The sequence below is a fragment of the Centroberyx gerrardi genome, chromosome 3 (genome assembly GCF_048128805.1).
Source record: "Centroberyx gerrardi isolate f3 chromosome 3, fCenGer3.hap1.cur.20231027, whole genome shotgun sequence".
NCBI lineage: Eukaryota > Metazoa > Chordata > Actinopteri > Beryciformes > Berycidae > Centroberyx > Centroberyx gerrardi.
This window is the reverse complement of record NC_135999.1, coordinates 31766175-31838263: the sequence shown is the minus strand read 5'-3', so window position 1 is coordinate 31838263 and position 72089 is coordinate 31766175. Positions and strand designations below refer to the sequence as shown.

Sequence of the window (72089 nt, the reverse complement as noted above, 5' to 3'; positions counted from 1 at the left end):
AAAACAATAGGAGCCTATGACTTCTGGGAGGTCGGACAAACCTGCAGTAGAACAGACAGTAGGTGCTTCTGACTGTGGCAAATACATTGGTGGGTTTAGACTTTGCATGGGCATTAAAGCGTCTATGTGTCATATTTCTGCTTTACTGAAGCATAATATGACAATAAATAAATATCAGCAGAGGTTCCCGAATAGTAGTGAGTAAAACAAACTGCAGAAATTTCTGCATTCAAACACACAGGAGCGGGCCGAGGCTGAAGGCCCTCCTACCACACCAAGGTCCATTCAAAAATCTTTAAATTGTTGTTGCCTTATTATTGGCAAAAAACACACATCGGAAAATATAACTTGAGACTTTATTAGTAATCAGTAGGGTGTTCTGGTAAATTCGGCAACAGCTTGAATTTTAACAGACCGGCCGGCGACTTACCTTTGAAATGTTCTAAATATTCACAGACAACAGGAATCGTGGTCATGTCAGGATCCTAATCACGGCACACGCAAAGGTCTTGTGGTGACCTCTGCCCTTTTCAAAAGCACCAACGGCAACTCCAATCACCCATTAGAAACAGATATGACAGTGAGAGAGAGCTAGAGAGAGAGAGAGAGAGACATAGGGGAGGAACAGGAGAGAGAGCGGGGGAAAGAGGAAAAAGATGGATGGAATGGGACGGCAGCATCGATGGCAAGATAGAGGGAATAGACAGGCTGTCTGAGAGAGGTGGGGTGTGGCACTGAATGCACACACACACACACACACACACACACACACACACACACACACACACACACTTTGGAATATGTGAATATTACATAATTGTTCTTCTTTACAACCTCATTCATACTTGATGCCCCTCCAACTCAAATGACCTCCAATTGAAACTATACAAGAGACAGCGGCTGTAAATACTGTTTAACCTGGAGTGTCTTTACTGCTACCAGACCTACATCATTATTCACATCCTAACAAGTCTAGTGGAACTATTATACCATATAAACTTTTGGCTAAAAAGGTTCAAAACATCAATTACATGCCTAACACATCTTCCCCACTTAATTTTTCCACTGCAACATGCCTAGTAGCTCAGTGACCCTTGATTTCTAATGTAAGACAATATTTCAGAAATGTTTTCAGCTCTCTAAAACATCAACGGTAAACATCAGGTTTTGGTTTTGGTGGCTTCTTTCTAGACTCACTATTTCACACCAACATTCAACAATCATACAGGGAGAAATGAAATCCATCGGAGAAGAGGAGAGAGACCAATTTCTACACTGACAGCAGCCTCAATAGACCACAGTGCAATGCAGCAACAAGACCGGTTGCATTTTGAGTAAGGGTTCACTCATTTTTTCATGTCTGGAAAAACTTGCTCACTTGCTCTTATGCCATCACTATCAATATTGCTATTGCTCTCTGTAGGCCTCTTTCTCTTTTGTCGAAAGGCATTCTGGGAAATGTAGGAAATCCCTGTGACCAAGTCAACTTTGCTTGAGTCCCAAGTCAGTCTCAAGTCTTGAGGCACAAGTCTCAAGTCAAGTCCCAAGTCTAAATGTAGAACACCAAGTCAAGTCAGAACAAATCAGGAGTCCAGTATCAATTTAATATCTTAAAGAAAACTAAATATCTAGGACTTCAGCAGAACCCAAGTCAAGTTAAGTCTCAAGCAATTAAAATTGTGACTTGAGTCTGATTTGAGTCCAAGTCATGTGACTCGAGTCCCCACCTCTGCAACACTTCATCACAAAATAAGTCTTGGAACACACTGATCATCACAGACTGATGAGATATAACAGTGTAAGAGGATCCCAGGGTGGAATTTTCCTTGAAGAACTCTAAAGTAGGAGCTTACTCAGAGCACCTGAAGGCAGCATCAGGCAGCCCGGCAGGGACGCGGTGATCCAGGGTGAAGGAGTGGCTCTGCTGCCGGCCCAGTTAGTTAGTTAGTTATTTTATTGACACAAAAGGTTAAAACATTTGGGTCCAAACAATATACAAAAAAAAATCATACATACAAAAAACCCATAAGTACATGTGGACAGTTTGTTTATAACGTGTGGAGCGGAGCGGTGGGAAGCCTTCAGGTGTCCCGGCACTGACGCCTCCTGCAGAACTGAAGACAGAAGACAGAACTGGACGGAAAGCTTCATTTCTTCATTTGTGCGTCTGGACCGAAGTGGAATAAACTGACATCTCAGAAAATCACCATCCAGAGAGAGAAAGTTGACTTGGTGAGTTTGGAAAACCTTTATTCTGAAAGTGTCTCTGAAGTGTGTCTGCATGCGCCTCTGATGCGTCGGGTCGCTCAGTGGGAAATTAAACCTGTAGAAAATAATAATTATGGAAGGAAAATGCCCCGGAAGAGTTCAGTGAATTTTTGTGAACTTGCACCACTCTTTCCTAAAGCTAGAAGCCAGAGAGGGAATCCTTGAATTTGTGATTTCACTGGGATGTAAAATCAGCAGCTGCTCCACAGACAATGAATGGGTGTCTGACTTTGTGGAGCCATAAGATGCCAAGTTTTCACATCAAAATTAAGTTTATTTTCTAGCATTGCTCACAGGCATGAACCGGAATTTAAACCTCATTCGGGCGCAAGAACTCACACAAAAAACTTCAACAAAGTCAGTGTCCCATTCATTGTCTATGGAGCAGAGCCAGATTTCCCAGCGGCATCACAAATTTGAGGGTCAGTTCTCCAGTTTCTATACTGAACAAAAATATAAACACAACACTTTTGTTTTTGCTCCCATTTTTCATGAGTTGAAATAAAAGATCTAAGACTTTTTCTATGCACACAAAAGGCTTATTTCTCTCAAATTTTGTTCACAAATTTGTTTAAATCCGTGTTAGTGAGCACTTCTCCTTTGCCAAGATAATCCATCCACCTGACAGGTGTGGCATATCAAGATGCTGATTAAACAGCATGATTATTGCACAGGTGTGCCTTGGGCTGGTCACAATAAAAGGCCACTCTAAAATGTGCAGTTTTTATCACACAACACAATGCCACAGATGTCGCAAGTTTTGAGGGAGCGTGCAATTGGCATGCTGACTGCAGGAATGTCCACCAGAGCTGTTGCCCGTGAATTGAATGTTCATTTCACTACCATAAGCCGTCTCCAATGTCGTTTCCGAGAATTTGGCAGTACATCCAACCGGCCTCACAACTGCAGACCACGTGTAACCACGCCAGCCCAGGACCTCCACATCCGGCTTCTTCACCTGCGAGATCGTCTGAGGCAGCCACCCGGACAGCTGATGCAACAGTTGGTTTGCAAACCAAAGAATTTCTGCACAAACTGTCAGAAACCGTCTCAGGGAAGCTCATCTGCGTGCTCGTCGTCCTCACCAGGGTCTTGACCTGACTGCAGTTCGTCGTCGTAACCGACTTGAGTGGGCAAATGCTCACCTTCGATGGCGTCTGGCACTTTGGAGAAGTGTTCTCTTCACAGATGAATCCCGGTTTTCACTGTACCGGGCAGACAGCGTGTATGGCGTCGTGTGGGCGAGCGGTTTGCTGATGTCAGCGTTGTGAACAGAGTGCCCCATGGTGGCGATGGGGTTATGGTATGGGCAGGCATAAGCTACGGACAACGAACACAGGTGCATTTTATTGATGGCAATTTGAATGCACAGAGATACCGTGATGAGATCCTGAGGCCCATTGTCGTTCCATTCATCCACCGCCATCACCTCATGTTGCAGCATGATAATGCACGGCCCCATGTTGCAAGGATCTGTACACAATTCCTGGAAGCTGAAAACATCCCAGTTCTTGCACGGCCTGCATACTCACCAGACATGTCACCCATTGAGCATGTTTGGGATGCTCTGGATGGGCGTGTACGACAGCGTGTTCCAATTCCTGCCAATATCCAGCAACTTCGCACAGCCATTGAAGAGGAGTGGACCAACACTCCACAGGTCACAATCAACAACCTGATCAACTATGTGAAGGAGATGTGTCGCACTGCATGAGGCAAATGGTGGTCACACCAGATACTGACTGGTTTTCAAAAAATGCATATCTGTAGCCCTAGTCATGTGAGATTCATAGTTCAGTGCCTAATAAATGTCTTTTTTCAAGATAAAATCTGCACATTTTAGAGTAGCCTTTTATTGTGACCAGCCCAAGGCACACCTGTGCAATAATCATGCTGTTTAATCAGCATCTTGATATGCCACACCTGTCAGGTGGATGGATTATCTTGGCAAAGGAGAAGTGCTCACTAACACGGATTTAAACAAATTTGTAAACAAAATTTGAGAGAAATAAGCCTTTTGTGTGCATAGAAAAAGTCTTAGATCTTTTATTTCAACTCATGAAAAATGGGAGCAAAAACAAAAGTGTTGCATTTATATTTTTGTTCAGTATCTGTGGTTCACCCTAAAATGTCTTCGTCATGATCAGCTAACTGTCAATAAGATGCACTATAGTTGGTTTGGGTTTAAGGAGTTGTTGAATTCAGACTCATGTCAAATCGTCTGCGTTATCCACGTCTGAAGAACTGGGCTCAGGTGTATTTGTAGCAGATGATATAATTAGGAGATGATGACATGACATTATCACAAACTGACCATAAATACAGGTATATGTTCACTTCTTTACCTGAGGAATATCATCTGTGGTTGAGATGATGTTGGTTGTGTCCACATAAAATAAGTGGGAAAACGACAATAGTGTGCCGGTATTTTCTCTTTACTTATCAAGGGGTTAAGGCGCCGAAAAGCAGGATTTGTCAGCCTAATCAAGATCAGCAGGACTTAAAAAATTTTTGACTGTGGACAGCTTTTTAAAAATGGTTTAATTTGATTACATCCGTTTCTGCAGTGAATTGCTGTATAGTGCATAGCCATTTTAGCAGTGTTTTTGATATGTGCATTTTATTCTGACTGTTGTCAGTTTGCTGCTCAGGGAAGAGTCACTGTTGTGACTTGTACATACATGTATGCATGTGTGACCAGGCTTACTAGGGGATTTGATACCCTGAATTACCAACTACGCCACCTAGGGAATTGCACCCCAGGAAATAATGTTCGACGCAATACTCCTTTTATGAAATGCACACGTAAATTTGTAATGAAACAGACGCGGTTTCAAGCTCACGAAAAAAAAAAAAGTTTATTTATTGAATGTTAGCCCGTGAATAAGGGACGCCGGAAGCTGCTATGGAAAAATAGTGTAACAACTTTATTTGTAAGTACAATATTATTTTTTATTAAGATTGTTATATTAAAAAGGTAAAGTAAAAAAATAAAGAATTTCTTATATAATGAGGATTTGCGTACCCAAGGGAGTGGAGAATTGAGGGAGGAGGCCGATGACGGGGAAGACTTGCCAACAGGACAAGGCCAACGATGTACCACACCACACGTGTGTGTCCAGGTCACACACACTGCAAAAGGTGAGCAAAAGGTGTTTAGTGCAAATTTAACTCTATAGCATGCAAGTGATTCAGGGAAGGGCCGCCCCCCCCCCCCACGCTGCCAGTTCCCGTCAACACGGCCACACTCTCCTCAGGGTTCACAAAGGGCAGTTACCTACAGCTGGTTTGTCATCTACACCAAATTCAAAAAGGTATTCCCAAACAAGACAGGAGGGAACTCCACACTACCACCACATGAGTGGCAATGCCAGACCATGTCAGGCAAAAGGAAAAACTAAACCATAAATATAACTAAGGCAAAACAGCAGGGGCGGTAACCTACAAAAAGAAACAAAATGCAGTAGTTACCATAGTCTGAAATCCACACCATTACAACATTACACAAACTAGAAAGAAAAGGAAAATACCTCTGGCACATCAAAACACCACCTTGTAACAGGAGTCAGAATCAGAGTCAGGGAAATTCCTACACTCCTCTGGAGTGCTATACCGGGGTTTGGCTTTGCTGGATCATCCCTATTTGAGGATAGCCATTAGTCAACCAACATAAAACCATTAAAACCAAGAAGAAAGAAGAGAAACACATGTTACCTTGGTTCCCATTCAGTCCCAATCTAATGAGGAGCCATAAGGGTCCAGGCTGATCAAACCTATAATAAGGTGAACCAGTCAGTGAAATAGTTTGGAACCTGCTATCATTAATATCACTCATCTAGTATGCTAGGCTTACCTTCAGCTACAATCACAGGAGAACACAGCACAAGAGCACAACCACAGACCAGCATGCTCTACACTGATCTCCAGCCTTATATACTCCCTATGATGAGGAGGAAATGAAACTCAGGTGTGTCTGATGCTACCCATTGGCTGATACTTAGCCCATTGACTTCCCTGACTATCCTTTATGTAAAGGGGCGTGTCACACAAACAGACAGGGATCTACCTGTGCTTTCTACCTGTCACACATGCATATTGTATAGTGTGGTTATTTCTGAACATGTTCTGCTACACAGGTTCTGCACACTTCTGTGAAGAAAAACATCACATCATGAGTTTCAAGTGCATTGTTACTACCCACTGTTGTTTAATGTGTGGTTTTATGTACCGAGTTGATTATACCTGTTTTTGCACAGATAAATATTGGAATCATGTGCCTTCAAAATGACACCCTGAAACCTGTCAGAGGGAAAACTCTTCCACTGATCGTTGAGCCAGACACTGATGCAGCTGGGCTACATCTGTTGGTGGTCAAGAAGATGACTGACTTCAATACTGATTTGGAAGATGGTCCCTATGCCTTCATTTACCCAGACAGAACAGAAGTCATTAACATTCCTGGAACTTCAAAGCCATTCACTCTGAGAGAGTATAAAACTGAAATAGGAAAACCATACAACCGGATTACTCTCTTCATATGTCTTAGAACAGATTATGACAAATGTAAGTGCTTAGGTGTCTCAGGCAAAGCAGATTTGATTTGTTTGATTTTAGGCTGGTCACCCATCAAAATGTCACTCACCAGCTGTTTTCCCATAGATCAACAAGATACATCGGACACAGATGGCGAAGTCCATGTGAAAAGCAAAAGTGTAGCAGAATTTGAGCTTGCTGACACACTGGTAGGTGTGTGTGTTTGTGTGTGTGTGTGTGTGTGTGTGTGTGTGTGTGTGTGTGTGTGTGTGTGTGTGTGTGTGTGTGTGTGTGTGTGTGTGTGTGTGTGTGTGCACATGTGTACATGTTTACAAGATCAGACTCACTATTCAAAGAGACTAACACTAGAGCTGTCAGGATTAGATGCAGTATGTACTGAAAAGTGCCAGTGGGTAATTTTGACCATGGAGACTGTGGGAGAAAGGTGTAGTATAGCCAAGTCTACAGACTGTATTGGACAATGCAACATTACAGGCTGATCTTAAATGTCTCACCGCTCTTTTTACCAGTGTGCATTTTAGCTCTTAAACAACGTCTTTTGTTTTGTATTAGAATGTGTTTATTTGTTATTTAGTCTGCTCCAGAGTACAGCATCACAGAGCTATCTGTGAACTTGGAAGAAACTGGCTCTCTTGGAAACACATCAGTACATAGCCAATAAGACTGATGATGCAATATGGTAATATGATTTGAGATGAGATGAGATGTTCATGAATATACAGCGAGCCTCAACGTTAGGCTATACAAACAGCCAGTTGGTGGCTGCGCTCTGGTTTGTTTCAAAGCAAGTTCACAGGGATGTCTGTGACGCTCCACTCTGGAGCAGACTAAACAGTTAATGCAATTGAAAAAAATTGGGATGCATTTCCATCGACCAGTGAGTTTGCATTGCCCAATATACAGTCTGTAGTTTGACTATGCCACACCTTTCTTTATTTCCTGCTTTCTCTTGCAGGAAAAACAAAGTCTATAGGGGACCAAATGACTCAAAGTGGCTAAAATTGGTAGAAATACTTTTTTTCTTTTGCTCTGCAACCTAAGGTTAATGGGATATTTTTGATAACTCCACTATGAAAAAGGAAGGACTGACATGATATATACTTTATAACAAAGTTATACACATTTTAAGAAGTGAAAGGAGTCAGTTTGACCAATTTGACCATTGCTGAGCTGTGAGACTGATTGATGGTCAGAAGACAGTGATTTGACCTAGACCACCTAGACAGTGATTTGAAAAGATTTGGCTGGACAGTATGAAAGTCAGACCCTGTGTGAATACTTAAAAGCAAATCACATGCAACATCTACAGATCAATAAAGGGAAGTAAGGTCACTGTGGCCGCAGAATGAATGATTTATTACTCTGTTATTTCACTGTATTTTTTCAGCCCTGGGAACCTGAGCATCAAAGTACACCGAAAAACACTGCAGAGAAAATAAGGTAATAAGGTCATTTTTGACAACTTGTATTATAAACCTTTGAAAAACAAACTGTTGAGCTACTCTTGAAAGGGCTTTGACTGGATTTGCAAGACCAATTATCACAGTTAATCTCATCTTGGACTACATGATGTGAACATCCCTTCTTTGGTGTGCAACAAAACATTGTGTTTGTCACAGGTATAACTTTCATTTATAATCAGGCTGATACAGCTGCATTCCAAGTATTGCCTACAGCCATAAAATGTACAAAAATATACTGAAACAATATATAATTCAGTAATGTACAAAAAAGAAAAAGACATTTAAATTAAAAAATTGAGAAAAAAATACAAAATTTGATTTAATAAAATAACATAACAATAGAGAAATGGGGGAAAAGGAAAGAGAAAAGTAGTAATAATAGGAAATGAAGACAAAATAACATACTAAAATAACATAGTGCCTTGCGTTATATGCTGTGTGGCTATTGGGCACCCACTGTCTTCACCCAGTGATTGTGAAGAAAGTGAATTGAGCGCATTAAAGTTAATATTCTATATATTTTGAAAAATTATTTTTAAGAATTATTCCTCCCTGACCACAACCTACTATCAAAGTCGATCCACCTACACACCTAGGTCATGATATCCCAAACAAGCCAATGTATGGAACATTGTCACTTTTCCACAACACAAGCAAATTATGAATCTTGTACTTGAATCTAAATGCATTTATTGCAGTGGATTAACAAAATCTTGTTAACAATGTCATTCATGGCAAATATTCATGCATTAATTCTTTCTTTCTGTTTTTGTTTCCAAGCAGCTCCTCTGGGGCATCAGATCAGGGTGTAATGGAAGAGGTAGGGTAGTTGTGCCAATTTTCTTGCTTATAATCCATGTAAAACTTTCTTATAATTCCACATTTTAGTACTGCTAATAAATTAGACTGTTTAATGTGTTATTGTGATGTACAATTAAAGCACAGCTTTTATGTAATATTGTGATTTCTTCATATTTATGCTAAAATGTTAATCTCAAATCAAATATTTATTTCGGACACTGATGAGCCTTTGGAGGGCACCTCTGGAGGAAGAAAGAAGACTGCTTCAAGGTATTGAGTTGAGCCATGGGTCCTTTTTCATATTATTACACAGGACAGATACCCTACATTAATGATTAATGATTAGTGTTGCAGATGCAGCCCTTGCCACCACGACTGCTGTGAAGACCACGGAGAACACATTGTACAGGTAGTGTTTATTTTAGGGTTTCAACAGATTTTCCAACACTCACTCTCATGTCACTGTCACCATGCAAGATTCAAGGTGTAGACAAAAGTGTTGTGGCACATTGTTTTCATCACATATTTGTTATTTGCAGCACGTACACACAGCTGTATGCTACTATTGTAATTGAGGACGATGAGGACGGGAGTCAAGATTTTAATGTTGTACCCATAAGCGCTGACCCTGCAAAGAAAGCTGAGTAAGTTTTGAAATTATTGGCTGCAATCTTGTGAACCTGAAATCTTGTGTGGTATTAGAAAACAGAACTAAAAAATCTAAAAATTGTTGCATTTTTTTTTTTAAATGGAAGGGTTGAAATTTTATGGATACATGATTTGTAGAAAATTTGATAAAACATACAAAAACACTGATACGGTATTTAAAATCATTCATTCTTCCAAAGTGTCTATAAGGAGAAGTTTTTTATATGCTTAATTTTATTCTATTCTGTTCTATATCTATCGTTATAGGGACACAGGTACATCTGCAGCCGAGATCATTGAGGAATTAGCAGATGCCATAGACCACAAAACTGCCAGCAGATTCAACATAACACGCTCAAATGTTTGGGATGGAGCTGTCAGAGGGTTCAGACGTTCAACCTTCTCTGAAAAATCTGACTTGCTTGTGAGGTTCACTGATGATGCAGGCTTCTCGGAAGAGGGGATAGACACAGGTGGTCCAAGGCGAGAATTTCTCACACTGATGAGCCATTTGCAGTCTCGACCCATTTTTGAAGGACCCCCGGAGAGTCGGTTCTTGGTGTACAAGCTACAGGTTAGTTGTCAGACCAGCCCTTGCATAGTTTGATGTAATCATGCTTATTTCTCATATGTCATGTGACAGAGTACAAGTATGCTAATAGTTAATATGTCAAGGGAAGGAATAAGAGACAGCAGTATTATTTTTTTAGCAGTTTTAATGTAACTTTGTGAACATCTGGGTTGACAAAGGTTCCCTGTGGAGTTTTTAACCTCTAGTAGCGCTATAGAGCAGTTTTTTTATGAGTGGGTCCCATTCTGTTTGTCTCGTACATGCACATGGGACCGTACACATGCACGTAAGTGATGTGATACACAGTTATGCCAATGGTTTCACACTATTCCAATGATCTACCAGTGGCGGTAATGTGCCAAGAAATGCAGCAATGCACCAACAAAGGCAAGGAAGAAGAACACTGCAAGCCAGTAAACATGGATGTAAACTAGGGCTGTCAAACGATTAATTTTCTTAATCGCGATTAATCTCCGAATTTCAATAGTTAATCGCAATTAATTGTGTTTTTAATCACATGTTTACAATTCCATTATTTTGCATTTCAAAACAGTTTTTAAGTCCATATTAACAATGTAAAGCAATTCTTACCAGAGTGTCTTGATTGGGAATCAAATGAACACAACACTTCTTAGATGTAGTTTCATCCACAGGTCTGTGGCGATTCGCACATTCCAAAATAGTGCTTTGCCGGCTTTGGCGAAGCGGTTGCCCGCTAGTCTGATTAACGTTAGCACCTGTATGTTTGGCTCATAGGTGGTAGTTCAAACTCGAAGTACTTTGGTGATACTTAAATTCCATTTGACACAAGATGCATATTACTTTTGATTTGTCAACTGAGCCGTCTGGGAGTCTTTTAAAGTGAAACGAGCCATTCAAAATCCCAGTGGTGTCGTTGTTTTTCTCCATCACCGCAATGTGAATTACACAGGCAACTACACAGCCAGCAGGATGCAGCAGCAATCCATGGCGCTTGATTAGCCAACTAAGGGTGTGTAGAAGGGACAAAATAACATGTGATTAACACGCGATTAAACAAAAAAACGCGCTATACATCTGAAATTAATCGCATGCGATTAACGCGTTAACGCTGACAGCCCTAATGTAAACAATGCAGGATTCAAACTTTTAAGAGCTTTGCAAATGTTTTATAAGGAACGAAGTGCATTCACATTCAACACATTTGTTAGTTTGAGAGTAATACTTAATGTAAACATTCCTTTTGTTTATTTACAAGAAAACTCCACAGGGCACCTTATTACGTGTGCTCTAAAGGCAAGGAAAGTAACAATTAATTTGTACAAAATATAACTTTTTTTTATTGGATTTAACTATGCATTTGCTTGTAAGGCTGCAAACATTATGAAGCAAAACTTTTTTGTTCCTCTCATGAAGAGAACTATAAATAGAGAGTTAATTAAGTACTTTCTGATTTCTAGAGATACAGAATTTATTGTTTTTGTAATGTGATGTAGCTCTGTGACACAATGAAGTTTGTTTTCCACCCTGTGCATCCCCCCAGCAATCAGGGAGGATGACTATTTCGTGGCAGGGAAGATGATAGCTGTGTCCATAGTTCATGGAGGACCAGGCCCACATTTTCTCTCTAGGGACCTGGTGAACCACATTGTTGGACAACCTGGTTTCTGTGCAAATGTGAAGGATGTGACAGATGATGAGATAGGGAGAGCTCTTCGTGAGGTATGACAAGAGACTAAACTGGTCATTGTCATAAATCGATTGTCTCTTGAAATGCTTAGAAGTACAGTACTTCTAGTTGAGTTTACTGTAAAGCCCCTTATTCAAATGACTGATGTGTGCAGAAACACTATAATGCTCAAAAACAAATTTAGAGTATTCATTACTGAAAACATTGATTGAAACAACATTTTACATGTTTCTAATGTTTCTTTTGTCTCAGCAGTAAAGTGATATCAATTATCTTAATTGGCCGTTATATGTATTTCTTTACGTTACTGAAACACAGCTCCTTGCTTCAAACTGCTGGATGCTTCAGGCATGTCAGCTCTGTGGAAGACAGACACACTGTTATGGCAGAATACCTTAAATGGTACATCATTGGCAGAAATCACAGTGTAATTGAAAGGTAATGCTAGGTGTTTTTATTAAAGGAATTGAATGAATGTGTTGAGTGGGGGCTAAGGAAAACATGAAAATCCAATGGGGCACCTGCCTTATTACTGCTGCTGCTACTACTACTTCTACTCTACACTACTTCTATTATTATTATTATTATTATTATTATTATTATTAATAAGTATTAAGTTAATACTTAAGTTTCTTTGTAAAGTAATTAAGTATGCTATGAGACAATGATTTGAACATTCTTGTTATCCAAACTTTATGGAAAATATACAGTGTTTTCCATATTTTGGGATTTCTCAGCTTGTCTTAGTCATATATCATTTGATTGGTTTTCATAGTATTAAAATACTACTCAAAAGGCCTGGAAAACTGAGATGCCTCCTAGAGTGAAAATATAACCCTGAAACACCGTATATGACCTGAAATAATGTGCCTAATTATCTTGTATGTTGTAATTGAAAAAAAATGTATGATTAGTTTTACTGCCTGTAACAATTCACTAATCTGTATCCTTTAATAGATTCAAAGATGGACTGGCCAGCCTACACTTTTTTGATGCCCTTTGGCAACATCCCACTGTACTGGCCCCAGTGCTGTGTCATATGGACAAGAGGCTGACTGCTACAGAACTTGAACAACTCTTCATGCCACAGCTCAGTCCAGCAAGGAGCAACAGGAGGACTACAGAAAACTTGGCACTCAGCTTCTGGGCAGACTATATTATGGACTGTGAAGGTTTGTGAAGTAAAATACTGTTCTGATTATAAGATAATAAGATCTGCTCTTATACATGAATGTAAAAATATTTAATGACAGCTCTTTGTTTTACAGAACAAGGACCTGTGTCACTGGAGGAGTTGTTTATGTTTGCCACAGGCCTGAAGTCAATCCCACCAGCAGGAATGACACCCCATCCATGCATCACATTTTCACAGGAGTCCATGTATCCCATGGCAAACACGTGTGCAAACACCATCAAACTTCCACTCTTGCCAACATATGCTCTTTTCAAAGCAAATATGGACTTTGGTATTCAAAACTCACCAGGTTTTGGATGTCTGTGAAAAGTACAAAGATGAGTGGGAGGTAGAACAAGTTCTACTTAGTCTGGCTTTCTTTTGGCTACCTGACTTCTCTGAGCCTGAAGTCCAGTGCTGACTGCAAAACGTTTGCCACAAGTTTCTTAGATCTGAGACAGAAACCCTGAAGTTAGCATAAAATCCTCACGTGTGCCTGTGTTCCTGTCAGTTTGAGATGGGGGGAAAAGCTGCCTGTTTGGTCTTTTTTGTGTCAAACTTCCTTTCCACAGTTTATCCGTCACAGTTTTACTTTGATGCTTGGTGTAGGTTTATAAAGACATAACTTCATTTGGACCTCATATTTTTTTTAATAAACACTACACTGTTTCAAAGGGTTGTTTTCTGGAGATTTATTAACTCTGTCATAACATTTTAAAACATCTTTTCAAGCATTCTTATCTCCTTTCAATAATTTTCAGAAATTCACAGAAAGTTGTATATCATTATCCACTTACAGTTGGCTAGAAGCTCTCATTAAAAGACATAGCCTGTTGCGGGTGAAAAAAATAAAAACAAGGAATTGCACTGATTGAATTGATTGAATCATGCTGATTCGTATGGTAATTATATTTGACTTAAGTACTAATACAAAACATTTTTAAGCAGAAAGCCAGACACCAATAAGCTAACAGTTATTTTCACCAGTATATCAAAAAGTTGCAATTAACAAGCTGGTCAACAACAGATAAAGTGTTCTGGATTGTGATGAATTGCACCTTACATTGTAGTTAACAAAAATAATTCAGTTTCCCCTTTTTATACAAACTGAAAAGCAACACTGCTGCTTTGTTTCCATCATTTAGGGTGGCATTAAGGTGGAAAAAATCCTGATTTGAAATATAAGTGGAATATGACATATTAACAGTAGTCCAGGTATCAGCCAGTTAACAGTTGCAGATGAAATTGCCATCTCTGAGCATTGCTATTGAAAACAGTCCTTGATGACTAGAGCTGCAACGATTTATCGCTTAGTTGGTTGAAAGAAAATTACTTGGCCACTCTTTTAACAATCGGGCAATTTTATTTTTTAATGCAAAATGTCAAACATTTGCTGGTCCTAGCTTCTCAAATGACAGGACTAGCTGCTTTTATCATATGCGGTAGTTAATGAAATAGCTTTGGATTTTAGAATGTTGCTCAGATTAAAAACAAGTAAATTGAAGATGTCACTTTGGGCTCTGAAAAAATTTTTCACTTCTTTTTTTAAATCGAAAACATCAACTGATTAAATGATAATAATAATAGTTGCAGGTGTATTGATGATCATGCAGACTATTGGCTCAGTTCCACTGTCCCTCCCTTAAGCACTCACAGACTTTGGTTCATACTCCTGCCAAGTCTGTGAGGGCTCAGGGCTGCCCCACTGTGAAGGTACTGTCCCATTTACAGCCCAGCTATTCCCTTCAGTGCAATGAACAGCTGTGATGCTGCCTGCCAGGTGTCTGGCTGTTGACGTCCTTGTTGCATTGCCTGCTGAAGATAATCATGGATGTCTGGATCACCACATGGATCTTCTGTCTGATGCCCTTCTTGAAAAATGTGAAGTGATGCTTCTTCCACGGCAAAGCCACAGTCTCGTGATCCAAACCTATAAACCATTAGTTAGTATTGCAGCATAGTAACTTTGAAAACACTTGAGGATAACCCTAAAAGGTCAATACATTTGGTTTATGCACCATTGTGTCATAAATTAACTGGCCCTTCAGGTCATTGATTTCACACAAAAATAGATGGATGGGGATATGAAAACTTAATTGAGAAGCCATGGAAATATATCTATACAGTAATTGAGAGGTTTGTTTTCCATTTTTTTGAAGTGTGTATTAACTACAAAATGCAAACAATATACCTCTGAGGTAGTGAATAAAGCTCATCAGGAATTCCACCAGGACAAGAGGCAAGTCTGGAGGGCCGGATTCTGTGCCTGTTCCAGAGGTGAACGCATTCATCCAGGTCTGCCTGAAGAACTCTCATAAAACAGACCTGTAGAAGGCACTGGTGCTCATGGGTGCCATTGAAGTGACCCTGGTCTCTTAGATCAGCAAATAGATCCATCCAGAACTGACCTCTTGGGATAAACAGGATGTTTTGTTAGGACAAAATAAAATAAACTCTTCCTATACACAAATATGATGTAGGCTACTTGTACTTTACTTTAGTATTCACATTTAATGCCACTTTATACTTACACTCCACAACATTTTGATACGTACATTTTGCTCATAACACTGATACGTACATTTTGCTCATAATACTTATGTTACTTTTGTAACTTCTGTTACTTTTGTAACATTTTAAAAACATGACTTTAACGTATTTTTACAGTCTGGCATTGTTACTTTTATTTGAGTAAAGGATCTGAATACTTCCTCCACAACAGGTAAAGGCAAACACTTTCAAAAGAAAATGCGCACTTTTAGTGCAGTGGTAAAGTAGGTAAAACATTACCATTTCACTGTGACTTGTTTGCAATATTTACAAAGACACAAATTAACTGGCATTGTTTAGCACGAAGCAACTGATGTCCATTCTAACAGGGAGGGTAATAGGCATTCAATGATTTTAATTTGTCATACCCGTCTACATGCCACAAGTAATTTGGACCCATAGAATAGTCGTGTGTCTAATAAACCTACGACGTGTCCGCGACAAGGTTCCGCATGGGTTCAGTTCACGAAGCATTCGCATTACCGTCTCCCTTTTAACACAGAGGCCATGTTTCTGCTTTAAAGTCAACCACATAGTTCTGTATCCAAACATCTGTCCAGGTCCGCGCAGCTCTGATAAGATGGCCCTTCTGATGTCACTTGTTGAAGAGTAGCCGCCCCGTCTCCTCAGTCCTAATTCTTTCAAGCATGCTTTCAGGGTTCCACGGGACATTTTAATGTCATGATATGTTGAAAGCATATCGAGAATTACATCATATGAATGTCCTTTGTTAAAATATTCCCTTATGATTTCAATCTCCTCCATCCTTTCAAACTCAGTTTAAAATTCGTGCAAGGACACTGCTGAGAGTAGTACGCAATAGAAACAGGAAATGACATTGAACTGTCGCCAGGGACTTGGGTTCTGTCCAATCACAAACAAGAAGTGTTGTCCCACCTTTTCCGTAATCTGAAATGTCGTTGTGTTTTGTGAAATGTCGTTGTGTTTTGTGAAATGTTAATTTGTCTTGTGAAATGTTGTTGTGTTTTGTGAAATGTTAATTTGTCTTGTGAAATGTTGTTGTGTTTTGTGAAATGTTAATTTGTCTTGTGAAATGTTGTTGTGTTTTGTGAAATGTTGTTGTGTTTTGTGAAATGTTGTTGTGTTTTGTGAAATGTTGTTGTGTTTTGACCCTCAGGGCCACCGTACTATTGGCTTCAAAATTCACCCGTGGTTTTGGCTGCTTGGTTTCAACACGGCAGTGTCGCAAAAGTGTCGAAGCATTTCAAAACGCTGTTTCGACTCAGCCCATCAGTTATCAGCACTGATACAAGTTCCCCGGCCTGTTGGGTTTTTCACTGGAAGACCGTGTCCTAACCACTGCCACTAATTTACCATCATACTGTCCACCAGTATGATGGTCAGTGTCTCAACACAAGTGATGTAAAGCGTGACATGTTACTTAACACACTGGGGCACATTCACAAAGATTATTTTCTTTAAAGGAGGAGGTGGCAGGAGGTGTAAAGGAGGTAGACAACGAGGGATCAAACCAAAACAGTATAAAAGAAGGGAGAGAGCTGAGAGACAGGGGCACATTCACAAAGATTATTTTCTTTAAATTGTGTCTTGAGACAAATACAAATGCAGTCTGCAATAAGGTACAGAAGCAATTGTTTTCTTATGGAAAATTAACTATTTTAATCCATGTGGTAAAATGATGCCTTTGTTTGATCTGAGTTTTAATTAATCTCTTTTAACATGTTTTATTGAACCCTGGTTTGGCACCTTGAGCCTGTGCAATAAACAGACTGTAACCTTGGTGAAAATAAGCAGTTTTACTGGTGTGGGTCAGGCACATGTGAGAGATGAGGTGAGGAAGGGCCAATGTTACTGTGTCCTGGTTCCCCCCTAGAGAGCAGTTTAAACTATTGGGCTGAGCCAAAAGTTGCAGTGTATGGCTAACAACTAAACGCTGAATGAAGAGTGAAAATAGCAAATTACAACAATACTAACTAGAAAAGGTAAAAAACTTACATTTCCTGGACAAAATGTGCTGGGTAACTAGGCAAATGGAGAAGTAGTAGTATTAGTACTAGTTGTAGCAATAGCACTAGCAGTGCCAGTAGTCATAGTAGTAGTGTTATTACTAGTAGTAGTAGTAGTAGTAGTTTTAGATTAAATTTAGATCATATTTTTGTCATCAGATTACCTTTCAATTACAATTAGATTACATTTTTGTAATGAGATTACTTTTAAATTCTTTTTATTTTGCTTTTTTGTAATCACATTACATCACATGACATGAACCACCATGTATTTCAGAAATTCAGCAAATCAACTGACATCATCAGCTGAGGCAACACTGAACATTCCGACATTCATTTTGCAATAAAGTTAAATATCTTAAAAAGTTTTAAAAAGAGCAAAAAAGTAGCTCAAAGTATCCATAGTATTTGCAAAACATCAAATCAATCACCCATGCCATATTGTTTGACATTAGAAACAGCCAGGTGACAGCATTGTAGCTAGAGACAGCATCATTAAAGGGATAGTTCACCCAAAAATTTCAATTTGGTCATTATTGACTCATCCTCATGCCAGTACAAAATCGGAAGAGTGTTTTTTCTTCATGCAACTAACCCGGAGTTCGCCAAGCTCACTGCCAGAGCAACTTTCTTCCAAACAATTGCAGTGGAGAAAATGGAGGCCAGTCAATTAGGGCATCAGTTGGGAAGGGACTAATGGCTAGGAAGGGCACTATTGGGCCATCATACTGACATGAGTGCTACTGACGAATGGCAGGCGGATGTATCAGCACCACTATCAACCAGCAGGACAGTTACAGAAAGAGACTATTTCTGTAGTTCCTTAGGAGAACAGGGACAGAGGTCTGCATTTTCTTGTGCCCATGAAAACTAGAGATATGAGACTCATCCTGGATCTCCGCACGCTGAATGCGTGCATCATGCAAAGACCGCTCAGTATGCTTACATTAAGAAGCTACCGGACTTGGTGCAGCTGGGCCATTGGTTCCCCATGATAGACACCTCTGTTATTGATAGGAATATCAACAACAGGGAGAAGCGGAGTTAAAATAACAGTGGCCGTTCAACTGCAAGTTAAAGGCTAGTCAAAACCGTGTCCCTCGTTGTAATTGTTATGTGCAGCCTTAACAATGAGTGCCAGACGTGGATGCAGAACACTGAGACCTTGGAAAAAAAGATAATTATTTTACTGATGGAGATAAATAATTTCATTGATTATACAGGATTACCAGGATGAGTAAAGCAGTATGAGTCTGAGTCAGGATATGGTTTCTAGTACCAATCTGATTGAAATTCCAGTTATATGCTACTTTCCTCTACAGTATGCCATATACTAAGTCACTGCCACGATAAAGCATTTTATGAAGACACAGTTGTTCCCAATCTGAGCTTTTATTACAAATCAGAAAAAAACAAACAATTAATTTACATCCATGGAGGAAGTGTGTATGTGAGTCATCAGTATATGCATGTGTCTGTCTTGTTTCCATTTGTCTGTATGTACAGCCTCTGTCAACTTGTCTGGATGTGTGTTTACGTTTGCCTGTCTGCACTTCTGTCTTCCTGTCTAATAGCTTTTGGTGGTCTCGTATGCATCGGGGAAAGGAAGGCTGACATGTCCGCTTCCTGCCACTAGGGGGAGGATTCCAGCGTTGGGAACCACGTTCCAAGACAACGTCAACGTGATGTTCTTATTGGCCCTGGGGAAGAGACAGATGTGATGGTTAGCCAATCATAGCCTTAAAGTTACGTCAGAAACACTGGAATTATGAGTACAGCACACATGAACGAGACAACAAAATGGCAAATACAATGCAGAAAGTAGGAATGTAATGCTGTAGGCTCTATCTTCATTAAAAACCTTAGAAGAAAGATGATATATTGAGGTAAAATTCTACACGCAGGGGTTTTAGTTGCCAATAGATTGGTAAATGATGTTTCAAAATCAACAGGAAAATGACATTTGTGTTCTAGTTAGAGACAGATAAAGGGAGAATTCCATTTCACACTTTTACTGAATCAGCTGTTGTCATAAAACACCTACATGTAGACTATCATTTCAATACAAATCACCAACACCTGAAATGACACAGGGACAACAGTGAAAGCCATGCAGGGAGTGTGGTGTCTCACCTTAGTCCGTTCCCATCATCAAAGAAGAAGTATTTGGACTTCATGTCTCTCAGGTTCAGTTTGGTGTTTTCACCTCGAAGGACGATCTTATCCCACAGCACTACCTGGTTTAGAGACTGACACACACACACACAATTTGTTGACTTCAGAGGACATATCCCATAATTGCCCCACAGCCTGTGATGTTAGCTTGCAGCGAACAGGTAGTAGCATATTCTACAGATAAAGACACATCTGTGTGTTAAGGTTTGACCATTATGTTTTTTTAGGGTGTTTTCATGCCAGAAAATTACAAGGATTCAGTGTTTCCAACTCTCTGAAACAGCATTTGGACCATGGGACAATAAAAGTCGACATTGATATACAGGATAATAACAATAATACTAAAACATATTCATACATTCTTGTGTGGAATCGGATTAAAATGTCACATTAGAATCAAATTAGGTTAAGGGCTTCCCATAAACAACCAGTGTAGTACTGATCAATTCTACACTAAATATGTAATCAAACACATGGCAACATATACTGTACATCCTATTAGAGGTACCAAAGACTGGACCAAAGCCCAGATTTAAATAAAAGGCCAATAACAGACTGATATATTGGTCTAACCTGGGTGTGTGTGTGTGTGTGTTTGTGGTGAATATACTGTATATCTTACATTACTCTTTGTAGCGTACTCCGCAGACAGATAGAGAAACAGCTGTTTGACATTCCAGTCAAAAATTGGCTGCAAATGTTGGAAAAGTTAAGGAACAACATTCAAGTCCACATTAGAGTTAACCTTCAATAACCTAATACATCCAATTTTACGATCCCATTTTTCCCCACTGTCTCCGATGTATAGAAAATATTTCAGCACTAATTATTCTCACATGTACTGTACACTTGATCTCACTAGAACTTTGGACTCTGGTGCCCCCAAGCGGAATCGGGAAAGGTATAAAGAACTTCATTACCCACAAATCATGTAAGGTGACATCAATGAACTCTTAAAATAAAATAATAAAATAGCTGCATCTCTGCTCTCTATGGGTTTCTTCTGGCCACACCCCAATCAGTGATGTCAAAGCAGGTAACAATTTTGAAAACGTTGTGAAAATGTTGATTTCTAGAGAAACCCTTGAGGGCTTTGCCTACACAACATATCCAGGAGCCACTGGCAAACAGCACTTAAGCCAGGAACACTGTGTGACCCATTTTAATCTACGTGTCTCCCACTGTTGGGCCCAGAGCCAGAGCTTGAGAAGCGGCGGTATAAAGGATATTAGCCGAGAGGTCGAAGGTGATGAAACCCAGGTCACTCCGCTCTCTGGGTCCTGTAAAATCGTCTACATTCTTCCTGTTGGAGAGAGAGAGAGGGAGGGATATAGAGGGAGAGAGGAAGTGATGGACAAAGAGAGAGAGAATGAGGTGCTGTTGAAGTGCCCCGTATCGCCTCCAGCCCATAAGAAAGAAAAGCCTCTCCCTCCCCATTAAGTTACCAGGACAACTTGCATCAGGGCAGCAGACTTCATCTTATCAAACATCCAGTATGTGTTATAGTGGGTCCAACTCAGCTTTCTCATGCTTTGAAAGATTTTGATGCCACAGAGGCTGAAAAGTGGTTCTTTCTGTAGCTGCATTAAAACACATTGGACTGAGGGCTGAGCAGTTGGGGTATGATGTAATTTACCATACTTGATCCATGTTATTTATGACAATAGTTCTGATTGGTTAAGTTATTATTATTGGGTAATAAGTTACATATTGTCAGAGGTTGGTTTTAGCAATTTAACCATAATCTATAGGCTAAAGAAACACTACATTTCCATATTTGCAACTATGTGCTTCGTGACTTGAATTTGTTTTTGCACCTTTGATTTACTCACATGTGATTGATTTGTTAACATTAACATTTTTTTCCCCCCAATTTTAAAAGCTACATTCCTAGGGTACGTTTTTGTTATTATTTTATCCATTTTCTTAATATTTGAATTATTAAGCAACACGTTGTTTACGTGTAAATGTCATTTTATTTTATTACAGTTGTTGCTTGGCTTTTTATTGCAAAAAATGCTTTCAAATGTACAAGCACAAGTTGTCTTCAATTCATGAAAATCTGTATTTTACCTTGTTTTTTCATTGCAGAAATTCTTTTTCTAATTGCAGACTTTTGACAGGTGAATTATGACAATTGTTTCCTGCATAAAGCTGCAGAATTATTTAATTTTCCATGCAATGTAAATATTTTTGATATATGTAATGCACTTGTAAGAGTTTCTGACCCCATAAATATCATTATTCAATTGATTAAATTAATTTTATTTAAACTATCAATGCCATCCATTTATTTGACAGACGAAAATAAATTCTTCATCTTGGCAGGAAAGATGAGCCATATGTTTCCAGTCTTGTATTTCATGAATTCATGCATATTGTAGCAAGATGTGAGATGTTCAATAAAGCATTGCAATTACCATGAAGAAAAGTCATAATCAGGCAACTACATAAAAACTTTTGGACTGGAATCTGGTTTCAGATGCCCATTAACCACCACTGTACAGCAACCAGGTTTGCAAAATATTTTGCAAATCAAAATGTTGTATAGTTTCAATGGTCAGTACAACGTAACCAGATTGTATGCCTCTGGTCAAACTGTCCAAATCATCTATAACCCTGGTACAACCTGGTCAAAATACACCTATGGCCCTGGTATAACCTTCATGCAACTCTACCTATCCATGGCTCTAGTGCGAAATGGCCAAGATCTACATATAGCTCTGGTGGAACCTTTTCAAATGACACAGTTTCAAATGTAGCAAATCAGAGCTGTGATATTTGACAGAATACCAGCAGGGGAAAAAAGCCCTGCTAGATGTGTGTCTATTTGAGAGTAGCGCATCTGGCACCTACACTGGTCTTTGAACTATTAATTTCATAATGGAGTATGATGAAATGAAAGCATTACCAATAGCCGTTAGTTAAATACATATTTACAAGACAAAGCTGCATGTTAATACTGTGCTATCTACAGTATGCAGTAGCCCCGATACGTAACGTACACGAACGTCACGCCAAACGCCATTCAAAAATCTTACAGTGTTGCTTTGCTTACCAGCAAACATACATCCCTGCTGTAACATATTTTGATACTTTTTACGAATCATTACGGTCTTCCAATAAATTCGGCATACAAGTGGTCCACCAAGCAGCACTTATGTCAATAAATCTCACGTTGTGGGAAACAAAGGCGGACTGATTCTTAAAGTTGATATTTAGTTGAAATAAGCGCTGCTTGTTGTATTGGGTATAGGCCGAATTGAAGATTGACTACTAATATTCCCTCACAGGTCTTACGTTATGTTCTACCAGGTGTGTACTTTTGTCGATAAGATAGGCAAAATAAACCGTCAGATATTTAAATAGAGTGCCGTGTCTGTATTTCCATGCAAGAAAGGAAAATACCGGGGAAGCTAAATTAATTCTGAACTCTCACAGCTTGAGTCCGAAGATGTCGTATATGTTTACAGGGACACTTGACGTCTTTCACACTAAAATTAAAAACGTAAAGGAGCCATTATTTTACTTGAAATGGACTTATGCTGACAGCTGTTAAGGATGTGAGCTAACGTAATGAAGTCAACCTTACAGCATGACTCTGGAGACGTGGATGTCCACAGGAACTCTTCTGTCTTTGAAAGCTGTCGTGATGAAACAGCCGAAAGTTAAGGCCGCCATGACGCTCAGGGAGAAGGCGAAGAGAGAGTTGGCCCTCGACAGAACAGTATTCATCCTCAAATATCGGCTGAAGGTACAGGAATGATAATAATAACAATAAATCAATTACAATTGAATGTATTCCACTAGCGTTTACTGCTAGCTAGCTACTCAGTACAAATAGGAAGTGCGGAAAAGTCAAACTACCCAGAATATGAAAAATACACTTCCGGGCACAAGTTTCAAAATAACAGAATCATTGTCGAACATAGATGATCAGTTTATGCATATGATACGTTTTTAGTTTTTTTGTAATGGAGTGAACCAGAATGAAAATGAAGATGTACACATGAAAATGAACATATTTAAGGAGAACTTTGTATTAGATGAAAATACATTTTTTTCCCCAAATGTTCTTTTCACAATAGGCTACATCAATCATAGCCATATGGCAAGGCAAGAGAGGGCTGTCAAAATATATAAAATAATTCTCAAACACTAAACTTATACCAAACTACTTGGAAGGATGTCTACTATCTTGAAAAGTCAATTTTAACCCAGAGCAGCGGTGCAATGTTCCTAAAGGCTATTTTTACTCTTTTGTTTTGAAGGCAAAACGGCTTATTTTCCGGTATTTTCCGGTGTATCACTGTTAGCTTGACGCAGCAGGAAACAGGAAGGAAGCGCGAGTGATGAGTAGGCGGAAGTGGAGTGGAGAGTCTTCTTTGTTGGAATTTGTGGCGCAGGATGGAGGGAAGGAAGGCACCGGGCGACACCGTGTGGTGGAGAGTGGTTCCCGCACCTTGCTTTTCTTCGAGGTGTAAAAAGGTGGGTCTTTTTATTGTGATGACAGGTGGTACGGCTACACTGTTTATCCTCTTTAATGAAAAGCCAGTCCTTGGAGTGTAATCCTGAAAAGCTGCTCTAAGGAATCCTTAAAATCTATAATAATAATAATAATAATAATAGTTCAGTTCAGTTTTATTTTATTTATAGAGCAACATCACCGTAAAGGGTCTCTGCACACTTTACAACAAAATAAAAGCATTTATGAATACACAGTACTCACACATGCATAAATACACATACATTTGCACCATGTGGTATGTGGTATGCCCACACATGACATGGCAAGGATAATACCAAACATGGATACACATACACAACCACAATTCAAATTAAAACCCACATGGATACACATACTTATGACGAGGATAACTGAGGGGAAATAGTCGAGGTAGTAAAAAAAATAATAGTAACAATAGTAAAACATTGATAAATTGTTACTGAGCAGGTGACAGTATGTTCATCTAGCCAGTGAAACTAGGGAGAGCCGTAGTGTAGAGTCCTCCTCTCTTACAGTCGAGGGAAGAGTATTCCAGAGAGAAGGGGCGCGATGTGGAAATGCTCTACTCCCAACTATTTTTTTGTTAAACCCGGAGACCGTCAGATAACCAGCACCTAGAGAGCATAAAGGGCGTCCTGGAATACACGGTTTAATCAAGTCAGATATGACGGTGCCAATCCATTTAAGGCCTTGTTGGTCAGGAGGAGCACCTTAAAATCAGCTCTGGCCTGTATTGGCAACCAGTGCAGGGATATAAGTGTTGGTGTTATATGGTCAAACTTCCTTGCTCTGGTCAGGACTCTAGCTGCTGCATTTTGGACTAATTGAAGAGCCTTTGTAGTAGTTGAAGGTAGGCCGGAGAAGAATGCATTGCAATAATCTATTCTTGATGTTATGAATGCATGCACCAGGATTTCAGCCAATCTGCCAATGAAAGAATTGGACAGATCCTAGCTAAATTGCATAGGTGGAAGAAAGCGGATTTAATGTGTGGTTCAAAGATAGAGAGGGATCAAAGACTACTCCTAGATTCTTGACTGCCTGCCTTTGGGAAATTGAGCAGCCATCAAGGTTCATGGTTACGTCTTTGAACAGAAACCCATGTCTGGCTGGACCAACCAGCAACAGCTCAGTTTTACTGGCATTTAAGATCAAGAAGTTTCTACACACCCAGCTTTTGATTTCGGATTAGCAGTTCTCTAGGTTCAGAAGGTTGGAGGAGTCATTGGCTGTTACAGGGAGGTAGATTTGTGTATCGTCAGCATAACAATGAAAGTTTATGCCAAACTTTCTGAATATGTGCCCAAGGGGTAGCATGTACACAGAAAAAAGTAGCGGGCCAAGAACTGACCCTTGTGGGACTCCATGTCTGATGCTTGAGTAGTCTGAAATGGAGTTGTTATATAATACCACACGCTGTCATCTTGTTTGTATAGCAGCTTTTCAAAAAGAGTTTATAAGCACTTTACAGAGCATAAAATGACAGCACATAAAAAACTGGACAATAATAGTCAATAATAAATTAGTTGATAATAAATTGGAACAAATCTGATCTAAGAATTGTTACAGAATGTAATTTTATATTTAAAGGACTGAAGTACTTTAGCTAGCCTCAGCTCCTCGGGCAGGTTGTTCCACAGTATGGGGCTTCAGTCTAGACTGTGGAACCTGTCCCTATAGGTCCCTATACATTAATTTGATTGCGATATAACTCCTGGCCACATGTGGCAGCACTGAGTGACTTGCTGAGGCATACTCTGCGTGGCAAAAAAGTCGTATTGGGAAAATGATGGTTTAACCATAAGGGGGTAGGACTTTAACTCGTACCTTCGGCAGGAGTTGCTATTTTGTGTGTGAAGTAACACTACTTCCCCACTTCCCCAATGGCCGGTCCGTTAAAATTTTAAGCTGTTTGGGGGATTAATACATGCCGAATTTACCAGAACACCCTACTGATTAGTAATAAAGTCTCAAATTATATTTTCTGATGTGTGTTTTTTGCCGATAAGTAAGGAAAAACAGGTTTTTTGAACTGACCTTGGCATGGTAGGAGGGCCTTCAAACAACAACAAAAACACAGCCTGTTTTTGAATGCAGAAATCTCACGTGCGCCGTGGCTGTTCACTTTGTTTCTCTCACTACCATTTGGGAACCTCTGCTGACATTTACTTGTCATATTATGCTTCAGTAAAGCAGAAATATTACACATTTAACCTTTAATTCCTTTGGTCTGTCTCAGGTTCGTCCATCTTTCAATAGCAATACCTTCATGCCCATTGTTGGAGGAGGCTGGTTGAGCTAGGATGGATATAAAGGGTGGGAGGAGCTCCAGCTGTATGGGAGGAGCTTTTTTACAGCCTGTAAAATGTACATCGAACTGTATAGGGGGCAACAACCAACCAAATGGGGGATGAATTGATTAGAAGTTCATCCTTACACCATCACCTTTAGACCTACTGAGAAGATGGGCTAGATTAAAGTGAAATTTTACATAGACTGCCTTTTATAAATATTGCATAATTGCACTGAAGAGCCCTCTTAAGAACTCTCTTCGATTTTTTTAACATCTGTCTTAAAAGCACTGTTGTGAATCCGGCCCTTGGTGTTCAAGCTGTGTGTTGAATTAAAATTCAAACAGCCACAGTTTGACCTACTTTAAGATGCTGCTGCTGGTGGCTGCTGTCTATATATACGGCATCTGCTGCTTAAGTTACACTGCTATGTGGCGTGTGTGTGTGTGTGTATATGTGTATGTGTGTGTTGGGGGTGGGGTGGAGGGTTATAATACTTGAAACCAAGCTTTGCTGAGCTATATGTAACAATGCTGTTTGTTAGAGTGATACTCATATATGGGGCCGATATTGGTCTTTTATTAAAAGTCAGATCTAGTACAGTCAGTGCGCTCCACCTCTGATATGATGGAGGTTTTCAGGAATTTATTGCATTTTTTGCCATGAAAATCGTCATATTTAAATGACCACATTTAAATGACCAGCACACACACACACACACACACACACACACACACACACACACACACACACAACACAAGCACACAGGTGAAGGTCTGACATTGGCTGTCTAATCTAAGGCCAGAACAAAAATAGAATCTCTCTCTCTCTCACTCCATCCCCCACCCTGCCCTCTCGCTCTCGCTCTCTCTCTCGCTCCCTTCCCTCCACACGTGGGCATGAATGTGATGTCGACATGCGCGCGGAACAGAACAACAACAAAGTCGTTCGCCCAATCAGAGAGCTTCGCCCGCCTACCCCCGCCCCCTCCCGCTCTCCTGCTCTCGGCTTGGCTCGTGCTCCGCTGCTGCAGCCGTAGTTTGAGTGTTAAAGCGCGTGAGGTGTCGCCGCGGGAACATGCCAGAGGTTCCGTCCAAAGCTCCGGATCTGTCCCGGAAGAGAGGCGTTCAGTCCGGACCGCTACCCGAACATGGCCCGGAGAGGAAGAAGGCCTGCTGGGGCATCCTGACCAGCCAAGGTCGGTCCACTGTTACTGCTATTGATAGATGCACGCACAGGTTGTTTATTAGCCTGCTATGACTGTAACTGGTAGGCCTACTATTGCTATTGATGTTACTGCAACTACCACCACTAGTGCTACTACCAATACTACTACTATTACAACTAAAGTTACTGCTACTACCACTACCTATTACTACTACTAGCGTACTACTACTACTACTAATACTACTACTAAAGGCTACCTGTACTGTGACTTCTTGTTCTTCTTGACTCAGAGGTTAAAGTGTGAATGGTCAGCTAATTCAGAGGTATGCCAACCATATAGGATGCACTGATAAATTAATAACTCCAGTCCACCCATTTAAAGAGGAAGCAATGAATAATTTAAGATGTCAAAAATACATATGTGGAGGAGGAAGGGGGTCTCGAGTCTGTTACATACTACATTGGCATTAACAATGAAAAAGAATGCGCTTATTGTTTTTTTGAGGGCTATCCCCAGCTGTTGGTGAAAACATCTTCATCCATGTGGTGATGATGAAGGTGGACAAGATTGTTTTGTCTTGGGTCTTTTTCCACAGAGCTTTGGTCATTTCCTCTTGATTTCCTGAAATGCTGTCAGAAGAGGGAGAACAGTCACACAGCGCTATTGTAGGAAAGTTACAACCAAGGCATCGTACAGGAGAATCATGGCTGAAGTTTGAATGCAAGGAGGGAAATGCTCACGATGAGAGAGGAGATGTCACATCATTTATATTACCCTATAGCCTATGTATAATACATTATAGCATATGGAGGGGGGCTGCAGATGTATCCCATACATTGAATAGTCAGGGTAACGTGACATGGCATATACACTGGAGTATTTACTTCTATTGCGCATACTTGGTCCTCCATAAGCGCTACAAGGGGAGAAACTACCATAACAATAGGCCAAATTAGACTTTTACCGAAGCCTGTTGGCAAGACACCAAATGAATCTTGCCCCCAAACAAATGCTTTTAAAAACGTATATTGCTCGGGTTTTTACTGCAGGTATAGTTGAATTCAGTTTTTTGATGATTGCTTCAATTGCAAGATCAGTCTTTAGCTACATATTCATCCGCCATTGCTTCCTGGAATGATCACACCATTAGCCAAGACCCTGCCCACAAATGTAATAATCCAATCAAAATTCCAGAACATCCCAGTGATCGGATTGCCCAGACCAGACCTACGAAGCATCAAAAAATTCAAACAATGTAGGCGTGTCTAATGTGCGGAAACAAACTAACAATTCAGAGGAAAAACAATTGTAAACACGGGCTTCGGAGGGCTGGGGCCGGGCTACATGTGAACAGCTTAATTGAATTCTCATAATCAGAGTAAGAGCAATAGTCGCATTAGTTGAACAGTGTTAACCTAGCTCCTGCTGTAAAGTTATGTCTATTGGTTGGATTTAACCAACCTCAACATCAACCAGGCTACGACACCACACACTTGCAAAAGTAAGACAAACAATGGGTTGACAGTGTGAGGTTGACATTGACCTCAATGGCAAATGTATGGGGGTATTATTGTTTCAAAATAAAATAAATAAATAGTGTGAACATGTCACAAATAAAATGAAATCCACAAATAAATAATATGCAATAAACAAATATGTTTTATGCTTTACAAACAAAATAATTGGTTCACAAATATGTTTATGCACTCACAAATAAATCTTGCTCGAACATTACACAAATAAAATAAGATCCACAAATATTTTTGGTCTCTTACAAACAAAATAATTGGTTCACAAATATGTTTTTTACATGTAAGCATCACCTGGCATTTGTGGAATCACTTGCGCTTTTGTGGAATCGCTTGCATTTATTTGTGGATTTTTGAGACAATCCTACCAACAAGAAGGGCAAACTGATCCACAAATAGCTGTTTTTTTCCACTGAGTCTACTCCAGCCAATCAGATTTGAAGATATCCCTTGGCTAACGCCCACATTACTCTGACCAATTACAACACGTATTTGCTCATTTCAACCAATCAGCTCACCTCTAGGCCACGGCATACGCTCAAAGCGCATTCACCACTTCTTCTTCCGATGTTGACCAAGGAGGTTGACAACTATGCGGCTAGCTGGCTGCTAGCGGAGGCTGCTAGCTGTATCCATCAAGCTAGATGACAGTAAACTCAACCTACAAGTCCACTGACATTTAGTTTTAACAGGCAAGACTGTACTATCAGAACAGTAACGGATGATTTATATTTTGGTGTATTTTCTCTGCCGAATAAATAGGTCACTTGCAAGCTAGCTAACATTGCTGTAATTAATCAGCTACACGTAGCAATCTGCAGTTCTATGCACCTACTTACTATTGTATAATTATTTATAATTTAGAAGTGGTGAATGCGCTTCGAGCGTATGCCGTGGCCTAGAGGTGAGCTGATTGGTTGAAATGAGCAAATACGTCTTGTAATTGGTCAGAGTAATGTGGGCGTTAGCCAAGGGATATCTTCAAATCTGATTGGCTGGAGTAGACTCAGTGGAAAAAAACAGCTATTTGTGGATCAGTTTGCCCTTCTTGCTGGTAGGATTGTCTCAAAAATCCACAAATAAACTAGTGCAGTGCCCGTTCAAAATAGGCGTAGGCCATCAGTCGCTTGCTTTGAACCCCGCTGCTGCACAGAGCGCTGTTCGCTTGTTTATTCAAAGTTTATTAATATATTGAACATGTTGTGTGTCACTGCACGTCCTTGGGTCCCCAGCAATACACCCGCCAAGTGTGAAGTAGATCGGACGAACGGTTCTCGAGATATGCGAAGGACACACATACAGACAGAGATTCCTTGCTTTATAGTATGATGCAAGCGATTCCACAAAAGCGCAAGTGATTCCACAAATGCCAGGTGATGCTTACATGTAAAAAACATATTTGTGAACCAATTATTTTGTTTGTAAGATACCAAAAATATTTGTGGATCTTATTTTATTTGTGTAATGTTCGAGCGAGATTTATTTGTGAGTGCATAAACATATTTGTGAACCAATTATTTTGTTTGTAAAACACAAAACATATTTGTGGATCTTATTTTATTTGTGTATCATTCATATTATTTATTTGCGGATTTCATTTTATTTGTGCCATGTTCACATTATTTATTTATTTTATTTTGAAACAATAATACCCCCATACAAATGCTGTCAATTTGAAACCAAAAGTAAAGTTATCAAACTGACAGCAACCCCTGCCCCCCCACACACACACAGACACACACACACACACACAAAACACACAAACACACTTTTGTGTACCTTGGAACTAAAAGTATGTCTATGTCTCAGTAGCAACGGCGACGTACTGACATAAATAACTGACAGTAACGTTATCAACTGTAACAGCAATAACATGCAAACACCCCCTTCATTTACCTTTGAGTGTTGAAAGGCTCGGGATTAATGGCTCACCGAAATGACTTGTGTGTTGTGGCATCGTCAACAGACCAACTCTAAACTCACAGCCGAACGACCAATTAGATGATTCCTCATGTGAAGAAGGATTATGCGAGATTCAATGCAAACTGAGCTAAGGTTGTGTGAAAAATTGTATACAAGTAAAATGTCAGCACAATACAAAAGATATAGAAACATACTGTACTGTGACACAGGTTTCTGACTTATTGACTGAAGGATTACTGACTGACTCACTGGTTTTCTTACTGACTGGTTTACTGACTGAAGTTGACTGACTGAATGACTCACTGGCTTTCTGGTTGACTGACTGACATTTGTATTTTAATGATGTATGATGGTATGGGATGTTGTGCACCTCCATCTCCTATCAAATAATTAATAAATGTAACACTTCAGTTGTCATGTGGACTACAGTTTGACAGATATGGTTTTTCAAAGGCCAATACCGGCATTTGGATTGAAGCAGATTTTGTTCTCAAACCAAAAAAACAAATATCAAAGCAGTTTTATAATTCCAGTATTTAGCATGGTGATACATTACCTCTTCACTAGACGTTTCTGTTGGATTTCTGCTCTAACTAGCTAGCCTACTTACTCTATTGTGAAAATGTGACCTGTCAATGATGCAATTCCTTGGTTGCCGATAGAGGGCGATAAAAGTCATAAATTACTTAATTCCCCTTTAAATCTGACCATTTTCTTTTCTTCTTTTTTTTCTCTCCCCTTTTTTATTTATATTTATATTTTTTTATTTCACTTAAAATTTCCTTTCCTTTATTTTTCTTAATTTACCATTGTTAGACTATCGTGTGTGGGTCAGTGTGTGCGTGTGTGCGTGCATGTGGGTACGTGTGCATGTACTTGTTTGTAACTATGTGAATGTGTCTTTATTCACATGGCACCTTACTCATCCTCTGTCATTTTGTAAATGTGTTTTGTTAGTTGCTGTAATCATTAAAAACATGAAATAAACAAATAAAAAAAATCCCCCAGAATTCTGTTCTAGTTAGGGTGGAAAAGCCTCTGAAACAACATTTAGACCATGAGACACTAAAACTCTCCACTGAAACCTATGCTACTACTACTACTAATAATAATAATCATAATAATAAAAACATTCATGTATACTTGTGGAATCTGATCAGAATGTCTCATCAGAATCAGTTCAGGTTAATTCTGGTTCCCATAGACAACCAGTGTAGTATTGATCTATTCTACAATAAATATGTAATCAATCAAACTGCATCATAGCCATCATATCAGAGGTGGACCACACTGACTGGACCAAATCTGATGTTTAATAAAAGGACAATATCCAACCCATATATCGGTCTAACCCAATATGGAGTATAGCAATAACTCTGTCTGTCTTTCCATCCCAGTTTCTTTCTCTCTTTTCCTGTCAATGTGTATTCATCTGTGCTTGTGTTTGTTTCTCATCCGCTCTCTTTTTCTTCTCTTTCTGTCTCTCTGTCACTGCTGTGAAGGATTACAGCTCACATGGTATAGCTCAGATTATTCATGAACAGCAGCCAGTAGAGAGAGAGAGAGCTAGGGAGAGAGATAGAGAGAGAGAGATTGCAGGGCGAAAGAGGCAGCGAGAGAGTAGCGGGGAATAGACGGAGAGCAAAGAGAGAGAGAGATGAAGGGAGAAAAAGCAGAAAGGAAGGGAAAGGGTGACCGAGAGAGAGAGAGAAGATATTGAGATATTGAGACAAGTGTGAAAAGAAATGGCCGAGAGGGAGGGAGGGAGTGAAAGAGGTTTCTGCGTGGGAACTGTTGTTGTTGCTCATAACCTTTCCAATATGGCTGCCGACAAGAACCATTCAGACGAGTTCCAGCTTCCGGGACAGGAATGACCTTACAGCCATGGCTGACCTAAACATGGCTGCCTGGCTGGTTAAGATTAGAGGAGAGTACTGAAGCCCTTTCTACATGTTGTGTGTTATTTTGGCTAACATATGTAATTATTTAGTTAGTCGGTGAGTGAGTGAGTTAGCTATATTTGGAGAATACCAAAGCCCTTTCTGCATGTTGTGTGTTTGTTTGAATAGCTTAGTCAGTCAGGTAGCTAATTAGCTAAATAGTTGTTTTGTCAGTGAGTAAGTGAGTGAGTGAGTGGGTTAGTTAGTGAGCTAGCTTGTTAGTTAGCTAGTCAGATAGTGAGTTAGTTAGTTCATAAGCTAGTCATGTCAGTTTTTAGTCAGAGTTAGTAAACTAGTTACTTGTTTTTTCTGTTAGTAAGCTAACTAGCTAGTTTGTTAGTTAGTTGTGGTCTCTGTCCAGTGCTGTTACATTAACTGGTATGTATAGTTAATGTGATGTGACTATACTGCATCAGCAGTCAGTCAGTTATTCAGTTAGTTAGTTATTCAGTTAGTTAGTCATTATTTTTAGTTGCCGTCGTCTCTCACCAGTGTTGAGTATTCAGTATAGCAGGTAATGTGATCTTCCAGCCTGAGAGACTCTACATTACACTAGGCCAACCGTTATCAGGCCTGGAGTCAGTTCGCTTCCACTTCATTCAAAATGTCTTATACCTACCGGTGGCTGGATGTGCCATGGGGAGACGGAGATATGGGTATGTATGGATGTGTGTGTGTGGTGTATACTGAGGTGTATATATATATTATTGCTGACAGAGCTGTTGAGGAAGAGCTTGCTAGCACTAAATATAACCACAGAGAGGCATGCTGAAGTCCTGCCAGAGTCTTAGCTGTTGTATTGTACAACTCAGTCATCATTACGGTTAGACGGATATTGGTTTGTCAGTGTATCAAGATATCAGCCACTCAGTGTGGTCCACCTCAGATATGATGGAGGTTCCTCCCTGACCACAGCTAGTGAATAGGGTTTTATTTTATATTTGTTATTATTTATTATTTTCATATCACATGACCAGAGAAATCATTCCAGTGTGGTGTGGGAATATTGTACTCAACAGTCTGCAAAACCTGCAATGACATTTTTTTTTCTTTGCATGTTATTTAGTCATTTCATTTTTTGTGAATTAATTAGTTTCCCCTACCACTGAATAGATGGGGTGGGTCACCCTGCCTTAAGGAGCTGCTAACCCTAAAAGAATTTCATTACCCTGGTTTCTGTTCTCCAGTTTCAGAGGCTTTTCAACCCTGACAAGAATGTAACACTGAATTTTTTGGGGTATGAAAATGGTCAATTTAAAGATATTTAAAATAAGGCACAAAATATCAGCTAATATTGGTGTTGACCTTGAAAAACCCATACGGGTCTTACGTCTGAACTACACAGCATGCGTAACATTTGCGTATCCAAACTTGACGCGGCCCGGTATATAGTTGACAGACCTGTATGGAACTTGCGCATTGGTCAATAAAGTGACATATATTCTGTTACACTGATATGATGAAAAATGTGTGTATATATAGATTATAGTCTTTCTGTCTCTGTCTCTCCAGGCTCCTGGGCTGATCGCTCTCCCCTCCATGAAGCAGCTTCTCAGGGTCGCCTGCTCGCCCTCCGCACCCTGCTGGCCCAGGTCTCACACACACACACACAGATACAAATTGTGATTGGCCGACAGGGGGCACAGGGCTGATTCAGCTAGATTTACAATATTTATTTTTATTTTTACATTTTTTATAATTAGAAAATTGTTAACATGCTCACCAGACAGAACTCTCTACCAGAGACACAGAGATGATTTTGGTGCCAATCCTCTTGTCAGATATGGTGTAAGGTGACCAATGGGTAATAATAATAATAATAATGATGTTGTGTGTTTTCATTTTTCAGGGATACCATGCCAACATAGTCACCATTGATCATGTGACGCCTCTCCACGAAGCCTGTCTATCAGACCATGTAGCGTGTGTCAGAGCATTAATACACGCTGGAGCTAATGTAAATATTCTTCTTCTTATGATTATTATTACGAGGTCTCTGTCGGAGCAAAAAGACTAACGTGTGTCTCTGTGTGTGTGTGTGTGTGTGTGTGTGTGTGTGTGTGTGTGTGTGTGTGTGTGCACACCCAGGTGAATGCTGCTACCATTGACGGTGTAACTCCGCTGTACAACTGCAGTTCGTCCGGGAGTGTCGGCTGTATGAAACTGTTACTACAGAATGGGGCACACACACACACACTGCACACACACCTTCCCTCCGCTCTGCACGAAGCTTGCAAGAGAGGTATGTACACACACACACACACACACACACTCAGGTCAGCTCTGATGCATTCGATTTTCAACCATGAATTGATTTTAATGAGACATTTTGAACTTTCCATAGTTGTAGCTAATGTGTGTGTGTGTGTGTGTGTGTGTGTGTGTGTGTGTGTGTGTGTGTGTCTGCAGGTCATAGTCAGTGTGTAGAGTTACTGCTGTCCAGTGGAGCAGATCCAGACTATGAAGTGTCCCACCTGGGCTCCCCTCTCTATATGAGCTGTCTGCACCAGCACACAGCCTGCTCCCAGATACTACTGCACAGAGGTATTATTCTACTGCATTCTGCTGTACTCTATTCTATTCTACTGCATTCTGCTGTACTCTATTCTATTCTACTGCATTCTACTGCACGGAGGTACCACTCTCCTCTGTTCTACTCATACTCAACTTTTTTACTCGACTGTAAAAAAAAAAAGATGGACGTAGTGAGTGTGACGTCACCCATTGGTTTCTGAAGACTCATTTTGAAGGCTGGAGATTGTGTTTACGATCGCCGCCATGTTCCATACTACTGTATATACTCTACTCTTCTATTCTACTACACCAAGGTCAGATTTAACTCTGATTTAACCTCTCCTCTCCTCTCCTCTCCTCTCCTCTCCTCTAGGAGCCAGTGTTAGTGTTGGCAGAGGAAGCGACAGTCCCCTCCATGCAGCAGTGAGACAGGACAGCGCCGATCAGGTCTCAGTGTTGTTGGACTACGGAGCGGACGTCAACTTGAGAGACAGCAACAACCAGCGGCCTGTGGAGCTAGCACCCCCTGGTGGCAAGACACAACAACTGCTGCTGGCATATGAAGGTACTGCAATACCTTCTACTGCAGTGGTTTTTCAATCATGGTCCATGGAAGCTCAAGAGTCTGCAGGTTTTCATTCCAACTGACTACACTGATTAGCATGGAAAGAGATTAGTGCCACTAGAGATGTATTTGAATTACATACATTTGAATTTGTCACACTCATTTTGAACTGTTGCATTTTTTGAATAAATAAAAAATTAACTTTGTACAATTTCAAATTGAATGCAGTGGCATGAAACTGAATGTGATTATTGTTGTATTTAACTTTTAACTATAATTTCAAATTCAGTTTTCTCAATTCAAATGCAGTTTTCTCCATTCAGTCAAGCAAAATTCAATCCAACAATCCTTTGTCTCCGTTTTTGTCCTTGCTCTCCGACATTGCTGGATTTTTGAATTGAGAAATCTGAATTTGAAATTATAGTTTATAGTAAATATATAGTAAAATTCAATAATAATCACGTTCAATTTCAACTCATTGCATTACATTTTGAAATGTGCTGTACAAATTAAATGTTTTAATTCTTATTCAGCAAATTCATGTTTTGAATTCTACAGCTGAATATGAGCATGACATTAAAAACATTAAAAAGTTGCTCTGCTGGCACTAATCTCTTTCCATAGAGTAGTTCCTCTTCTCTGGTTGTGTTAAAGAAATGAAAAAAAAAAACATCAAACATAGAGACTACTTTTCAGGTTGGACTGACATCTACTGGTTAAAAAAGCATGCTATTGCAATTGCAATCTGCTATTGGCTGATCTTGGTTGCTATTGGCCACATTGATCCATGACAAACCATGACAAAACAGGTAACCTATATCACAGGTAACCAAGATCATCCAATGGCAGATTCCAATTGCAATAGCACACTAGTCTACAGTCAACATCTAGTGGTGAAACGTAGGCTACTGCACTGGCAATCTGCTATTGGCTGGTCTTTGTGCAAGGTGATGTCACCACCTGTTGTACTCTATGGAAGGTGACATCACCTGGCTCAAAGACCACTGAGCTGTTGGTCTTTGTGCCAGGTGATGTCACCACCTGTTGTACTCTATAGAAAGTGACATCACCTGGCACAAAGACCAGCCAATAGCAGATGGCCAGTTCAGCACCCTACTTTTCACCAGTGGGGTTTAGTTACTCTTTAATCAGTGAAATCAGCTGCTGCCGTGTTTAGTTGGAATGAAAACTTGCAGACTCTGAGAGTCAGTACATGTGCAGTACATCTCTACTGACTTGTCAGTCTATGGAAATACAGTGTCTACATCGGTCCATGCTTAATATTCAAAACACAAACAAAATGTAAAATTGGGTGTGATATTCAAAACTCTGTTTGTTGACAGAGGGTTTTTGAAGGCTGTTGCAGATGTTTTTGTATTGAAGCTAACAATAGCTGATATTTGCGGCTATTCAATATCTTTGAATTTGACCATTTTCATGCAAAAATAAATAAATAAATAAATTCCAAGTATTCAGTGTTTACCCCAGGATTTTATTCTTGTCGGGACGTAAGAGACAGGCAACCACTGAGCTGTATAATAATAATAATTCTCTCTCTCTCTCCAGTCTCTCCTAGGAGTCTCTGCCAGTTGTGTCGTCTCCTGATCAGGAATCTGATTGGTCGATCCAGACTGAAGCTCCTCCCCCTCCTGCCCCTTCCTCCCTTGCTTACGCACTACCTGCAGGACCCGTAGACACACGCACACACACACACACACACACACACAACATGACAATGATATATTGAAACTCATATGCCATTGCTTTAACATTTAAAGTTGAGATGAGTTGCGCCCCATTTCCCTGTTAACACATCATCACCAACAATTTGGTTTAAAATGCTGTAGATATGGGTAGAGCCTGCTTTAACCTCATGATACACTTTAGACAGCCTGGGCATACAGAATATTGACCCTTGTGTTACCAAAATTGCCACAATTCTGGTACATTTTAATGTTTATTTAATATGACTGAAGATTTTTTTTTCCCCGTTTCAAATGACTGATTGCCTGACTGATAATGACATCTGACCCAGACTTTCAAATGCCTTTGACTCTGTAAATGGTTTGTGTACAGTTTGTCTTTTTGTGGTTACTAATAACTTATTTGCCATCGACAAGTGCTGGCCTTCGAGAATCTACATGCAAATGCCAATAAATAAGGTAAAATCCACGACATGGCCACTGTGAGCTGTGCAGCATTCTAAAAATAAGCTTTCATAAATCAACCAGACTCGTAACAATAGATGTGGAGGAGGGTTAAACCGATATATCCATTTGCTGATGTATGGGGCCAATATTGGTCTTTTATTAAAAATGGGATACGGTCTAGTCAGTGTTACATTCAACCCAGTCTCCATCATGTTCGTCTGGTTAAATGCATCCCAGTCTCTGTCATTACTCTGAGTCTTACAAGCAGGGTATTGTGTTTGCATTGTCATAATGTATTGACAGTAATGTGTCAAGTGTTTCATTGTAAATAAGAATTTGTTCTTGATTGACTATCCTGGTTAGATGAAGGCTAAATGAAATGAATAAAAACAAACACATTGAACATTTGTTGCTGCTTCAAATGAATAACATTTCTCTGTTTTTTGGTGGAACAGCTGTGAGCTACAGCAGTGACTTTTAGCATTATTATCTTTTCTTTAACAACATACAGTAACATACAAAGAGCTCAAAATTCATTAATTCATTCTATCTAACCCTAACCCTAATCCACCACCACTCAACTCCACTCTGAATAGGCTCAACACTGCTCAACTATTGCCAACAGATTTTTCTGCATTCCCAGAACAATCAATCAATCTTTATTTATATAGCGCCTTTCTAAAACAAAGTTACAAAGTGCTTTACAAGAGATAAAAGCAGTAAAAGACCATACAGTGGACACACCATATCAGAGAACCAGTTAAAGGGATTTAAAACAATACAGCTACAGACGACCATGAGGGGCAGAGAAAAAAATAGGACATAAAAGAAAGACAGAACTGGAGTGATGTGCAACCTGCCTTTGGACTTTGTTAACAAGCAAGCGGCTGCATTTTGGACTACTTGAAGCCGGGCCACTGCAGATTGGCTAAAACACGTCAACAGCGCAGTTGCAGTAGTCCAGTCACGATGACACAAAAGCATGAATTATTTTCTCAGATTCTTGAAATGGCAGAATCGATCTGACCTTGCCGATATTTCTCAGCTGTAGAAAACAACACTGAACCAATTTTTTTTAAAGTGTTGTTCAAACTTCAACTGTGAGTCGAAAATAACACCTGCATTCTTGGAGGCAGACTTTACATTGGAGGCCAATGGGCCAAGAAACTGCTGAAAATCGCTTGATGAATTTTTGGGGCCAAAAACAAGAACTTCCGTTTTATCCGAGTTTAGCTGGAGGATGTTTTGTGACATCCGGTCCTTAATGGCAAAGAGACAGTCCTTCAAAATAACCAATTTATTAAAATCATTTGGTTTTACTGACAGATAAAGTTGGGTACCGTCTGCGTAACAATGCAACGTGTCTGCTGGCTGATGAATTTATCCAAGTGAAACAGGCAAGCATAAAGGGGTTGAGTCACACTGTAGGACTACAATGCTTCCTGCCACAACAGGAAGCTGCACTAACTATACGAACAATCCTGGACTGCTCCTGCATTCCTAGACTCTGGACTACTCTATACACTGCACTATTTTGCTCTTGACATATTTCTGCATATCTCTGCGCGAGACTGCGCATATGACACTTTTCCTGCTCCATGTTCTGAAAGTGATACTATCAACAGACAATAATGCACCTGTTTACACACTGACTTTTTTTTTTGTACATATGGTGCCTTTTGTAACTTTTGTAAAAGTGACAGCTAGTAATGTACATATCCCTATGGCACATTCTGCATGTATGCTGCCAGCGTAAAGTGAATATATTTGATAAGGTGTATAGTTTTTTATAACGCTCGCCCACACACCATGCCATTTCATGTACATACTTATGGCCTTCTGTTGACTTGTTAATGTGTATACAATGCATATTTGTACACCATGTACATTGCTCTAAATTCACAAACTTAGGTTCTTCACATATCTCCTTCATTGTTATATTCTGCCTATATTAATGGAATTTTCATAATGGTTCCATACTGTTTACATACTGTATACATAATGTTTCATACTTCTTTGGCAGATAAGGTATTATGGGTCACTGTTTTCATTATTTATATTCTATTGTGTGCTTTTATATTTGTCTTTTTTCCTGCTCAATTCTATTTGCTGCTGCAACGACCTGATTTCTCCACGGGGATCATTCGAGTGTCATCTTTTCTTAGCATTCCAATATGACAGGCCCATCACAACTATGAGCTACAGCCAAGTGGCGCAACAACTCGCCTAACAATAAAAGTGCAAGATAGCAGACAGACTGCTCCTTTTGTTCTACCCACACCCAGTAATACCTGCTGTAACTTTAACATCCGTGTGTCCAGGAACTAGCCCTGCTGCACGTCACATACTGAGGGACAGGTTACCCATATTTAGTATTTAGATATGACAGAATACTTACAAAATATAACACAGAATAAACTAAATTTAATATTGTTCGGGTAACATTTGTGTCAGTGGGTAAAGGCAGAGCCCATAGCACTTTTGGTGAGGTGAGCTTAATGCTGCTGTACATGCAGCTCAGCGGGGCGGTGCTACATTGAGGGGGGCGGCTACGTGCTTACAGCAGAGCTGGTATCAGTAGTGGTAGGTCAGGGACAGAAAGCTGTCAATAGAAACAGGGATAAGAACCGGAGAGAAGAGCACACCAGCCCGGTGGAGTGGAAAGTCCCGATTTAGCGGGAGGTCGTGGTGATACTACAGCTTGGTGGTCGTGTTTGTTATCAGTCTCGTTAACTACGAACAGCAGGAGGTAGTCGTTAGCAGCCTGGCTAGCCTGTTAGCCGGTTACTCAAACTAGGAACAGTAGCAGTTAGTTGTTAGCAGCTTGGCTAGCCTGTCAGCCGGTTACTAGAAACAGTAGCAGCTAACGTAGCTTAGCTGTAAGCAGCTTGGCTAGCCGGGAAGAGCAGCCAAAATGAGACTGAAAGTGGGCTTTATTCTACGGAGTTTGATTGTGGTCGGGACGTTTCTGGGTTTGGTTGTGCTTTGGTCTTCTCTCTCGCCGAAACCCAACGATGATAGCCCTTTTGGAAAACGGGTGAGTAGCAATGGCAACCAGGGGCTTACCTGACCGGTTCAACGGAGGGAATGGCATGTATCATCATGTATTATCAGGGCTAGCATAACTGAAACCAAAAGCGGACAGAATGTGTAGTGCATGTAGTAGGTTAACTAAGTTATTAGTCTGTCGATGCTGGCTAATATTAGCAGGAGGGTCACTGTAGCAGACGTGTGATCTCCATAGCGAAAACATCACTCCAAATGGGGTAATAGAAAGCACACGTTTGTTCACTGTCGTACTATTTCGTTGTCTAGCTAGCAGGGCTAACCAGCGGCTGGTTGTCATGGAGATTGGTCCCTAGCTAGCTGGCTGTCAATACGTGGTCCGGAGCTAGCAGCTAGCTGGCTAACATTAGATGTTTATTGACTGTCGGAGCAACACATTTAATATAAAATTGTTTCCTCTCTCGTTGATCTAATGTTAGATCTCCAGCTAACTGTTACAATTAACGTTACATTCCGAAACCACACACATTCATTCCGGAATGCATATCCGCATATGTCATCACATTACAGTGGCATTCACTGCTAAGCCGGAACAAGTGTGTTGTTTAGCTGGTTTTAACTACTGTTGATACGTTGAACTATTGTGCTGTGTGTTTTAGCTGTTGATATGAGTTTGCAGTGATGTCCTATCGGTCCTGGTACATAACGTTATGCCACAAACTGGCCTGGCTACACTGTGGGCAACCTCGATACGCGCCATTCTCTCGTAAAGACAACATCACATAAAACTCTGTTAAAATCCGGCAGTTTAATGTTGTCTTGCTTATCGGCAAAGGTACATAATGACACGACTCAAGACCTTTTCATTATCACTCCAAGCCATACGTCAATTCGACGACATCCACTTGGTTATTCCCACATTTTTCTTCCTAACAAAGTATACCGTGGAGGGCGGTAGCTAGCAGTGGGAACTAATTCTAAAATTTGAGATTTTATTGAAATTAAGTGCTGCTTTGTGGATTATATGTATGCTGAATTGAGGCTTTACAACAAGGTAAAGCTGCTGAGACTACATTTGTGGCCTGGAAGACAGTTTGTTTGGGCTTTCCCATTCAAATGAGGTGCATTGTTTTTCAAAGCTGATACTGATACAGATTTGGAATGTAACTCCAGACTGCCTCAGTCAATACCTCACCAATAGTAATTCCTATTATACCTTTTCATTGGACTGTTTTACAACTATGAAATTATCATGAAAAGGAAAACATTAAACCATGGGGAAAAGATTTTAAAAAAAAACTTTAAAAAAAACTTTCAAATGTTTTCCCCAAGAGTAACCTCTCAGATAGAAACATACCTAAATTGTACAGCTTTGCCACTCATTTAAAGCTTGACTTTTTCCAGTAATAAATTGGTTGCCTGCATCCTACATCACTCTGACAGAAAACTACTGTTGCTACTGTAGGGTGACTGTTTCATACCTTTCATTCATACATTTCTACTCAATATGTTCTTGATACCTTAGAATTGTTGGCTGTGTTATGTTCAATACCCCTCTCTTTGCTGTATCCTCACTAACTAACCCCAAACCTCCCCACAGGGTTCATTAAAGTTTCATCTCATCTACTCTTAACAATGTGCAGTTGTGTAATGCTAAATGCTACTAATGCCCTTTTCCCATATACAGGAGGACAGTTTTCTGCCCAGAGGAGACCTAGCGGATCAGTTTAAACCTGTGGTGCCCTGGCCTCATGTGGAGGGAGTGGAGGTCGACCTTAACTCTATCAGACTCAAACATGGTAAGACACACAATTTCATGTTTTTAGATGGAACAAAAAAAGGACCGAGACAGAACAAACTCACTTCTCTTATAGATTTCAAACAAAAAAGCAGAATTGAGTTGTTTTTTTTGTCTCATGGGCCTTTACTATGTTCACTTAAAGAGGACAGAGGTGGGTTTGCTTAGAAATGAAAAAGGAGAGCGGTTGTTTTAGGTGTGTGTGTGTGTGTGTGTGTGTATCCACCTGCGAAGATGTTTAGACTTCTGTATGCATAAGTACAAGTGTGATTACATTTATGTGGGAGTTGGGATGTTGTATACTTTCTAAGAGAACAAACAACCTGGACCTCATTCAGTGGCATTATTCAAAGAGACTAAACAATTTTTTTGCATTGCATTTCTTTGAAGTTGTCAGAAAAACACCTACGCACGTCTCCGAAGAGTTTTATGAAGCGGGGAAGAAATGCTACATCTTAAAAAAGAGACACATAACCAAACAGGCACATAACCAAAAAGCCTGTAAAAGAGGGCAAAACAAATAGGGGATAAACGGTTGCATGAATGAATGTTGAGTGTCATGTCTGCAATGAAAACAAGTAATTGTAGATCCTATTGAAGTTGCTTGTGCACTGAATGCACTTTTTTTGCACTTGCCATAACCTCTCATCACCTGTTTATTCTTTGTTTGTGGTTGTTCTCTCCAGGAGGGGCAGACCATCCCCAGATCCCCAACCAGAACCCCAACCAGCAGCCCAACCAGAAGCAGGTGATCCAGCAGCAATACGTGACGTTCAAACCCCACGCCAACCCCTACACCACCCCGGTCCTGAAGAAGGGCGTCCTGGGAAACTTTGAGCCCAAGGAGCCCGAGCCTCAGGGGGTCCCCGAGGGTCCCGGAGAGGGGGCCAAGCCTTTCGTCCTGGGGCCGGAGTACAAAGACGCCGTCCAGGCTTCCATCAAAGAGTTTGGCTTCAACATGGTGGCTAGCGACATGATCTCACTGGACAGGACCATCAGTGATATACGCCACGAGGAGTGAGTAGTACTACCACTACTGCTGTCACTGCTTCTACTACTATTATGCCTTATATTACTATGAAGTTGATTTTATTGACTACACATACAGGCCCTCATCAGGGTGTTAGTTTGCACTTTTACACTTCTATATATAGGCAAACTATATTATTTCGATCTGATGCTATTTTTCATATTTTGCCAGTAATTTTTATAGCATGCACTTGATCTGTGTGTCGTCATTATTACATCGACTTGACACTGCAGCTTCTCGGATTTTGGCATCCTGTCAATTCTCCTCTGCCATTCTACAATAATTTAAAAGAAACACTAAAAGAAACACTAAAACAGAACACCCAAGTTCAAATGTGCGTTTCCTGGGTTTCTGTGAGAGGTATTGTTGAGAGAAATGGAAGATTGGGTATCCCAGGTCGGGATACAATACATTACTACTGCTACTACTGCTGTGACTACACAGCCACACTGGTAGACTGCTGACATGGTATCTGTGGATGGGACCAGCTGGGAATTGAAGTATGAGGAGTAAATACTAGAATCTGTAACTGTATAATATAATAGTTAACTTTGCATATAAAGCACCTTTTTAAAAATAGAATTTACAAAGTTTATTTACAAAATAATTTAACAATCAAATAAATGCAAACATAAAACTCACATAAAATAAACTAAAATATAAATGAAGTTAAACAAGAAGACTGCATAAATGGATAAGAATAGAGGGTTAAACAATGTAATGGTAAAATTATGGGACAAAAGACATCAAGTATGTAAAAAGTGATAAAAAAAAAACGATGATGATTCTCACACACACACACACACACACACACACAGAGAGCCCTCTCTCTGGATTGTTTGGGCAGGTTTGGCGATATGAATATTTGGCAAACATTGAAGGACTGACAGACACACACACACACACAGAATCAGGTAAGGTGTGGCTGTTTGACACACTCATACACACCCCGGTGAAGAGCTTGCCTTTAACCGGTCTGACGTGTCCATACTTTATGGGACAGTTGAGCCTATCCTTGGCTTTGCCAGGCCAGTTCACCTCCAGATTCCCACTCAGTCCATTCAAAATGGAAATGGAAACTTCAAGTCATTTGGTAAAGACGGGGTATTCATAATTAGATACTGCAATTTTGTTTACATATCTGAATCAGTTGATTGTGTATTCCACAGCTTTACTTAAACAGTTTTAATGGAGAAAGGTGAACTCATTGGTTCATATCCTAGAATCATGTATGTTTCTCCATTGCATTGGGGAAAATCGAATATAATTTCTCCATCAAATAGAAGAATTCATGTTATTCCAAGGATCTTGGCTTCTTAAGTCTAGATTGATCAACAGGACCCTAGAAACCAAATTCAAAAAGACTCAAAATTCCTCAACAGACAGCAGACTTTTGGTGGCAATAACAGTATCCAGGTTGAATTGATATGGGCCCAAAGATCCATACCTGAATGCAACAAGCGAATGTATAAACTCATATAGTCAGACATCCATTCATTGTCAGTGGAGCAGTTGTAGGTCTGGGGAAGAACTGTTCATGGTGACAAAGCATATTGAATAGTGTTAAGCTCATATGAATATCAGAAGAGACTTTAAGCATACGTAGATCCCTGTTTATGACTTATCACACCCTGCAAATAGAAAGATGGACACAGCAGATAGAGTGTGTGTGCGCGCGCGTGTGTGTGTGCAAAGATCCTGGTTTTCTAGGAACTGCAGTTTCATGTCCCACCACAGGATTGAGGGGGGGAGTACCAACATATCTTACTCAAAGTAGAGTTTAACTTTGCTGAAATTTTGCTTGAGTTGAGGAAAAAATTCTGGTGTAAAAAACAATTTAAAAGTAAAAAGTAGCTCATTTAAAATTTTACTCAGCGTAAAAGTTAATGAGTTACATTGTTATACTTTCCTATGCAACGTACAAAGGACGAGAGAGTCTTAATGGGGGGGGGGGGGGGGGGATCAGCAAAACAATCTATTGTGTGATATGATTATAGTAACTTGGTTATCTGTGATTTACACTACCAGTCAAAAGTTTGGACCCACCTGATTGAATGTTCTATGTTTTTCATGATCTTAAAGCCTTAAGGTTTATGCTTAAATGCTTGAAATTAGTTTCTGAGAAAAACATAAATAGTGAAGTTGATCCTATGTATGAATTTCTTTCCAAAGCCTTTGCCTTTCCATCAAGGCAAAGGGCGGCTACTTTTAAAGAATCAAAGATAATTTTCATTTGTTTAACACTTTTTTTGGTCGCTGCATAATTCCATTTGTGTTATTTCATAGTTTTGATGTCTTTACTATTATTCTAAAATGTGAAAAATAGTAAAAATAAAGAAAAATATGTGTGTCCAAACTTTTGCCTGGTAGTGTAAAGGAAAACTGAAAATGCCCATCCCCATTATTCAATTCAGAATAGCGGTACATTCTATCAGGGCGTTCACACTGTGAGTGACCTGGTTGATGGATCGCTCTATTCTGACCGATTGTGTGCGACACGGTGTGAGAGGCTCCAGTTTCACCTATGTAGTGGTCTCCGGCTGCAGGCAAATCATGTATTTTTGCTGCTCTGGTATTGCTTGTCTTAATGTTGCATTGTTTTAACAACATAACTAGCTGGCAAGCACTAATTAGGTAGCATTAATCAAAAATCAACAGAAAAAAAAATAAGTGGATGTAGCTGTTTTCCCAGCGTTCACTTTTAAGCATACCGGGTATTGTGTAACAGAAATAATAGCCTATCTCTAATAATGGCCTCTAATAAAGGTCGGATGCCCTCTTTTGTTGAGGTAAATAAAAAAAATGGCTATTATTGGAAGTTTTACAGTAAGCTACTATCATGGATACATTTGAGTATTTAATGTTACAGTTAGTTGGCTTAACATTTCCTCCACATGCTTGTGCACATTTATTACCAATGCAATTTACCATTGGCCAGTTTCTGGTGCAATGCTAATGGAGAGCCTCCAAAATTTGAATGGGAATGAATTTAAAACATAGCAAAGTACACTACTGGAGACACTGTTGCTGTCAGAAAATAATCTGTCAGAAAAGCAAGAATCTTGTGGATTATCGCTGTAAATTTCCACCTGTCAGTTCCTGTGTGTGGAGATTTCCTGCCAGTGACCATACCCGACACCAGAATTGTATTTAGGCCAACAGGGCGAATCTGCAGCGTCTCTGTTGTTGTGATTTTGGCTGATGAGACAGGTGTATTTTTACATAAAATCTTGCCTAGTGCAGCTTTAAGTAAAAGTAAAATTACTGACCTCCAGAAAATCCTCAAAAAAGGAAGAGTATACAAAAAGGCTACTCAATTACAGTAAGGAGAGTAATTGTATTGTGTTGGTTAGTGAGCAGCAGTCTGCGTCTCCATTCCAGCTCACTGCAGGGAATTTGCAAAGTATTTCCCCAGTCCAAACCTAATTAAACACCATGAGGTTCTAATTATTTCTGCAATGGAATGAGGAGATGGGGAAATTGAAGGAGGGACAGGACTCCTAGAAATAAACACACTGACGCACACTGATCTTATTTGACGTATTTTCTTGTTGTCTTCCTCTCCAACCCTCCCACCTCTCTAGATGTAAATACTGGCATTACGACGACAGACTGCTGACCTCCAGCGTGGTGATAGTCTTCCATAATGAAGGCTGGTCTACGCTGATGAGAACCGTCCACAGCGTCATCAAGAGGACGCCAAGGAGATACCTGGCCGAGATAGTCATGATAGATGACTTCAGCAACAAAGGTGGGACACACACAATAAGCTGACTGGACATCCTGACATACACACTGGTGTCAGTAAGGAATAAATAGTCACCGCAGTAATAAAGGGAGGACACACAGCAAAGTAGATCTGACGCAATGACAGCTTAGTGCCAAAGATGGCGACAAAATCCAAGGATAAATTCCACTTAAAAAAAAAAAGAGTGTCATTCATTAGTCCCCGCTCTTGAAATGTTAGTACAGAGACGGTCAAACATAGGAAATGCCATCATAAATGTATTGATTCCGGAAAGTTGACTTTTTACAGAAACAAGACCTTCATCTGACAGCACAATTACGGGTTAGTTGAGGTGTGCTTGACTTATCTGGCCTACACTCCAACAGTATCAGCAGCCAACGGTTGCTAACGGTTATGCACACAAACACACACAGATCGTATTGTGAATGTGTTCCTTTGCTCTCCTCTTTTGTGTGTGTGTGTGTGTAGTCCATCTTAAGGAGCGTTTGGAGGAGTACCTCAAACAGTGGAACGGTCTGGTCAAACTTTTTAGAAATGAAAAGAGAGAAGGCCTCATCCAAGCCAGGAGTATAGGAGCCAAGAAGGCCACTAAAGGACAGGTATAATACTACTGCTACTACTACTGCTACTAGTTGTTCTACTGCTACTATTACTGCTGCTACTACTACTGCTACTGCTACTACTGCCACTACTCCTGCTACTGCTGCTACTACTTCTACTTCTGCTGCTGCTATTACTACTGCTAGTTCTACTACTATTGCTGTTACGACTACTACTACTAGTTCTACTACTGCTACTACTATTGCTGCTGCTACTACTACTAGTACTACCACTACTACAAGTTTGTAAATGATATTGACACAGACAACTCTCAAGAAGTGTCCATTGGACCATAATGTCCAATAGTTCTAATGCTCAGACCAACTGACTCTATCACATTGTCAGTAAACGGAAGAGCTGGATTATACGCGTGTGTGTGTGTGTGTGTGTGTGTCTAGGTGCTGATCTACCTGGATGCCCATTGTGAGGTTGGAATCAACTGGTATGCTCCACTGGTCGCTCCTATTTCACAAGACAGGTAACACACACACGTGCGCACACACACACAAACAGCCTCACACACGGGTTTCGTCCACAGAGATGAAGGCTGTCTCTCGGCCAACAGAGATTGTTTCACTCACTGGTTTCCAGTTCATCACTCAATTCTTTCCTTTTCAGCATTCTTGGCAGTTCTGTGGGAGTCTTCTTTTCTTTATACACTTGATACTGTTTATGTCTTAGGGGGAGTGTGTTACAATACATGCAAAATTATTCTGTTTCAGCTTGAATGTTTATGCAACAATTTCCCACTACTATGTGGTTCTTCAACTACATACACACACACACACACTATATATATAGGATTTATTTGTTCAGAATGTCCAACCCATGTGACATTCAGCAGTGTGTGTCCAGCACTGTTCCCATCTCACCTGTCCTCACGTGTGTGTGTGTGTGTGTGCGTGTGTGCGCATACATATGTGCGTGTTGAGTTGTTATACACAATGTCATCAGCAGTGTTATTGTCCAGTAGTATTTCCTTTTTTAAAATCATTGTTGCACTGCTCTCTGTGGGTTGAAACTGTACAGCATGTTGCACTTCTGGCCACACCCCAATCAGTGATATCAAAGCAGGTGTTTTGTATCTGCTGTCAAAGGCGAAACACCTGCTTTGACATCACTGATCGCCATTGCTGAGTGCAAAAGCGGATTTAGCTTAATGAACAGGATCCAAAACAAATCCAGAAACTGTCTCCGAGTGATCTAGACCAAGCTTAATTTTCTCCTTTACAAGGAACTTGAACTTTGTTGAGGTTCCAAGAGGCTGTTTCAACAATGCCTCTTTCAATCAAGTCTTGTGCATGGCTGCTCCGGTGAGCGGCGGCTCCCAGATATTGAGTGCATATCTTGGCTCTAATGTGCTTCAGTGGGAGATATGTTACTTTGTTGCGTAGGCAGAGCCAGGGCTGGCTTGCAGTAGCTATAGCCACCTCCAGAAACCTCTTGGCCACCCTTAGAATGTACATCAAATCATAATGAAACTGGCACTCAGTGGAGCTAGTTACTCCAGTCATAGCTGCGCAACTGAAGGGGTGAGCTGTTTGCAGGAGGTGTACCTTATATAGTGGCCACCTAGTTTCCACTAGGCCCACATCCAAATTCTGCACACTAATCCTGTTTCGGGCTTGCGCCTGTAAATGGCACTTAGCTTCATTACAGTCATTTGTCCATCCTCATTATTGTTGTTTTCACCGTTTCATTGAACCGTTTTTCTTCAAATGACCAGCAACTTTTCTTTGACAGAACAGGAGGCTATGCTTTTTCTTTCTGTTTTGCTATGATTGATGGCCTCAGATTTATGCTAGCTAAGCTAGCAGGCACCAAAAAATGAGTGGGTAACGCTCTCGCTCAGTCGCTGTGATACTGACAGTGATAAGATGAGATGATCCTTAATTTGGTGACTGACAGTCACCTGACCAATAACAACATTACATGACTGACAGTGTGTGTGTGTGTGTTTGAGTATATGCAAACCTCTCTTAGTGGTTTTATTGGTAATGATGTGCCAGAAGTAGGATTATGTGTAAGTTATCTATGTGTTAGACAGTGTGTACAGTACCATTAACGTATATATATGGTAATGATAAAGACCAAGGATTGTGTGTCTGTCTGTGTGTGTGTGTGTGTGTGTGTGTGTGTGTGTGTGTGTGTGTGTGTGTGTGTAGGACAGTGTGTACAGTGCCACTGATAGACTATATAGATGGTAATGAGTACAGTGTGGAGGCCCAGCAGGGCGGAGATGAGGACGGCCTGGCTAGAGGAGCATGGGATTGGAGTCTGCTCTGGAAGAGGGTACCGCTTAGCAACAAAGAGAAGGCCAAGAGAACACACACCACCCAGCCCTACCGGTACACACACAAACACACAGCAGCAAGCATGCTAACCGTCATCCCTGTTGTGTTTGTGTCTCCATCTCCCATCCCTTCCTCCATCCCTACCTCCCATCTATCCTTCCTTCCTCCGTGTCTCGGTCTGTCTTGGTCTCAACCCCACCCCATGTCTTTATTTGTGTGTATTACTCCCCGTAATACTGGTACTGCCCTCCATATTTGCGTCTGTGTCCTCCATGTACCCCATTATGTACCCCAACCCCTACCTATTCCCCCATGTATCCTGTATGCATGGACCCCTCTCTGCCCCCCACCCCCTCTACCCCCCTCCACTCTATCAGAACGGTGTCTACGGTGCCTCTGATCGACTCCATCCACGGCCAGAGTTTCTCCATCGAGCCCCAGGGCGGAGGAGACCAGGACGGCTTCGCTAGAGGAGCCTGGGATTGGAGCATGCTCTGGAAGAGGGTTCCTCTGGGAGACAGAGAGAAAAAACTCAGAAAAACTAAGACCGAGCCGTATAGGTACAGAAAACCAGCGCACCCCGACTAATCTGGAAATAAACAGAGATAGAAAGAAAGAGAGAAAACAAATGCAGCCAAACTAACCTTGAAAGAAAGGCAAACAGTAGGACTGAGATGTATAAGTAGAGAAAACTAACCTTGAAAATAAATGAATATTAAGACTGAGGCGTATGGGATTGAAGCTGCTAATAGCTGATATTTTGTGCCGATATTAAAGATATTTAAATTTGACCATTTTCATGACAAAAAATTTCAAGTAGTCAGTGTTTCCCCCCCAGAAATGTATTCTTGTCAGGGTGGAAAAGCCTCTGAAACGGCGTTTAGATCGTAGGACACTAAAAGTCTCCATAGACGACCAGTGTAACCAGTGTATTAATAAATTCTAAAATAAATACAGTATGTAATCAATCAAATTGCATCATATCCATCATATCAGAGGTGGATGACACTGACTGGACTGTATCTGATGTTTTTTAATATGAGGCCAATATCGGCCCCCCTTTGTAACTTAACACTGTCCTGTCTGCTGGCTATCTCCTTGCTCTAATATTTCTTTAATGTTAATGGGTATTTATCGGAGTTAATTCCCCTCCCCATAAATGTGTTGCAGGCCTTGCTTGTTTAATATTCACTGTCTTCTGCCTTCCAGTCTGAATCGGTCTCCCTGTGTTTTTTTTTGTACAACCACAAACATTTAATTAGGCTAATCTATCAAAATATGGCCTGTTTCAGTCTACTAACTTCTTAACCTCCATAATAAATGACAGGGACTTGGGAATGTTATGACAATGTAACATAGCTATTGAGCCCTAATCCAAAAGCACTGGGACAGATAGGGCAGTGTTGGAGAGTTTCTCTGGTCTACTGGGGAGCTTCTGCTGTGGTCTGGGTTCGGACTGGGGCACCCTTCACCCCTCCTCCCCTCCCTCAAACGCTCACTCCTTCATTCTGTCGTCCCGTCTTGCTCTCGCTCATTCTTCCTCCATGTTTTTCTCTCCGTGTTTCCTCGTCTCGCTCAGACCTTGACTGTTTCTCTGTCAATCTAATTTAATGTTCTGTATCTTTCTTGCTATTATTGTTGATTGACCAATAATGTTTCTTTGAAGGCCTCTCTGAGTTGTTACAAAAACAAAAAAGATGGAAAACATATATGATATATCCTGGTTCAGTGTGTGTCTGTGTGCTCTGTGTCCCATCTTCGGGTGTGGATGTGTGTGTCTATCTGCAGGTCTCCAGCCATGGCAGGGGGTCTGTTTGCTATAGAGAGAGACTTCTTCTTTGAGCTGGGTCTGTATGACCCTGGACTGCAGATATGGGGGGGAGAGAATTTTGAAATATCATACAAGGTAGGAAAATTACTTTCACAGATATATATATATATATATATATATATATATATATATATATATATATATACAAATGGCTACGTGGGGGGGGGGGGGGGAGTTTCAATGTCTTCTCTTCTCTCAAAAACCTTTGAATCATATTCGTCATTTATATTGTTCTAATTCTGTCCTCGTGTGTGTGTGTGTGTGTGTGTGTGTGTAGATCTGGCAATGTGGCGGCAAGCTGCTCTTTGTGCCGTGTTCCCGTGTCGGCCATATCTACCGACTGCAGGGATGGCAAGGCAACCCGCCGCCTGCACATGTCGGATCATCACCTACACTGAAGGTATAACACATACCACACACACTCTCACACACCTGTAATAAGGGTTCGGCCGACAAGGGTTTTTGAAGGCCAATACCAATGTTTTTGGACTGAAGCTGCTAATAGCTGATGTATCCTTCAATTTGACTGTTTCCATACCAAATAAGTACAGATGCTGTCCAGTCCCACTGCTTTAATGAAGGATTTGGAGAGTTTCACACAAGTGGCTACTCAGTAGATTTTGAGATTTTGAGATTTTTTTTTCCAAGGCCTATTTCGTTGCAGTGGAACTCTGCCCCCAACTTTGCCTGCAGGGAGGAGTGTTGATTAGTGTAGCCTTGGCACTATTTTGATTTGCTAGGCTTACAGAAATGTATTCAAATGAGAATTATTTATCACCACAGGAGGCAAGCGGTTGGTCCACATCGGACAGGCTGCTCTCACTCTGCTGTCTGCCTGTTGCAGCAATGTCTGGCAAATCCACCAAATGGGACAATGTATCGAAATTCAGTATATCACAATAAAAAATGTGACCATACGTATCATGGGTCAGAAAAATGGATGGTGATATTAGCTCCATTTTATTCTGCTGTAGTAATCACAAATGAGACGCTTGACCATCACAATTTCACAAGCTCTCCATCCAAATTACATTGTTTTCACTTTGTAATGACATTTTTAAATTGTTTACATTCTAGCAAGAACGATTTGTGGCTCAGAAATGAACATAATTCTGCACAGTCAGACTTTGTTGTCATCGAACTTTTATTTATTGCATCGTATCGTGGTTGTATTGAATCATGAACCACATATCGTATAACAAATCGTATCGTGAGAGAAGTGAATCCCTATCATTGACCCAATGTATTGTCAAGAAGAAGAGATCCACTCTACTATATTGCTGTGCAACCAGTGTAGTATTGATCAATTCTACAATAAATAATATGTAATCAAACTGCATCATATCCATCATATCAGAGTTGGACCACACTGACTCGACCAGATCTGATTTTTAATTAAAGGACAATATCAGCCCTTATACTGGTCCAACCCCAGTTGTAATCAACTCATTTTCATGCTCCATGCAGCCTAATGATCTTACCTAGTGTTTTACAGTTACAACCCTCACCTATCTGTGTGTGTGTGTGTGTGTGTGTGTGTGTGTGTGTGTGTGTGTGTGTGTGTGTGTGTGTGTGTGTTTAGAACTATGTTCGTGTGGTGGAGGTGTGGTGGGATGAATATAAGGATTACTTCTACGCCAGTCGTCCTGAAACTCTGACGTTAGCCTATGGAGATATCAGCGAGCTCAAACGCTTCAGGTATCACAACGCTGAACAAACCACACACACACACACTTTGACTGCACTTAGTGATAACTGGATGTTTGGAATTTTATTGTTGTTTTTCTTCAGTGGGCACTTTTCTTTGGCTTTGACTTTTGTTTCTCTAAATTATGCCAAGTGCATAGTGAAGAAAGTTAAGAGTCCACTGATGTTCATTGCTTTTTGTGTCTCAACTTGCTGTGTTTTTTTTTTCCAGTGATGCAGAGCTATATTCTGATAGCAGTACAGTTGTTTTCATTTTCCTGTTTATTGCAGTTGCAAAATTGGGTTTAATGCAAAAATGTCTTAAAGTCTTAAAACTCAACTTGATGAAAATTGAACATTCTCAAGCGTTTTCAGTTTTTTAATTGAGAAGGGAATCCACTTTTGGAATTGGTGTATACTGACTGACTTATTCATTAAATGAATGGCTCATTAACTCAAGTGACTTTTTAACTCGCTGGTTGATTAATTAATTGTTGGCTGAATTATTCGTCAGGGAGGAACATCGATGTAAGAGCTTCAAATGGTTCATGGAGGAAATTGCCTACGACATTCCAGTCCACTATCCTCTGCCTCCTAAAAATGTAGACTGGGGGGAGGTAGGTTCATACACACACACACACACACACACACACACACACACACACACACACACACACACACACACACACACAGGATAACACTATACTCCTGTTATGCTTCATACATTTAGAATGCTAGTTTTAACCATTTTGTGTCACATCCTAAGCCATGAAGCCAGTCCCCTTAGATCCTGTGTGTGTGTGTGTGTGTGTGTGTGTGTGTGTGTGTTTGTAGATCCGGGGCTTTGAGACCAGTTACTGTATTGACAGTATGGGACACACCAATGGAGGCAATGTGGAGATAGGGCCCTGCCACAGGATGGGAGGCAACCAGGTAACAACACACACACACACACAGTCTCTCTTTCTCTCTCAACATGTAGTGTATTGACCTTATTCACACGGCAGCCATTTTGGGAAACTCTACCTGGAAGAGCGAGTCCAGCCCAGCCAGTCTTACTGCTGTGTACCAAAATGCACATCATATAAACATTTATCATTTCACACATTCCCCACTGATATAAGACAACTCGCCACATGACGTTTTATGAAGTTCCATGAAGTCATTTTGACTAGCAGGCTACTATAATGATATATACTGAAAGGCAGTTAACATACTTGAGTGTAGCTCACGCCAAATTTTCGCCAGGGACAAATACAATAAACACAGAAAGCAACACATAGAATTTACCAATTTTCACCGCGACGGGCTCATTTTTCTACAGCCATTATACTCTGCTATCAAGATGAATTTGTCTTGTATTCATCTCCAGGTAGTAAAAAGGTCTCAAAAGTTTTAAATTTGTGTTTCTGAAAACTGTATTAGTTAAGTATGAATGCTGGCTGGTTTAATATGGACATTAATAGTGTGTGTGTGTGTGTGTGTGTGTGTGTGTGTGTGTGTGTGTGTGTGTGTGTAGTTGTTCCGTATCAACGAAGCCAACCAGTTGATGCAGTACGACCAGTGTCTGACCAGGGGACCTGATAATTCAGCCGTCATTATCACCCACTGTGACCTGAACCAGAACACTGAATGGAAATACTTTAAGGTAAGACACACACATATACACACACTCAGGAGGCTGCTCCACAAAGGAGGCTAAGAAAAGCGTCAAGATAACAGCATGTTCCCATACAGAAGAAGTTTATTTAATACAAAAAAAAAAAAAAAAAGAAGACAACCACAGAAAATGTAGAAAAGGAAAACCATATGATTTCCCATCAATGGAGTGTGGAATACTAATATTATCAGATATTTGGCGACATATTCACATCCGCTCATAACCACAGATTTGATTGATACTTGGAGATTATATCTATAAGTTATGGTGTCTGTGATGTTAATCGAGCTTGAGACAAATGCATTTGTTGTTTAATTCAGTCTCTGTTTTACACACTTCCTTGGATGGGTGCAGAGCATTGTCACCAACAAATATTGAAAATATTAGAATTGATGAGAATTCACCCGCCCTCCCTGTCTCTCCCTCTCTTTTTCTCCCTCTATCCATCCAGGATCTCCATCGGTTCACTCATGTGCCAACAGGTAAACGTCTGACTGTTTTCATTCATTTTTCACAGACTGATTGATTTAACTGTCTGAAAGAAATCGAAAGCATTAATTGAAATTACATTTTTTCTAAGAATTTTTTAGAAAACCGACTTTATGCGCTAAATACATATTGTGTGTATAGTCCTTCAAAGACCTGAGAGACCTTTGTTTCCCTCTCAAAGTAATTCTGCGCTAGCTAACACAAATTCTACGAAAAATATAAGCTATCGATGGTGTTACTCCGTGATGAATGTTTGGTTAATACAGCTAGAAAATAGTGACATTAAAAAATGAGGAATTGATTTCATTATTTTCAGTGCAGTGCAGCCTTCAAGTTCTATTGACAGCCGAATAAGAATTGCCATTATTTTTATATTGAATTACTAAGCAACTATGAGACATTTACATGTATTATGTTAAACTACTGGTGTAAAGCTAATTCTATGGTTATCTAAACTAGGGGATCTCAAATGTTTTCATGTCATGGACCTTTAATTACACCCAAATTCGACCAGCAGCAGTAATGGTAATGTGTGTTGTTTTAACAGGTAAATGTCTGGACCGCTCTGATCTGCTCCATAAAGTTTTTATATCAGACTGTGACACCAGTAAAACCACTCAGAAATGGGAGATGAACAACATAGTGGCCGTATGAAGACTGGAAAACTCGGACACAAATAAAACCACTCAGCGCTTGGAGATGAACAGAGTGACTGTATGAAGATACACACACTGACGCGCACACACACACACTAATAAATACATCCTTACCAGGGTAAGACCGATAAATTGGTTTGCCAAAATATAAGGCTGATATTGGCATTTTATCAACTGATGGTCAACTATGGTGCCAGTCTGTAAAACCTGCAGTGAAACCTGCCTCATTCTGCCAAAAGGAGCTGCTAACCCACCTAAAACTATTGCATTAAGTCTGGGTTTCAATGGAGAGTTTTAGTGTCTCATGGTCTAAATGCTGTTACACCCTGACATGAGTAAAACTGAGGGAAACGCACTGAATACTTGGAAATCTTTGGAATTCTTTGGCATGAAAATGGTGAAATTTAAAGATATTGAATATTGGCACATAATATAGGCTATCAACAGCTTCAATCCAAAAATATCAATATTGGCCTTCAAAAACCCATATCGGTCAAACCTTTATCCATATAGACATAGGCACATACACACTCCAGATGCCAGAACAACCGGTTGAAATGGAGGCTGAAGCTACCGGTCCCTGACAACCCACCAGTTGGACAAACACTGAACTGGAAACCAGTTGGACTCTCTCACTGACTGGCTGTCTGTCTCTCTCTCTGTCCTTGATGGTGATTGTGTTTACATGGCATCTCTCCATTGGTTCTTTTGGTCTCTCTTTTCTAAACCAATCAGTTGACTTATAGATTTATCAATCACAAAGACTAGCTATTTAACAGTGATGCTATTAGTGGGAATTGTCAATCAACTCTTAGCCAATCTGATTAGCTAATTTATCAGAGTCCTTTTATTGGTGGAGGATTCATTCATGTGTTTAACCAATCAGGCTACTTTTACATACAACTGTACACTGGCTAACATGGTGCTGATTTTTGTCCGGCTTTAAAGGAATAGTTAACCCCAAAATGCAAATTAATTCTCTACTCACCCCATGTCAGTTGAAACTCCACTTAAGTTGGTTGGACCACCAAACACACAGTGAGTTAGCCCCCCCCTACTTCCATCTCAGCTTTCTAACAAACTATCGAAGTTAACCGGGACATCTTTTTAAAGCTCCGAAAAAAGCTGAAAATGTCCAGCAAATTATTCCGAACGGCCCACCCAGCACAATCCGAGTGTTTTGTAGCCAAACGACAATGCTTTGTTTTACATGCCAACAGTCACCCTGCAGTACAAGCAGTCTTCAGCCAGAGCGCTGTAGGGTGCAGCGTGACCACAGCATTGTCAGTGAGGAAAACAAATCGTTTGTCTACAAAACACTTGGATTATGCTGTTTGGAGAAATTTGATGGATATTTTTTGCTTTTTTCTTTCTTTTTGTTTAGCTGTAAAAAAAATGTCCTGTTAACAATAGTTTGGGACAAGACTGAGATGGAAGTACAGGGGCTAACTCGCACTTTGGTGGTCCTTCCAACTTAAGTGGACTTTCAACTGACATGATGGTGAGAAAGTAATGACTACATTTTTTATCTTGGGGTGAACTATTCTTTTAAAACAGGTTTAGATGGATTTCAGATGGATAGTGGGTTGAACTAGGAGTGAAATTAAATTATGCCATTGGTACCATTAAGCAAGGAAAAGATACTAATGGGGCTCCTTCTGAGCAAAAATCTATTGGATACTTAAAAACTCAATCAGGCGAGCCAACTGACTTTAATAGACGGGGAAAACGCTTGACATCTTTTCTAAAGATGAATGGGAAAGAGCTTTCAAGTTAGCAATGTGCTCATGTTTTTGAATGGAAAGTGCTAACTGGGTGGTGTCATGCTGATGTTTATGAATGGGAAAGTGCTAGCTGGTTTTCCATACTTTAAGACTAATCAAAATGCAAAGTGTTAACTGTTTAGCATAATGCTAGCAAACACTCCCCGGTCTTCCCTGTTCAGTCATCTACACCAATGTTGTTAGTATCCCTTATTAAAATGAATGGTCACCACTAGCTTGAAGCTAACAATCTAGCTTGTGACACATATTGGATGGCATGGTGAATGCTAACAAAGCTAACAGGCTGATTTTTGGTTCATGGAAATGCCAAAGCAGAATTTCTTTCACCACACTGTGACAAAGGCCTGACCAAGAAAAGTAATGAAAAGTGACAAACTTAAGATTGAAATGTCAAGGTATCGCTTGAGGATAAACCTCCAGGCGAGGCCAAAGTAAGCACTCCTTTTGTCGTCCTGTGGTAAAACCCTTCATACAGAATTGGTTTTCCTGGGGCGTCTTGGTGGCTCAGTGGTCTAAGGCGCGACGTCCTGGGTTTGAATCCGGCTCAGGGCATTTGTCACATGTCATCCCACTATCTCTCCCAATCTTCCCTGTCTCCCTTCAATGTCATCTGTCTAATGAAGGCAAAAAATGCAAAAAAACAAAACAGAATTGGTTTCCCTAAACCATCTCGAGATTGATTCCCAATATCAGCATCCCTCCCAGAATATGCTTATTTGAAGTCGGCTGCAAATGCACAATGGCATGAGTAAGAGCAACTCACACACTGCCATTATTTTGTCTACTTGACATTGAGATTGTCCCGGTTTCTTTGACAGCCATTGACTTCTACAGGGTTCCATTGGCTTCAGTTAATTTTCATTTATTTCCACAGACTTGAATTGTGAGAAGATTAACATAATCTTGAGACTGAGATGGTGCAGAGAAACTAAAACCCGACTGCTGAGGAGAGCACAAGGAAAACTGATCCGACTGACTTATTAACTGCCTGCCTTACTGACTGACAGTCTTATTAACTAATTCAGTAGCTGACCAACTGACTGTGTGACTTCATTAACTGCCCGACGGACTGACAGGATGACGAGGAAAAAACAAAAAAAACAAAGGGGAGTTGGGATTTGTATGAATTTTCTCAAAGGTTTGGGGGGGGGGGGGATGATACCAGTGAGATGTGTGAATCTGAATCAAGGTAGGGGGGAAAAGAAACAACAAATGAAGAAAATGTGACTGGTGTTTTTTGCCAGGGAATACAGTTTGGTGTGTGGATGATCATGTATGCAATGTTTTGTACAATGTAAATAGATTTCTTTCTAAAGACGATCATGAGCATTTTGTGAAGGGCCTTGAATGATGTAAATATCTAAGTTATAGCAGAGATTTAATTATATGGGCTGAATAGTGGGTGACCCAGGAAATAAAAAACCTGCTTTTTACTACTTTGGCTTTGTTCTCTCTTCTGCAGTTATTACCATTGTTTTTGTCGCTATTATACTGTATTCAGGGCCTATCGGGCTGGAGTTGGATCACAGATAGTTCAGTCAGCTATTTATCTGTCTCTTTTCTAGAATTAAGCAGTCTTGGCCAGAAACGTAAAATTATTTTCCATGAAATCAATGTCACAATACATTTTACAGATACTGTGAGCAATAAAGCAGCCAAACAAAGATGTTGAAGAACTAAATAATCAACCAAATAACCAAACTATCTGTGGTGCAGCTCTAGCCCAAAAGTCACAAACTAGCAGGGGTGGAGAAAGTACCAAAATATCCTACACAAGTAAAAGTATTACTTGGCAGAAATGTTACTTAAAAATGTATATTACTGGTGTAAAAATCGACTTAAGTAAAAGTAGAAAGTAGCTCATTTAAAATGTACTCAAGAGTAGAAATTATTGAGTTATTATTTAGAAAAGAGAAAGTTGTTCTTTTCCATGCAATTCTGACATAACGAGAGGACAGAGTTCAAAATAGCTGTCTGTAACTGGAAAAAAAAAGAAAAAAAAAAGTAAAGAAGCCAAGGAAGTGGCAAAAAAAATCTGGTTATGCACCCGATTGCCAAATCTATTGCAAATTAAGGAAGTTTTTGTCCAAATTAAAGAAGAAATTGTATTATTCAGGATATAATTTATATCAAATTTGACAGCAAGAAACTAATACACTGAATGATTTAATGGTTAGAAACATCAAAGAAACTCCATTCTGACTTGAATCGACTGGAAAGTTCTTCATCAAACCAATAGATAAACTACTTCCAATCATTTTAGTGTGTACTTCAGTAATAAAATTGTTAATTTACTAAAGAGTATGCCTAAAGCAGATGGAGAACATAACAATGGCACAGCTTGGAGCTCCTTCCTTTCAAACTGGTGCACATGAAGGCTGTAGTTGAAAATAATTGCCCTTCCAGCAGAGATTTTCAGTCTTTAACCTCAAGGTATAGTTTCTGATCCCAACATCAACACTGCACATCTTCCACAGATGTTGCTTGTCCAAAGGAGAGACAGAGATAAAGCTGTTGTGAGCTGACAAAACAGGCGGGTCATACATGGCTGCAGATGAGCCAGACGAGTGCCAGTTCTCCCCAAATCAAACTGGGTGGAACAGGACAGACATGGCTGTGGATTGAATCACAGCAGTCATCCAAGAGAATGGACAGCAGGACGCCAGCAAGAAGGCCTGCCATGCATTCAAGGTGAAAATGTGGGGAGGGGTTAAACAGCATATCCGTATGTGTAATCGGTATTGAGTTATTCCCGGGACATTGTGACTATTCTGAAACAGGGTTCCTGCTACGGATGGGACGATATGCTTATCCCACGATACGATTTTATACAAGATATGTATAGGATAATAAATAAAAGTTCAAAGACATCAAAGTCTGACTGCAGAATTATGTTTATTGATATGAGACAAATCTTTCTAGCGATGGCATTGGCTCGCTAGAATGTAAACAATTTAAAAATGTCATTACAAAGTGACAATTATATAATTTCAATGGAGAGCTTGTGAAACTGTGATGGTCAAGCGTCTCATTTGTGATTACTACAGCAGAATAACATGGAATTAATACCACCATTAATTTTTCTGCCCCACGATACGTATTGTCACATTTTTGTATTGTGATATATTGAACTTCAATAAATCGTCCCATCCCTATTTCCTAGTTCCTTCCCAGTTTTTAGACAAAAAAAGGAAAGGAGACCATATTGTGTGTTTGTGAGAAGACGGACTGTGGCGTGATTGAACAATGGTGAAAAGAGTTATGAATGCACTGGTTCAGTGTGTATGTGTGCTAATTGTCTTAGATTTAGAGTTGTGTTTGCTTTGTATAGTCAAGATTTAAATAGCTTTTGACCCCATGAACCTGCTGGTTTGATATTGGACCACTAGCCTTTAGCATTTGGAGTGCTTATACAGAATTTTTTTTGTTTTTTTTTGTTCTCTCTTTTATGTTAATTTGATTGTATTTTGATTTTATACATTGTTTTACCTTGCCCTTTCTTTTATGTGAATGACTGTGTTCTGACTTGGTACACTCAGACTAACCTGATTCAATAAAATGAAATAAATTAATAAATAAATTCCAACTTGAAACAGTTGTCGTGCTCGTTCGCAATTGGCTGACGACTACAACAACAGATGACGCAAACCCGGAAATTATGGCTGTATTTTCGTTTCATCAGCCAGGTCTGATATAGGAGACATTTCCAGTGGACTTTCGGAGTATTTCGGATGACCAAACGTTAGCAGAGATACAGCAATATTTGGAGAGCTTGTGGGAATACACAGCAGGAAAATGAAACGGTTTATTTTGCTTATGCTGTCGTTTCTGTTGGTGGAACACGTCGAGAGTTGGAATGAAGGTTGGTTTGTTTCCGTTGTTGTAACGTTAGTACTTGCCAGACTATTGTTGTTTCTGCTATGTTTTGTTGTTCTGTATAGATTGTGTTTGATAAGCAACCCTACTACGGCAACTTAACTATCCAAGCAATACAACTTCCGGTAGTAACCTTCAAATTAACCTTTTTTGACGAACTTTTTTGAGTAATAAAGTACAAAAGTGAAAATAAGCGACAATTTTAGGGAGGAATCTGCAGTACATGTAAGTACAATTTTTTTTTAGTGCAAACCTTCCTTTGTCCAGAAAAGTAGCGCTAACCTCTGAGGAAAACGACTGCAAGACGGTAGTTAGCCGCCAGTGTCGCACCGTCACACCAAACTATATTCAAAAATCTGTCAATTTAATATTCGCAAATGTAACGTTAGTTAAATCATAAAAGTTGACTCACGACTTTTGTCTGACTTTGTAGGATCTACTCTACAATTCGGCATACATCTAATACACCAAGCAGCAAAAAAAAGTCAACTTTTATCATTGGTTCACTAGCCCTGTCGCGAGACTGTGCAGGGTTTTGTAGTTGTTTTTTTGACCCAAGCACAGTCTGCTCGTAGACGTTTATCCCAAACGGAAATCAAACTGACGTCAAAACCATGCTAATTTAAAAAATTTCACACACCTGACAATATGTACGCAATCATTCACTCGCCTACTTTAAAGTCACAATGAAATAAAAATGACTTTTTCACCTTGTTAGCTAATTTTCCCATGCTGTAATCATAGACTAAGTTCTGTGATGTGTTTGTGTGTACGGTTTCGGAGTCAGGGTTATTGTGAGTAACATAAATAAAACGGTATGATATGAAACATTTGTTATTCATTGTAATTTGGAATTGGTAGCAGAATTTCAATGAATTCAGCTGCAGACTTTGTATTCTTTGGGCACTATAAAGGAAATAAGAAAGGAACAGATAAGAGAACATTAAAAAAAAAAATTAAAAAAATTATTGGTTAATAAGGAATCAACATTGATAAAATTTTAAGATTAGTGTCTGTGACACTTTTATCAATGTTGAGTAATGCACCAAATACATTGATTCAACTAAAATTGTTATACTCATTGTTATACTGTAATCAGAATTATTATTACCAATAAAGATGATGAAATGCATGTAGTTACCTTCTCTGGAAGCCTTTGATTAAATTTGACTATAGAAAAAAAAAACGTGTTGGCTACTAAGCGGCTGGTTACTCTCAAATCCGCTAGCCTCATTGGCTAGTGAGCAAAAAAGTGCCAGACAGGCTCCTCCTATATGTGATGATGTCCAGAAAGTGGCTTGATGGACACCCGTCTCTTTGTCCCCTCCCCGCTCCAGGCAGCGTGCTGCTTCGGGACGTCCAGGTGTTGACGCTGTACAGGGGTCGATACACCACGGCCAGACGCTCCAGCCCGGTGCTTCAGCTTCAGTGTGTTGGAGGCTCGGCGGGCTGCGGGGCCTTCGTCCCAGAGGTGGTCCAGTGTCAGAACAAAGGCTGGGATGGAGCGGATGCACAGGTGAGGAGGGAGGGATTGAGGGACAGGTAGATGAGTATCGGTAGTATCGGGACAAGTGCTGAGTACTCGTACCTGGATTGGCAAAGGAAGATGTCTTGGTATCGATACTTTGATGATGTGCCTTGGTGCAATAAAATTGACGCAGTAAATTGAGCAGTACTCGATCGGCACCTGTATCGGATGATCTACTTAATAAAGTACTCTGTTTTGGAAACGCTATCAGTGCACCTCTAATAGACAAAAGTAGTAACAGTGTTTTGACCCTTCATCCTTGCAGTGTTTGAATGTTAGAATAAAGCTTTGGGTGAAGCAGGCGCTGTCTGTCTCTCTCCTCACTCTGCATCCTCCCCCTCCACAGTGGGAATGTAAGACAGACATGGACAACGCGTACCGTTTCGGCCGTATCGAAGTGAGCTGCGAGGGCTACAGCCACCCTGACGATGCCTACGTACTGAAGGGCTCTTGTGGGCTGGAGTATACACTGGAACTGACCGAAGAGGGGCGGAAGAGGACGCAAGGGGCCGGGGGTTCACACTATGGATCCAAGGGATTCGGAGGTAGGAGGATGAATAGATGGGATTTGCAGAAGCAGATGTAGGCTCTCATATATGGAGCTCAAACAGACCCTGACCACGCCTTCACACTGCAAGTAACTTGGTTGATAAGCTTTATTCTGACTGATTGTAGGCTGCACAAGAGTCATGCAGTGGTGTGGCTACAAAGTTTTGAACAGCAAATCATGTATTTTTTTGCTGCTTTGGTATTGCCTTACATCATTTGGGTGAGTTACATGACTTGGACTCAGTCAGACTCGACTCACAGTTTTAATTGCTTGAGACTTATATTGATGCATGAAGAGAAGACTTGAGACTTGACTTGATGCATGAAGAGAAGACTTGAGACGAGGCTTGACTTGACTTGGGTTCTGGTGACTTGGGACTTGACTTTGACTTGTACTTTGATGACTTGAAAAGGTTTCTAAAGTCTTGACTTGAGATCTTGTGTTTGTGTAAATGACTTAGATTGAAAGTGATGAGTTTTGTTCCAGCAGACGACTGAATTTAAATTCTGTTTTCTGAATTTGTATGGAATGATTGAATTTAGTGAAGTTGAAACTGATTATAGAAATCAAACTCATGATGCTCTTACCAAGTTTTTACCCTATTAAAACCATACTGCACTGAAAAGTCCTAGATTGATACTGGACTCTCTGTCTGAACTCACAGTGAAGGCCTCAGAAAGCTGTCAACTCAGGACTAGGAACAGTAGACCAATGGTTTTAGCAACCAAGTGCGGGTCTCCAAAGTGGAAGACTGCAGCACCCATTTTTGAGCTCACATAGTGCGAAAAAACCTAGCTGGGGTTGTTTAATTATCAAGTAACCAGTCACTATTGCCGTGAGCGGCGCTGAGCCCATATCATTTCACCCCGACACTATTTTAGAAGCATCATTTCACCCGGACACTATTTTTGAAAGAGGTAACGCACAGAGTGGAAGGGGAGGGAGCTGGCCAAAAATGGCTAGAACCAATGGGAGGATTATCCAAGTGGCCAACATCCACTAAGCTACCCTCCTCACCTTCTGACGCAAGAGAATAGCAAGATGTTAAAGGGTAACTTCGGTATTTTTCAACCTGGACCCTATTTTCCCATCTTTTTTTGTCTAAGTGACTAAAGGGGACAACAATTTTTGAAACTGGTCCAGTATTGAGTGAGATCGCTTCAGCCGGCAGCCGCGAAACGGGCTGCAATGTAATCCTATGGGGCAAATCGCACCGTCAATGTACGTCCACTAAAGTGCTTGTTTTTGCCACTGACAGGCTCAGATTGTTATTATAAGTGTCTGACAACATTATGGAAAGGACCCTACAGAGAAATGAAACGTTTTTCTTTACCTTTCGCTTGATCCGGTCTGTGTGTAACCAAGTCTCGCTCAAGTCTCGCGAGAGTTGAGTTGTTGCAGGAAGTTACACACAGACCGGATCAAGCGAAAGGTAAAGAAAACGTTTCATTTCTCTGTAGGGTCCTTTCCATAATGTTGTCAGACACTTACAATAACAATCTGAGCCTGTCAGTGGCAAAAACAAGCACTTTTAGTGGACGTACATTGACGGTTCACAGGCTGGCTGATGCGATCTCGCTCAATACTGAACCAGTTTCAAAAATTGTTGTCCCCTTTAGTCACTTAGACACAAAAAGATGAGAAAATAGGGTCCAGGTTGAAAAATACCGAAGTTACCCTTTAACATCTTGCTATTCTGTCCTAGGCCTTGGGACGGTGATGACGGCCCTGCCTGAAGATGTCAGGCTGCACCCCAACTCATTAGGGGCTAAAATGAATCAGTAAAATATTAACATGTATTTTGAAACTCTTTCTCTGCCTGTTTCTCTTAGGTTTCGGGGATTTCGCCTCTAGTTTCTTCAGCGGTTTCTCCGGCAACAAGCATCATCATCACAGTAACCAACAAAATCATCAGAGCTCACACCCGTCCACTAGCGAGGATTCAGGAAGCCTGCTGGTGGTGGCTGTGCTACTGCTGTTAGCCTACGGCGTGTACAAGCTGTTCCTCAGCGGTAACACCGCCCAGTGGGGGCAGGAGGGCAACCAGGGTGGTTACCCCGGAGACGATCACCGTGGCCACACTGCAGGACCCCCGCCCCCCGGATTCAAACCTGACTTTACGGGTAGGAAATGCAGATTGATATAGAGCTTGGTCCATCTTCCTCGCTTGTAGAAATAACTGGATGCTTTTTGTTGGGGTGGAGTTATGCTACCTTCCACCAAACAAGCTTAGCCTTTACTTCCTTCAAGTTTGCCCACACTGGGCTTTGGTGTAGCTTTGATAAAGACAGAGCTGCTAGTGGAGAATGAGTACAAAACAATGCCAGAGAGAGGTGGATGTTTTTTTTTTTTAAATGGTACCAGAAGGTCTCTACTTGCTGGTCTACAGCTGTTGCAAAGACAAATGTTAATGGCCAGATTCCAAAAGTTGACGTTGATCCCCATGAACAAATATTTGAATATTCTGTTATTATGACCCATCCTTAGACCAGTCAGACCTGTTAGGCTGAGGTCAGATTCCACACAACCACTGCCACCAAAAAACGAAAGCTCTCACAATCTATATCCATCCATTTAACTACCAGGCCAGCAATAAATGTATTCAAATCAACAATGTAACAATATAACAATGTAATGCAACAATTCACAAGCTCTGTTATTGGCCCTCTTAGGCAGATTCGCCTAAAATGCACATTTTAAAATCTTGCATCCACTCTTGGTTCCTGTTCAGACTATCCTGGTGCCAACCCGGGCTATCCTGGTGCCAACCCAGGCTATCCTGGTGCCAACCCAGGCTACGGCTTCCGCAGCAACAACAGCTATGGACAACAGTACCCAGGAGGCCGTGCCGCACGGGGAACAGGAGGCGGCTTCTGGACGGGCATGGGGACAGGAGGGGTGCTGGGATATCTCTTCGGTCGGCAGAGGTTAGTGGCTGGATGGGTGGACAGAGAGCAATGACTGAGTAAAAGAGAGAAAAAACATGTGTCAGGGTAAATCATTTTCCTCAACTATAATGCAGTGGGTTTTTTTAACCCCTGATGTCTTTTCATCCCTGAAAATTAAATCCTTTGGCGATTACAATGAGCATTCCCATGTCATGTAGATCCTGTGTTGTGTGTTTGTTTTGCAGGACTCAGCCCCACAGCTATAACTACACCCATCACTCTGACAGTAGACCCCCTCCTGCTAGAGACCCCACCTTCAGCACTGGCACACGCACGGCATCAGGTACAAGAAATGAATGGTTATCGTATACAGAGAGTTGAGTTAACTACCTGCTCGGGTTAGGCCAATATATCGATTTGCCGATATATATTTCTCTTTTATTAAAAATCAGATTTGGTCCAGTCAGTTTTGTCCACCTGATATGATGGGTGTGATGCAGGTTGATTCATTATATATTTATTGTAGAATTGGCAATACACTGGTTCTCTATGGGAAGCCCTTAGCCTGAATTGATTCCATTGAGACATTTTGTATGAATATATTTATTATTATTACTGTCCTGGGTTTCAGTGGAGAGTTAGAATTAAATTCTGGGGGAAACACTGAATACTTATAAATACATACTATAAATTAGCATGAAAATGGTCAAATTTAAGGGTGTTGCATATTGGCACAAAGTACCAGCTATTGGCAGCTTCAGTTAAAAAATAGCAGTATCAGCTTTCAAAATCCATATTGGTTGAACCCTACCAGCTGCCAAATACATGATATTGCAGGTTAGGTTACATATTCGAATTATCCAATAATCACTGTCATGAAATAGTTTTTTTTAAAGCCTCAGTGGAAGCAGTGCTGGTGTTTCTGTTGGCAGGTTTCGGGGGAACCAAGAGAAGATAGAAGCCGTGGAAGTGGAGGGAATCTCTTCAGTAGATCACGACTGGGAGACGAGAGACGAAGACGAAGATAGGCCCACATCCATGCATCCATCCTCAGCAACAGCATTTCAATTGGGGCGTTCACATGGAGAACACATGAGCTCCACATCTTTCTTGTGGCTGGTCAAAAACTACAAAAGACAGTCAATTAATGTGGAGATTCTATGTTACAACAATATCGGAACTTTGCTAATCAGTTATACAAGTATCTCTTGAGTGATCACTTTCATACCAACTACTGATTGAATGCACTTGTTTTTTGTGAAAGCCTGATCTGAGCTTTAAATACGCCTTGTTTAGAAGAACATAGGGACAGCTGTTTGACTTGCTTTCATGTGTTGGAAACAGATAATGGTTTCCCCAGTTGTTTTTGTCTTTGATTATCATTTTGTAAGCAAAATTAAATTTCCTCAATGGGAATGCCACTCAGCTTAAAGAATTCATATATTTTATTCCTTTGGTCTTGTACAGTCAAATCAAAATCTGTGAACGTGAGCAACTCTCCAAAGCCAGAAGCCGGAGAACTATCAGACAGCTCGACTCAGACGAGTCCTGGGTGACATCAACAAAATCTGGAGCTACTCTAGAGGCAGTCAGTGGGAGACGGATTTTGTGAAGATTTTATATGCAAATGTGCTTCATTCCATCATAGTGCATTGAAGCTGTACTGGGCAACTTGCAATTTGGCGAGCCCAAGTGGCAGCGAGGGGCAACTGTTGAAAAGCTTGAAGGACTTCATTGCTCGGAAACCATGTGCCATGGAGGGCAGAGACTACAGCAGTGAAATCACCTGCTGTAGTGATCGGTTATACGGGAAACATGCAGACTCTTGGGCCATGGCACCTGATGTAAGGTGACTTCAGTAAACTAAATGTCTTCTTCTTAATGTGTGGTAGGGGTGGGGGTGATTGAAGAGGTTTAGCTGTCGTTGGTGAGTCCAGCTTTCTCTGGACAAGAATGCTCACTCGCTGCTATTGGCTGCCTTGGCAATTAAGACAAATCTATGGCATCTCACTTAGCGGGGATGGGACACTCTTCTCTGTTGCAGGCCCACTTTGTGATTGAGGCTGATGAGACGGCTGGATTTTTACATAAACTATTGCTTTATGCAACTTTAAGTTCTTAACAACAAAATGTACCCTTATCTCCAGAGAATCCCCCTGAGTGATCTTACATTCATCTGTACAGCGCAGAGTTAACATCCTGGGCCAATTAGAACCCCACAAAACTAAAAGTGGGCTGAAGAAAACTGCAAGCCTTAAAAATGTGTAAAAGCCTGGGGATGTTATTTGGAAATATATTCTCTTATCTAATCTAAAATAATGGCCTAATGGGTACCACAGGCAGCACTGCAGCCAAATGTACCAGTCGGATGGTCAATGAGAGATGCTCTACTGAACCTTTATTTTAACTAGGGTCTTTTGATCAATAGAAACAGTGTGCTGATAAAACAGCTTTGTGTTTGACTTGTTGACTTTGGCCTATGTATTGTGTACTAATGCAGATAAGTGAATAGGAGTAATATGCAGACTGAGTGACACTTTTTCCAACATGTTCACTCATGTCTGTTTGTCTTAATGAAATGTTGCATTATTCTGAACAGCAGATAGAGGCCTATCCAAAGACTAGATTCAAATCTAGATTCTGTAATCCTGACCATGTGGTGTCTGGATCAGAATGCTCCTATCTGAAAATTCTTTTAAAAACCGGGACAAGATCCTACAAGATAAATTTGATCTGGGAAAAAAGGGATTTCAAAATCTAGATAATTCTGATCTAGATTAAAAGTTTTGCAATCCTGGGCCCAGTCTCTTGGGTTTGGAGAGAGTTGTGTATGGTAAGACATTCTGTACTACATCGCAGGATTAACATATATGAATTCCTAGTTATGCTTTCTTGAAATATTTTAACTGTGTTCTGGGTTTCTGTGTATTGCAGTGCAAATGGGTAAAATTCATTTAAAATAATGTTGTCGGGAGTTGTAGTCCCCACTAAGAAGGAGTAGGCCTCTCTCTCTCATATTGTACTGCTGCATCCTCTATCTGATGAAGATATATTACATCTGTTTGTGTGAATGAATGTACAACCGCAGAATTTCTATTTTAATTATTTTAATCTTCATCCTTAGTAGACTCAAACTTAGTTTCATTATTTAAAACTTTATAGATATTGAAATATATTGTGTTTTATAGTGCATATATTATTTTAATGACACAATGAGTGATATTTTGGTAACTGCTAATAAATATTGAAGTATGTTACTCTACATCATTTCAAGAGTGCTGCTAAACAGACCTGCTGCTGAGCAATAGGACAAATACTCAGACCTCTCTTCACAGTCACATTAACTAAATTCTCTCAGCTTCATTGGCAAAGAAAAAAGGCTTTCAAAAATATTTTTTAACATAAGCTATTTCCTATAAACAATGTAAAACCATGTTCTGCAGTGTGTGACATCAACTGGTACAGTTGCTGTCTTTGGAAACAAACAACTCACAAAATACAGCAACCTGACAATCAGAAATGGTTGATACCAATGATTGTCCACAAGAACAACCTGTAACCTGGCTTTAGTTATTCATTGCTTTGGCTCACTTTTAAAATTTCAAAGCTCTTAATGCAAAGAGCTTAAGTGACTTGCATCAGTCTTAACACAAACAATTTCAGTAGGTTTCCTGTTAAAATAAGAATCAACTCATTGTCCGCCCTCCTCTGGAATTGTTATTGTTTTTTATAGTCAGTGTTTTCAGCATTTCCATTGAGTTTATCATATACACATTGTGTCCTGCAGGGGTCGCTATTGGATCTACAGTCATCCACTTATAGGGAGATTAGTGTTCAAGTGGTTCTAGTGGGTAACTCAGCAATACAAAATCCATCTAATCACAATGTAAACTGTAATAGCAACAATACACTAACTCAGTCAGGGCAACTTCTCAACAATGCAAAAATCATTTATGCCAATATATGTAATGAAAATATGTTTGTTACATTTTCTGTAACAAATATTAGTTTCAGCTACAGAAATGACTCCAAATGAACACTAGAGGTCGCATTAATTCAGTGATCAGTAGCTTGAGATGGAGCAAAACTGTGGCCTGAAATATCACATATAATAAATAATATATGAATCTTAACAACAAATCCAATGTTCTCTAACTGTTTTGTAAAATGGAGAATAAATGTGTCAGAGGCCATTTACTATCTAAAAGGGAGGAAAT

The 72089-nt window shown here is 40.3% G+C and overlaps 4 protein-coding genes across 6 annotated transcripts; 3 read left to right on the top strand and 1 right to left on the bottom strand.

The window, feature by feature from the left end:
• Positions 1-19059: 19059 nt before the first annotated feature.
• spcs3 (signal peptidase complex subunit 3) lies at positions 19060-23702 on the bottom strand. The gene is made up of 5 exons (XM_071919815.1): positions 23454-23702; positions 21091-21164; positions 20484-20560; positions 19820-19935; positions 19060-19386 (listed from the first exon to the last, which is right to left on the bottom strand). Exons 1-5 carry the CDS (start codon positions 23594-23596, stop codon positions 19254-19256), a joined length of 543 nt encoding a protein of 180 aa, XP_071775916.1. The 5' UTR covers positions 23597-23702; the 3' UTR covers positions 19060-19253.
• Positions 23703-27728: 4026 nt separating this feature from the next.
• Positions 27729-38837, top strand: LOC139927617 (ankyrin repeat and SOCS box protein 5-like). 2 transcript variants are annotated; one of them, XM_071919813.2, is made up of 7 exons: positions 27729-27857; positions 34732-34811; positions 35069-35176; positions 35308-35461; positions 35629-35763; positions 36107-36298; positions 37865-38837. In XM_071919813.2, exons 1-7 carry the CDS (start codon positions 27737-27739, stop codon positions 37990-37992), a joined length of 918 nt encoding a protein of 305 aa, XP_071775914.1. In that variant the 5' UTR covers positions 27729-27736; the 3' UTR covers positions 37993-38837. The 2 variants fall into 2 exon arrangements, with proteins under 2 accessions (XP_071775914.1, XP_071775915.2); XM_071919814.2 differs by lacking the exon at positions 27729-27857 and adding an exon at positions 33708-33875.
• Positions 38838-41045: 2208 nt separating this feature from the next.
• Positions 41046-60471, top strand: galnt7 (UDP-N-acetyl-alpha-D-galactosamine: polypeptide N-acetylgalactosaminyltransferase 7). Of its 2 annotated transcripts, none has more exons than XM_078290905.1 (15): positions 41046-41485; positions 43142-43253; positions 43939-44269; positions 47867-48033; positions 48499-48629; positions 49029-49108; positions 51302-51484; positions 52713-52830; positions 53033-53155; positions 54338-54453; positions 54956-55058; positions 55276-55374; positions 55961-56089; positions 56553-56583; positions 57138-60471. In XM_078290905.1, the coding sequence occupies exons 1-15, from the start codon at positions 41363-41365 to the stop codon at positions 57242-57244; spliced, it is 1953 nt and encodes a 650-aa protein (XP_078147031.1). In that variant the 5' UTR covers positions 41046-41362; the 3' UTR covers positions 57245-60471. The 2 variants fall into 2 exon arrangements, with proteins under 2 accessions (XP_078147031.1, XP_078147034.1); XM_078290908.1 differs by lacking the exon at positions 51302-51484 and adding an exon at positions 50796-50978.
• Positions 60472-62689: 2218 nt separating this feature from the next.
• On the top strand, positions 62690-71134 carry saraf (store-operated calcium entry-associated regulatory factor). The gene is made up of 7 exons (XM_071919816.2): positions 62690-62892; positions 64244-64422; positions 64781-64979; positions 66817-67107; positions 67716-67911; positions 68118-68215; positions 68805-71134. Exons 1-7 carry the CDS (start codon positions 62826-62828, stop codon positions 68828-68830), a joined length of 1056 nt encoding a protein of 351 aa, XP_071775917.1. The 5' UTR covers positions 62690-62825; the 3' UTR covers positions 68831-71134.
• The last annotated feature ends 955 nt before the right edge of the window (positions 71135-72089 follow it).

Excerpts from the sequence above, each read along its gene's own strand:
- LOC139927617 (XM_071919813.2), top strand. The coding sequence starts at position 27,737 with ATGCCAGAGGTTCCGTCCAAAGCTCCGGATCTGTCCCGGAAGAGAGGC. Across the intron at positions 27,858-34,731 it reads GGGCATCCTGACCAGCCAAG|GCTCCTGGGCTGATCGCTCT; the intron begins GTCGGTCCACTG and ends CTGTCTCTCCAG. Across the intron at positions 34,812-35,068 it reads TCCGCACCCTGCTGGCCCAG|GGATACCATGCCAACATAGT; the intron begins GTCTCACACACA and ends TTCATTTTTCAG.
- saraf (XM_071919816.2), top strand. The coding sequence starts at position 62,826 with ATGAAACGGTTTATTTTGCTTATGCTGTCGTTTCTGTTGGTGGAACAC. Across the intron at positions 64,423-64,780 it reads GGGATGGAGCGGATGCACAG|TGGGAATGTAAGACAGACAT; the intron begins GTGAGGAGGGAG and ends CCCCCTCCACAG. Across the intron at positions 64,980-66,816 it reads TGGATCCAAGGGATTCGGAG|GTTTCGGGGATTTCGCCTCT; the intron begins GTAGGAGGATGA and ends TGTTTCTCTTAG.
- galnt7 (XM_078290905.1), top strand. The coding sequence starts at position 41,363 with ATGAGACTGAAAGTGGGCTTTATTCTACGGAGTTTGATTGTGGTCGGG. Across the intron at positions 49,109-51,301 it reads GCTCCTATTTCACAAGACAG|AACGGTGTCTACGGTGCCTC; the intron begins GTAACACACACA and ends CCACTCTATCAG. Across the intron at positions 56,090-56,552 it reads CTGAATGGAAATACTTTAAG|GATCTCCATCGGTTCACTCA; the intron begins GTAAGACACACA and ends CTATCCATCCAG.
- spcs3 (XM_071919815.1), bottom strand. The coding sequence starts at position 23,596 with ATGAATACTGTTCTGTCGAGGGCCAACTCTCTCTTCGCCTTCTCCCTG. Across the intron at positions 21,165-23,453 it reads CACGTCTCCAGAGTCATGCT|GAAGAATGTAGACGATTTTA; the intron begins GTAAGGTTGACT and ends TCTCTCCAACAG. Across the intron at positions 19,387-19,819 it reads GATGATGGGAACGGACTAAG|GGCCAATAAGAACATCACGT; the intron begins GTGAGACACCAC and ends TCTCTTCCCCAG.